Raw genomic sequence first — 72089 nt, 5'->3', positions numbered from 1 at the left:
GAATTGCTATTTTAGGATATGAGAAAGTTAATAGAATAGATTTTCAAATATGATATAAAATTTTTATTGAAATTCAGAGGTAAAAATCTAAAGATGACTGGTAGAGAGCTTTTTCTGAACAGGTTTTCTGGCACAAGTTTTAACATCCTGAAGGATATTAAAACCAAATTTTTTTCAGGCATCAAATGGAGTTAGAACAGAAGGATGTGCTATCCATAATGCCTTACTCATGCCTTTTGGACAAAAATCAAGGAGGTGGTAAATATTACTGTCACTACAGAAGGTTATTAGCCAGAATGGCATTTTATTAAGCAACTGGATAAGCTACTTCCAGTCCCTGCCTTGGCATTGTATTTGAGCACACTGGCTGGCATTGACCAAAACTTTCTCAGGGATTTTTCTAATGTTTTACCTGTATGATGATCACTTGCCACTGCTTGTACCTGTGGCTTGGCCCTGTCTGTTCTATTAATATGAGTCTATCCAGACTGACAACAAAACCAAGTGGCTTGTAAAATGACCAAACAAGAAACAAACGTAACTTCTATATATCTTCAAACTGAAGATAAATAATTATTTGAATAAATTATTATTTGAATCAGGTACTGAAAAGTAAAATTTACATTTATTAACAAAAGTTAGAAAAAGAATTAAAAATATTGACACTGTAAGAAGCAAAACATGAGCACTGAGGTCAGAAGCAACCATCTCACAACCTGAAGACTGTGCAGTCACTGAACAAGTCTCCTCTTCTGAAGGAAAACTTGATAGAAAAGCCTGCCTCAGATAAGGATGTTGGCATAGATAACAGCTAGCACAAAGCTATTATTCTCTCTTTCGTCTTTGACTGTAAAAATGCCACTAGGATTATGTAGAGAATCTAACCTAGACAAATGAATTTGTTCTGACCCGCATATGTTTTTCTGTTAGTATCACATGATATCGCCAGTCAATCCACTACGACATTTAACTTATTTCAAAGGAGATGGGTGAACATTTACCGTATATGGCATTTCCTTGCTTATATGGCAATTTTTTTTCTGGGGTTAAGTGAAAATAGCATTCTGTATCAACAAGAAAAAAAACCATATTTTTAAATTAATGGCCATAATCCTCACATAAAATACTGAAGCAATCACATGAATAAAAAAAATTAATTTCTCAGAAGCTTAGAATAGGAATAAAAAAATAAGCATTTTGGCTATAAAATGACATGGAAGTCATGTAAATTATTAGCCTGTATTGAATAGCTAATAATAGGACTTAAAGTAGGACTTTGTAAATTTTTAATAGGGCTTTCATGCCTAGTTTAACTTTTTTTTAACAGAAGCTGAATAAGTTCCATATATTTTTGGCAATGTTCTTTTATAATGTTCTTCCATAAAAGGATCATTTTTATAGATATATATGCTTTAGTTCCCCATGTAATCCTCACACTCTTCCTAATTCTCAAATAAAGGCTCTAATCTGTTGTTCTGGGGACAATTGTGCTGGCGGTGGAATTTTCTGGTGATGACAATAAGGGGACTGACTAAGAAAATCTCTGAAAAAGCTATGTTTTTAGAAAATTATTTTAACATGGTGAATCATGTTTGATTTCAGTCTCTGGTGGCCTAAGAATAAAAGATATTTAATAAACTTGATTATATGTTTATTGGCAGGTGTCTACTACATTTAAACAGTCAATGACTTGTTCTTCATGAACCCTAGTGGGGATATTATTATTGTAACTGTGATTTGTATCATAGTAGTACTTTTGTTCCTATAATTAGGTACTTAATATATATAGTAAAATGTAAATCCTGTTCTATTATGCTTTGTAGATAAAATACATAATGAAGAGAAGGATGTCATATAAACAAAGCCACACAGAAGATACACAGGAAAGCAGGAAAAGAATCTTTTTCCTAGAGCCAGGGTATTGTAGGCAAAGAAAGTTCTCAGGTGCACAAGACAGGGTGAGTTTCATGCATGTACAAATGTCAGCTGTGCATCAGACTGTGGAGTGTAACTTAGCTACAGCTTGACAATAATTCTTTCAAAGTTTTGAATGAGAGTTTACATTCTAAAACAGAAAAAAAGTCCCAAATACTTCTCACATTTCACTTCTAAAAGCAAAGGAAACAAAACACTCAAAGAGAAACACTTGGAATTGATAACAGAGCAATGTCAGAATCAAAGCAGGCAGTAGTCTTGCATCTTCTACATTTCAGGTATTCCACAGGGATAAGCATTTGTTGAAATGTAGAAGTTGTGGTTAGAATTCAGAAATACTCCTTAGATGTACAGATGAGAGGCCAATCCTTGGTACAAATTTGAATATCATCAAAGAACTTCAGAATTTAGCAGCTCACTCCAGCACGAGGGAAGGAACAGAGCAGAAATTTTACCCTTAGCTCCCTTTTTACCATTTATGCTTTCTTTGCACATATTGGATAAGTCTTGTAAAAGTCATTTTAGCAACCAAATATCTGAAGGAGTCGACAGATGAATCAGGCAGGATCAAAAGGGCAAGTCCTTTGGAAATTCTTGGAATAAAGGAATACAGGGATGAAGATCTGATTTTCCCTGTCTTTCCCAAAGCTTCCCTATTGTCCTCAGGGAAGCTTCAAACGGGAAAGCATGCTCTCCAAGTGACTATATGGACAGAATGTAGCCATACAGAAAGAGTTTGTGGCTCCTGCTCATATGTCATGTCAAAGTTAACGCTGCCATTTATGATCCCACCACCTCTCCCCTTACCTACTCCTTGAATACTTATTCTCAAATTAGCAGTATATCTCATAAAAACTTTGTGAGGACACAGGGAATACAATTGAGCACAAAGCACATACCTCTTACACGTTTCTCCTCAGATCTCTGAGCGTATTTTCTGTGAGGATTGCATCAGATAATCTTCACTCAAGAGGCTACAAATGATCACTTCCAAATGACACAAGGAAGACAAATGCAATATCAGTTCCTCACCTTCAGAGAGCTTTACAGCGGGAGGCCAGTATGCTACAACTCATTGCATTTACCAAGCAAAGGTGACCCAGGTAACTGCATCGTCCACCTGCACCACAGGTAGTACAAAGAGGAAAGTTGTCCTTGCTGAAGGTGTCATGCAAGTTCTCTTGTTTTGAGCAGCTCATGCCATGGCCGCACAGCTTCAGAGAGTTCCCTGTGCCAAAGTAGGTTTGAGGTGGGTTTCTCTCAAGGTTATGGACATCCCAGGGACACACTGGGCATAAAATCAACTCAATATAGTTGCAGTTACTCCAAGGTTCTCAAACCTCAGTCCATATATAATGAAAACAGAGATTTAAAAGTGTATCGAATTCACACATCGGGCAGATGTGTATAGATTCAATCTACCACAAGAGCTTTAGATCAGAAAATCTCAGAGAAAGGATGTAGGAAAGCTCCCTAGAAGCATTTTATCATTTATTATGCTAAACTGGCAATATGCAGCATGTATTAAAGGGGACGTTTTAGTTTCCATGTTTAATTGAATAAAACTGAATATAGTAATTTAGCACCTGTGGAAGAAAATCATACATAATTTAAATGATTTTGTATGGCTGTGCACAGTGCTTACGTTAGTTAAGCCCTGAAAGCTAGGGCAAGACAGGAACAAAACAGCCACTCAGACAATAGCACAGTAAGGCAAGTATTTGTGATATGTGATTGAAATATGTGGTCCTATAGAAGTTAACAGCAAATTCATATTGGTTTCCAGTGGACTAAATATTCCTGTATCCATAAAAAACCCCAAATAATTCCTACAGCTCTTTCATATGGAATATTTGTAATATGTTCTCAGACTTTCAGATACAATACCTTATACTTCAGAGATGACCTAGATTCACAAAGTTTGCTTCTGAAGCATATGAATTTAGATTGATTCTTTTTTTTTTTTTACAAAAACAAACAAGAAATAGCTCTTTTTATCAGGAGAAATTAAACACCATTGTCAGGATTTAACTTTTTATTTGCTTTTGGTTTCTATAAACATGATTAAAATTCTCCCCCTATCCCTGGCACAACTCCTGACCTTCTACATACAGGAGGAATCTGTTCTATAGGATCTTATTCTCCAGTCTGAATTTTTAACTGAAAAATAACATTCTAGCTTATGTTGGCCAGCTAGTAATGATGACAGGGAATTTTGATTCATCTAAGAACACTTCCATTCCAAATTTAAATGTGTTGGTTCAACTCATCCTACAATGGAGACATAAGACATTCAGAACTGGATTTAGCTCCCAAAGTCGTTCACAAAACAAGAGTCAAGAGATAAATGTCACATCTAGGATTTTGACTTTTGCTCACCTCTTGTTCCTCAAACATTTGGTCAGAAGAAATAGAATTCAGATTTTCATCATCCTTCAGGGACTTCTCAACCTTATGGAAAGGGGTATATATTTTAAGCCACTTAGAAGTGTGTTGACAGCGAAATCAGATTGTACCAAGAAAGGTGCCTGCTTTGAAAATTCACACTTTCAAGAAGCTGTTTAAACACATTCATTTCAATTTCTTTCTTTAGATATGTGGCATTCTCCTAATTCTCTTTATACATTTTCAGAAAATCTCTATTGAACGACAGTTTTGGACAGTCTTGTCTTGGTATTTGGTCTCCAGCAGCTTGTAAATTTGATATACATCAGAGGAGGATGATCATATTTCACTCTCTACAGAAGAATAACTTCCAACACTCTTCTCCAGGATTTGTTATATCTTAATAAAACAGTATAAGTAACTGAACCTATGTTTGGAATTTTTCTTTCCTTCTTTTTTTCTCACATCTGCAAGGTAGTTTGTGATTACAAAATTATATCCAAACTGTTTTCTTTCTCAAGAATCCTTTCATTCATCTTCCTCCCATGAATGCAGCATGCCTGTTTTTGTGGGAAGGACAAATTTCTTATAGAACAGAATCTGCATTTTTCTTTTAAGCCCACCATGTAGTGGTAGTAACTGACTGATAATAAACTCCAATCACCTTTTCTATGGCAGGGAGTGCAAATACTTAACAACTGTATACGCACCAGAGAATCTATATGATATATATATATTAAATGAGGGTATCAGTGAAAGATATGCTCTCAAGCAACTTTTCCTCACCACTTCGTTTTATGCAAAATACTGTCAAAAATGTGTGGTTACGCTTTTTCTTTCTTTCTTTTTTCTTTTTTTTTTTTTTTAAATATGAGGGCTTTATTGATCCAAATTTTTAGATTATACCTAATGTCAGATCTTCAGCTGCCTTCCATAAACTAGTGTATCTGCTGGAGTTCTGATTCCAGATACATTCCTACATAAACAACACATACAGCTGCACTGTGGCTTGAAAGGGAAGAAGGGGAAGGTACTTTAGCTTATAATAGCAATTAGAAACTTGCTTTCTCAACCTGCAGTAAATTCCACGTAGAAACACATGTGGAAATTCTATGCTGTGGAAGAATATATGGTTTGGCTCAGTAAAATCTCATACGGTATTAATATTTTCAGATTAGATCCAGATTTAATTCCTACATATGTGTATTCATGTGTGTGAACAATATCAATATTGTTACTACTTTGTGTACTTCTTCCAATTATGTAAGTTAAATACAGCAGTGAATTTTATTAAAACTGTTTTGCACTTCTTTTGTCCTTCTCCTATTCATGGACAAATGCTTCAGAAATGTATGATAATTAAGCCTTAAATGTGTCTACAAGGTAGCTAAGTATGAGTTTCATACTTGGGATTCAAAATACCATGAGAAATACAAATTTCCATCTGATCTAATGAACAGTAGATGACCCATTATAAAATCTCTTCTGCCAAGTTTCAATAGCGCTCTCTTAAAAAAAAAAAAAAAAAAAAAAGATTTTATCACCTATTTCATGATATGTGTTTGTCAAAGCAGCTATGATTTTTAGATCATTCTACATTTATATCATCCATACAAACGAGTTTACAGAGTTTTGTAATAATCATAATGATTTCCCTCAGCAAACTACAACCCATTGCATGAGGATATGGGCAGCAACAGGACCTGACTTGACAACCCTGGGAACCCCTTCTCAGCCCCACCTCACCTGGACCACTAGGACTTCTTTCTTTGTAGCCTAACTAGCAATTTAAATTTGAAGATGTTGTCTATATAACATTTGTCCTGCATCCGTATCACACCTGCATTGCCTTTGAAGCATACAGGTTCAGAGATAATGCATCCAGTATAACTACAACAGACAAAGAAAAGATTTAAAAAAAAAGTTGAAGTAAAGCAGTGACAGCAATCAGGTAAATAAAAAAAAAACCCAGCGTATCCTACCTTTTTTTCCTCCCATTGTTCTTGTGATTATGGGTGGGGTTTTTTCACTCACATCATTGTGGCTTTTTTTTCTTGTCTCAAAAAGTGTCTTTTATTTCCCACAACTGTAATAAAAACACATTTCAGTTTGCCTCTCAGATATTCTAAGTGCATATATATTAAATACCTGCTCATGTAATGTTTCACCATTTTACATTTGCTTGCTAAGTGGTGATTTGATTTATAACTTTATTGGTGCATCTATTCCTTGAACTATAAAAGTTATTGTATCATTCTTTTAATTACCTTCTCAAGAATCAGCAGTACATTATTTGCAGCATTATTAGCTTCATCAAATGCTTACTTTGTGATGAAGGACAAAAAAATGCATGCAGGAAACAAAAGATGATCTAATATGGATGTGACCTCTAACACTAAGCACCTGGCATGAACTGATGGGAAAGTGAAAAGGGAAAAAAAAAAAATATTGTAATCAACTGCAGTCTAACAGCTCAGGTGCTTTTAACTGAATAACACCATTTATGAGTACATCCTCTGAAGTCATCCTGAAGCCAGTGAATTTGCAGTGTAAGCTCTGTTAGGAAATGTTTGAGCTCTCTTTTGTGTTTGCAGGTGTTTCTGGGGCCTCCATAACAATCACTGTGAAAGCCTCATAATCTAGTATAATTAGCAACAAATTTGGGCACATTTTCTTCAGTGTTACTACAACACCTTCTTTTCATACCACTTTCACACTTACAAGGATGTACAGCTGACAACTGAGCTTTGGAAACCATCTCCTAATTTAGACGAAAAAATCTACAACACAGTTTATGTAAACTGGGGGTGTAACCTGGTTTACCTACATCAAAGATCAGGGATGTATCCAAGGGAATATTTATGACTATATTTTTGTTGGATATATTTGGTGTTCTTTTTTCCTATGTGGTGGTTAGAATGTTTATCCCATTGCTAGCAAGCAATAGCATGCCCTAGCCATAGGTACTCAAATCTGAAACCAGTTTACTTTATAGCTTGGATTTGTGCCTATGATTGACATAGTAATTAAAGTTTCCTTCCAAAAAGGTGCTGAAGCAACTTTTGAGCCAGATAAAAGAGGTTTAATTAGAAAATAAACACCAAGCTTGTGTTTCCGTATCACAGGTAGCTGTTCCCTGAAATTGTGTGAACACACAAACAGTGGGACAAGTTCTGACACAAAAAGCTAGTCATAGAGGGAAAAAAATACAGCTATACAAGAGCTGCAATGTTTTCAGCCTGGTTAACTGTGGAGAAAATGTCAACCCCTGCTCCTCTTTTCAACAGTTGAGAGTCACCTTTTCTCTTAGTTTACATTCTCTAGGCACAAACTAGAGGTGGTCTAATAACAGCTACAGCGCACCTGGAATGGCTTGAGTCTGGTCCCAGCTGAAAGAAAATAGATGTTGAAAAATCATGGGTCTTCTGGCCCTCAGAGGATGGGGGAATTGTGGATTTTAATGCTCTAATATTTCGGGAAGGTGCCACTGCATAAGGACATTTTTTCCTGAGTTCAAATGTAGTGTGCAATATTAAACTGTAAATTCTGCAAAAAAAACCCAAACCCTAGAGCGATCATCTTTTACCACTGTTTATACATAACACTGAAAGCAATCGTATCCCCATAGATAGCAACAGTTTCCAAGTTCTGTGAAAATACAAACAGTAGAACAACAGTTAAGACAGTCCCAGATTTCAAGATAGGATTGATGAGGACTTTATAGACAAAAATACTATGACTAAAGCAGATTAAAGATACTACTTCCCTTCAGGGTTCGTCAAAAAATGGCAGGTTCCAGCACTGTGAAGCACAGTAAATTATTATTCTAACACCATATGCTCTCTAAAACTGTAAACCAATTTTCTTTGTCATTCCATAAGATAGTAGTTTGTTTGACCTCTTCAGTACTAGTAGACACCTTTTATGAATCTCTGAGTCTTCACAGAGGATTTATTTCAGCCCTGGTAACAGTGTCCTGGGTCCTACCACTAGTTGTAGTTCCATCTCTCAGCCTTACTACCCACTTCACTCTTGCTAAGGCAAATGTAGCACTTGCTGTGTTTGGCTTTTTTATCCCTGAAGAACCTTCCAATAACTAATCTCAACTTCTGTTTCACTATTACCCAGCTGAGTGTACCTTTCCCATCTCCTTCAGTATCTTTCTTATACAAACACCCAACTCTGTTTCTTGATAATACTACTTACTGGACTCTCAGGTTTAAAGCTGGGGTTGTTAGACTTGACAAGATATTAACTGGAAATACTCTGTTGTCCTGGTTTCAGCTGGGATAGAGTTAGTTTTCTTCTTAGTAGCTGGTAGAGTGCTGTGTTTTGGATTTAAGATGAGAATAACGTTGATAACACACTGATGTTTTGGTTCTTGCTGAGCAGAGTTTACACTAGTCAAGGACTTTTCAGCTTCTTGTGCTCTGCCAGGTGCATAAGAAGCTGGGAGGGAGCATAGCTAGGACAGCTCACCCAGACTGGCCAAAGGGCTATTCCATACCATATGACATCATGCTCAGTATATAAGCAGGGGGAAGAAGGAGGAAGGGGGGGATGTTTGGAGTGATGACGTTTGTCTTCCCAAGTAACCGTTACGTGTGATGGAGCCCTGCTTTCCTGAGGATGGCTGAACACCTGCCTGCCCATGGGAAGTAGTGAATGAATTCCTTGCTTTGCTTTGCTTGTGCACGCGGCTTTTGCTTTACCCATTAAACTGTCTTTATCTCAACCCATGAGTTTTCTCACTTTTACTCTTCCGATTCTCTCCTCCATCCCACCGGGGGGGAGTGAGCGAGCGGCTGTGTGGTGCTTAGTTGCTGGCTGGGGTTAAACCACGACATCTGTAAACCTGTGAGTCTTCCACATTAAAACAAACAAACAACAAACAGTTAGACAGTCAATATTTTCCTAATCAACTATCACAGACATCTCCGGTTCCAATTACATTGAAAGGCATAGTGATTTTGGACATCGCTGAAAGATAACTCTGGCAAAATGTTATCTTTTAAAGCCTATCACTCTGCCTGTTATTTTCTTTTAGGTTTGTAGACAGCAAACAGAAGAAAGCAACTGTGTACAGGGTTCAATTATTCGACTGTTGTCCACTGCCTAAAACAAAAATGGAGGTGTCAGTTGCAAGTGCCTCTGGCCCATCCAGGGCCAAGAAAAACAACAGTTTTGTGTTCTTTCAAAGAGCTATGCTCATGTGGAAGATTACCTGGCTTACAATGAGATATCTTTCCAGTCCAAAATCTTTTTAAAATCGTTTATTTGTGGTTCTCCCATATTTCCTCTTTCACTGAAACTGAAGGTTTCCTGACAGGCGGGTCTCGTACTGTGATTCCTTGGAGCTGCTCTGGAGCCCAATGTCTGTGAGTAGGGCTGCCTGCAGCTCAAAGTGCTGGCTGCCCACAGTTCTAGCAGACTGTGAAATCCAATTAATTACACCCTGCAACTTGTATTGCAGTAGCACTTAGAGAGCGGCTGCTCTGGTGTTAGGAAGAACAGTTTGTGTCCTAAATAAGACTATTTCTGGATTTCATAGTTTCTCAGGGTCTACAAGACAAGCATGTCTCCTATCTCTGATTTGCTCTACAAATGGCAATGTTTTACATTTACATCTTTCTCTCCAAAATACACACTCTCTTTTGAGGCTATTACCTCAAAAATGTAAGAATTATAGTTAAGCTTTATCTGCCTTAAAACTACATATGACAGTAACTAAACATTCAATGTGGTCAGTGCACAGAGCTCAGAGAATCTCTTACTGTAATGAGTCCCCAGCTTTCCCCATTTCAAATATGTCAGTTTTTCAGAGAGGAATGGAAAGCTTCTCTGTCTTGCTGACACTCAGACTGTATCTGTTATTGATTTTTCTCTATTGCTGATAACACAAATGCTCCTCCTGTTTCATCTGCTTCTTTGTTTCCAAGGGACCCTGCAAATCACATGGGTGATGTGTTCCAACAGAGATTAGATCACTTGCTTGCTCATTTGTTCTCACTTTAGGCTACTAAGTTATTTTTGCAATTTTCACATTCAGCAGCTAATGTGCTTACCTCAGACAGCCAGATACACTGCAATTTCTCTCTTGCTCCAATGTCACAGCCCTGTAAGCTAGTGGTAATTTCATCACCTTTTCCATTTTTCTTCTAAAAATATGACAAAGAAACTCTACATAACTTCATAGTATTTTTTTTTTTGTGAAACACTCTTTCAGTAACTAAACCCCACAATGTTAACATAGAAAAAATTGATTATAAAAATCATAGTATTATTTTCTATTCTATTTTGATTCTCTTAAACCAGCATTCTCTGAGCACTCTTTAAATATAACTTAATGTAATAATACTACAGTGGGATCCAAATTTCAAACCATTTAGCTTTGTTGTAATCCCTTTGATAGGCCCATTGTTGTTTTTGTCAAGAGTATACCCATGTCTGAAGTTTACGCAATAAACCAGAAGCCACGCAGCTGGCTGGCATCTCAAAGTTGCCAAATGCTAACACGTTCTTTGTTACTGTTGAGTTTTCTAGGAAGAACTGGTCAAGACTTACCTCTCCCACCAAACGGACAGCCACCTATCATTAATGAAAGCATGTGGGTGACAGGCAAAAACAAGACTTTGGAAACAGCACCTCCTGTTTAGTTCCACTCTGCAGTACAGGGCACATTGAAAACTGCCATTTCTTGCAGTGGTTGTGAGAGGTTGTGGTTGCACGCAATAGGACTGTAAACCTGGCCTTTTGCCCCCTTATAAGAAGACTTGCCTCTGCTGTTATTTGCAACAACCCCTCATTTATGCCCACATCCTGGCTGGGACTGTCAGCTGATCCAAATCACTGACACAGACCAGGCAAATGAAGCCAAATCTACTTTATGGCTTCTAACTTGCACTTTCCATTTGGGAAAGATATACTTTTGACATGGAGTAGCAAATGATGATTGCTATGTCTATCTAAAAAGACTTGGAAGTCATATGAGTAAGTGGTGTCCATAGACCACAATGAATGAGAGGGTGGTCTCACATTACATATTTCTGTGACACCGGAAGAGTTACAGTGCAGTGATTAATTCCATCACCAAGACAAGGCTTGCAAAACCTGGCTTATAGCCTCTCTTGCCAATATCATTGAAGAAATGGAGAAGAGAGACTATGTATTTTTGTTCATTTCTGAGACTTCCTAAAAGAAAGAAAATAATCTTGAGCAGAGCCGTGGCAGAGAACCAGTCCAATAAGATGCCCTATTATTCCCATATACAATTACTCAGTGAAGTTGGGGTGAAATAATTTTTTCTTTTAAACAGCTTCTAATATCATGAACTAAACCATGCTAACTTCTGCTGTGAGACAGGTTTGCTGAAAGCTTCAGAGAAGGAATGTATAAGATATTCAAAAAAATGTCTTGTTTTTCAGTTAGACTTCTTTTAACTCTGCAAGCTACCTAAGAAGATCAAAATAATGTGGTTCTGCATACTTTATGTCTTTGTTATGGTCACAGTTAGCCAGCCATCAGAGAAAGAATTTGCATCTCCAGTACCCTGAGTTTATACTGATTTATACCAGGGTGACTCCAGAGCTTTCAGAAGAATGAGCCTTGATTCATAGCAACATAACCCAGAAAAGACTCACTCATACGGTGAAAAGGTGGATGGCTTCTAGATATACAACAATTTAAGAAGAAGGCTGTTTAGTCATACATAGACAGAAATTTATTTTCACAAAATCAGGAAAGATGGCTAGGGATCAAAATGGTAGTGTCAATCTATGCAATTTTGAAGACAAAAAAAGGTCAGAATTCAATACAATGCTCATCTTTGCTCAGAAAAAGCTCTCCTTAGAACAGTTCCAGAGGATTAAACTGGAGCATCGTAGAGTGTGTTGGATGGTGGCAGTGCTTCAGGGCATGCATTTTGGCTTTGCATTAACTGTCAAATCTGCATGCTCCGGACCCCACAGCTACTCCTCCCCATTGCGCACAGTCCCTTGTAAACCAGGGAGCCATCCCATTTCTTACACATACTCCCTCTATTTTCTTGCATTTAATCTGATATTGGTATTTTCTTTTTGTTTCTTTGTAATCTGTTTCTGAGGGAAAAATTTTCGTCATCAGTTTAAGTAACTTCTGCAGTCTGCATTGCTATTATTATTTTTATAAATACTATTCGGACCTCCACTTTTCTGTATGATCTTATCAAGCATGAATGCACAGAGTTAAATCAAAGGCTTTTAAAAAGAAAACACTAGGAGATAAAACAATGACGAGAGAAAATGTACTTTTGTATGGATCACCCGGGATCCTTGGGACACAAAGGGAAGCTTTTAAGTGGAAAATACAACAGGCTTTGCTCTCACTAGGATATTGGACTTTATTCTTTCCAAACAGATTTTGGCTCAAAGGGTATACTAAGGATTTAGAGATGCCAGTTTAAGTAGGAAGGAAGGAAATTAGGGCAGCTGACTGGATGTGAAAAAGTAAAAAATGAGTTACAGTAAGGGGTGTGCATCTCCAACGTCAGAAATGGAGAGAACTACATTGAATGCTATCTACTAAATCTTCCAAGAAATATTATAGCATTAAGGATGTGAAAACGGGCATTTGCCTGATTTTGCTTTTTCTTTTTTGTAAATGAAGGGACAAACGACTCATGGAGTTATGTTTTGTTCAGTTTGGAGGGGTGATTGGAAAAAGAGTTTAATTCTGGCAATGGTGAATTTCATGAACGTTGCATGTTACTGATGCTGTGTAATATCATAAAAATACTACAGGCAGTATTAATTTTGTTTAAGCACCAGTGTCTAGTCTAGTTTCAGATACTGTAATGTACAATAATGTAGTTATCTGTATAAGACTTGCAGACTCGTAGAAGCTTGTGCAGCCAAACACCGTTTGATAGCTATTTTAGCACTTCAGTCTTGAACATTTTAAAAACTCAGTTCTCTTTTAAAGAGAATTATTTTCTGAGAAGCAAGAACTGTTTTCACTATTCCAGCTAAGTGCACACAGACCAACTTTTCTTGGCTCTTGCCTTAACATTCATCTGCAACCTGTGTTATTCTGTTCAAAGTCAATAGATTGCTTTTAACAAGTTCTGCTAATGTGGAATAACGGGTATGAATATTTACTGACACATTGCTTGGTAGGTCCAGAGTTGTCTAGAATTCAGTTTACCATGAATATGTGGCCTTTCCTGTGACCATCAGTAAACATCATTAACCTAGTTAACATTAAACTAGTTAACATCAAAATCCTTCAAAGGATTGATCTTTATCTCCCACCTTGTGCTGACACCCTTGCTTCACTGTGAGATGTAGTTCTATCTCTTGCTGTTCGTAGTAATTTCACTCTATGCTGTTGTTTCTTCTGACTGTTCTTTGTAAAACCAAGCAGTGGCTCAGAATTTTTCCAAATACCTCCAGTTCCTTTTACTTTGCTGTCTTGAATTTCTTGCCTTCAGACATCTCATTTCTGTCACTAACAGTAGCTTGTATTTTGACTCTGCATGATGTGACTTGGCATATTCAGAGCCAAATATGCTTAACTGTGCACACTGGTCTTTGGTACTTGCTTCCTTTGGTTTAGTGGGCTTTCAAATTTTTTGCCAAATTTAGTAGCAAATTTTCAATTTTATTTCCTCTGGAGTGCAGCTAAATCTAGGTTGCCCAAAATATCTAGCCCTGTACTGGATCCTCTCTAATCCCTGGAAGAGATTATGGGAGCATCCAGTGTTAGATCATTGCTAGAATTTCTCTTTTGTATGTGGATTGTTACACAGGTCATTCTTTTCAGCTTCTGTTATGTGTTAATACTGAGTTTCCTGGTTTCAGAGTATTTCCTCAATGGCTGATATTTTCATCATTGTATAGTTTACAATTGCCATGATTTTGGAGGAAGAGTGGGTCATAATTCTCATCAACTCTGTCAAGCACACTCCATATTCAATAAGACACGTGGTAGGATTTAGTTGCTAAACTGTGGTGTGTACAACCATTTTAGGCTTCATATGGCATCCCACATGGTATTTCAGAGGGATGGAACGGCTCTCACAGGTCTGTGCCATAACTGCCAAACCTGCGTGGGTGTCTTAAGGAATATCTGACAAGGGTGTCCCTGGTGGCACTAGTTGCCTATGCCTGAGCAAACAAATCCTACTCCAAATATAATATGCAGAATCACGGGGTGGTAACTGTATAGTAACCTCAACTGCTGATCGTACATCTTCATTTTACACCAGAAAGTGTTTCCAGACTATTTTATGCAATCCCAGACACAGTGACTTGTGGTTGTGAAGACCAGATCAAATGTACAGATGACTAAAAGTGAAAAGGTGATAAAGGATGGTGTGCAGTAGAGGAAGTTATTTCTGTCATGAAAGTTTTGGGTTTCAGGTTGCACAGAGAAAGCCAAAAATTACTCCAGGTCTGAAGATTCATTTCTTCTAACCTTTACAAGAAAAAACGAATGGTTTTCTGTTGATTTCACTGCCTGTACTGAATCACAGTAAGATGAGATGATGATTAATGCTGGCTAAGTACAGAATACAAGACAAGGGTCCAAGGATGGTAGCAGCAGTGCCAGTTTATGTGGGTTTAAACTGTTATGAAACTACATCCAAGAGAAATATTCAGAGTTAAGGATGCTTAGACTGTTCAGTATAGACATTTTTTCTTTTGCTTGGTTTGTTTTTTGTTTTTTGTTTTTTTTTATAACAAGGATAGCTTTCACATAGTAAGGCAAAAAGAGCATGTTTTGTATTTTGTAAAGGTAATACAGAATGTGTATAATTTGTATGTTTTGTTGATGGTTTAGTCTCTAGTTTCTCAGTTCTTTCAGAAACTGATGTAATGCTTCCTGAATATATCAGATATAATACTTCTTGTATAATGGGGAAAAAGAATGTGAACAGATCAGGGCTATAGAGGTGGAAGGGCAGTTACGCATAACAATAGTATGAAATCTGGCAGGAAAAGAATTAAATTATTTCCATTCATCAGATTGCTTTTGAGTATAAATAGAAAAAGAGTATTTCTACTTTACAATATTACATATGTATATGTACATTGTGAAATGTATTGGTTATGTCGTGCTTGTAATAAATTTCAAGTAGTGAGCATTAAAAATTTCTGTTGATACTTCATTATAGGTATTAAAACCATGTGCATATGCATGCTATAAGCAAATTTATGAAAACTATTCTAAATTGCTCTGTGTCATGGTGATAAGTAATATATATGTAATTTATTAATCTACTGGAATAATTATACCTATTAAACATTTGGTAAAACTTCTATTTCTCTTTAACATATTTATATCTAATTTAATAGGAGCATGAACAATGCAATCTTAACAAGCAGTAGTATATCAGAAAAGAATACAATAAGCAGATTTGGAAAGTCAGTATAATTCTATTATTTAATTAGATAAAAATAATATAATGCCATTTCATTCCTTTTTTTTTTTTAATTGGTGTCACATGTTGGCAATATTTCTTATTTTGTCACATTGAAGATTTGTAAATGTTTTATATTCTCTTAAAAATGACAAATTTCTTAAAATATTTTATTGTATTTTTCTTAATCTAATGGAAACTGGATTTTGAATTTGTAAGACAATGTGTTGATAAACTACTTCACAATGATAAAGTACTAATTATGTTTTCCAAATTTAGCACATGTAAACAGTCAGATGCTTATTAGCAGTTATCTCAGAAATCAAGCCAAGTGGCAATGAATTTCAAGCTGCTATACCTAGATTGTTACCAAATTAGATCATTTTATAATGAAAAGCTTGAAGGCTCTAGTCTGAGTTCAGTGTATGTTGCTGTGCTAGGTGCTGTACAGATGACACTAAAAGAATGGTTAAACTTTATAGGATTCCCTCTTTAGTCTATTATGAAACACAGTAGTTGGATAAGAACTTTTACGGGTAGATTTAGGAAGTCATGTGGACTTGTCAATGAAGGCATGGATGAAATAGTAGCCATTAAATCATTGCAGGCTACAGGCTGAAACCTGGATTAAAGTAAATGAAGACTTAAACCAGTCTAATTTCTTGTCTCTGATTCTGCTTCTTTGACAAGCACAACAAAGGTAAGGTGTAGCATCAAGTTCAGACACCCAATGGATATGCTCGAACTAGAAGTTGAAGATGCTTCTTTCTGCAGAGGCCTCTTCCACTCCACTCCACTCCGCTCCGCTCCGCTCCGCTCCGCTCCACTCCACTCACTGTAGGACCATAAATCACCTCAACAACTTTTCCCTTTCAGAGGAAGGAAAAGAGAGAAGGTGCAGCATTCATTGCAGTGCTTGAGGTTGTACACTGCATGTACTCTACTTTTTTCTGGACAGCTTCCTTTTGGCTGTATGAAAATTTAAGCTTAAGGCGAGATTCCATATTGGTAGCAGAGCAAAGGGTGCTTTGCAACAGATTTCTGCAGCAAGATAACGGACCTAGGGACAGTTACTTTTTTCAGGACATTTTTATAAAAAAAATCTTTTCAACTTTTCAAAAGTGCATGCTTGTGCAATGTAATTCTCTCAGTCGTGCTATTCATTTTGTTCAAAATAGTCAAGTTCCAATGTTCTACCTGAGCATAATTTTTAATATAACGGTAAGATTTAAAGCATGTTGTTTGATACAATTTGACAAACGTCTTTTGTTTTAATTTTTAATGGCTATCTGCAAGGAAATGTGAATACTATCATGTTTTTTCTTGTTACATATATCTATGAATTCCAATTCAATCATTAGGATTTTTCTCATTTTTAAGGTATGAGTGACACTACTTGAATAGAAAAGGATTATTGGCTTTTCCTTTTTTATTAAGCTATTGTATTCATATCTTGCAAAATGTATTAAAATGGAGGTAAAAAAATGAAACCCCTCTGAAGAAGTAGCTTGCTATTCTTGTCAAAGCAGATCACACTTTTTCAAGCCTCTTGAGGCTCAGAAAAGCATTTTGGGAATTAAAGTGAGAATAAGGAGAAGTCTTTCTAAACTAGTTTCAGATCATAGAATAAGTTATAATAGAAAACATTAGTATTGCACCACATACCACTTTCCTTTCCTATGATCCAACTCATTTTTGCACTTTTAGGTGAACTTTTCAATCTGCTTGGGAATTGGTCCTCTCATGCCAAATTTCCCACATAATAAGCTTAAAAAATGTTGCTTTCATAACTTCTTTGAAAATCATGTTCTCCTTTTTGTGCATTGTTTTACATCACTCTGGTTCCTGCATGTGCATATACATATACATATACATATGTATACAGGAACACAATGTATGGGATGATGGGGTGTTCATTTCTCCTAGTTTCTTTGCAGTGTTTTACTGAAAATGTACCAGACATATATCTGCCAGAGGGTATGACTATGAGCTTGTCCTCATACAAAGAAAAATTGCTTTCTGACTGCCAGTAAATTGCTCTGAATCTAAATGTCACCTATCTTTTTCTGGAAAGTATGTTGTTTCCTAGTGCTCCAAAATACTGCATTTTGAGGCTGCTAGCTATGAAGTTAAGTAAGCAATGAAGTTTTTATTCTCACTGTCCTTTTGCAGCTTTGTATGTGATGTCAATTGCATTCAATGATACTTTATTAGCATGACAAGATATACAGAAGCGCTGCTGAAGTGTAAAAAAGACGGACTGCTCAGGTATCTCTTACAGGAAGATAACATCTCCCCGTATAGAGTTTCACATAGCATCTGAGGCTTTATCTTCCATGTCTGTCTGTCATAACTATCCAGTGCTGTTCCTGTGGCAGGCTTTGGAAAATGAAAAGCAAACCTCCTAAGTGTATATTAGATGTGCAGCCTATAAGGAGGCTTGCTTAGAAAGATGATGCATCCAGCTCTAAAACAAACACTGAACTGTAACCATTGTATATCAACAGTGTAGAATTTCTGAGGCAAAACACAGTGGTAAAAGAAGCCTGTAAAAACTCTAGATGAAGGTTTTGAAATGAGATATAACTGTAATCCATTTTCAGGTAGCAGTTATATCAACTTACCCAAGTATTTTTATGCCCTTTTAGATATATTTAAACATTGAATATCTAGAGGGTCATAGAAGGACATGGTAAATTGGGACATTTTTATGACCTATATATATACACACCTTTTTTTTTTTATGGGGACAGATTTTCCTCCTGGCTTTAGAAAACTTCCATTTTTGCAGATGTAACTCATTATAGACATTATTTGCAATTCTTATGCAGGTCCTCAAACTCAGTTCCAGATTGTACCAATAAGCACAAGTGCATAATTGGGTCCTCTGCTTGTTTGCTCTAAAATCAAATATGTAGTGATTGAAACTTACTGTCATAAATTTTATCCAACATATGTAAGGTGTAATCTCTCTTAATTGATACAAAATATGGTAATTAAAGTTTAATTATTTTTCCTATATGCTTTTACTCAATGAACTTTTCAAACAGTTAATGCAAAAAGTAAAAGAGGGAGCTTTACATTTTCTTTCACTTTGCCACTTCAGCAGACTAGTTTTACTTCTTTCAAAGAAGAAAAGAAAAAAAAAGTCCTTTTGACATTTACAGTTGAACTTTTTGGATCTGCTGCTTTCTTTTTCTGCATCTCAGTCAGGTGGTTTGTCCTGACTGTGACAGTTCTGTAGCACATTACTGAAATATTACAGCAATAATTCTGTACCATTATGCCTAATGTTACAGCAACATCCTGCAGTTTTGCACTCTGAATATGGGAGGAATTCAGGTTTATTTACTTTAATGACTAGATAATGAGTCTGAGCTACACAGATCAAAGTGAACTGCTAAGAGAGAGGCTGTTATGAGCCAAAACTAATAACAGGCTCCAGTTTGAGAAAAGGGATCTATTCACTTGAGTGCAGTGAGAGAGGGGATAAGTGTTGGGAAGAGAAAAAAAGATGTGCCCCACCAATGTTTAAAATAATATAGGTCAAACACTACAGCTTTGCCTGTCCACCATTTGGCAGCCCTTTGGACTTTGCAAGAAATTACTTCCCTTCTTTATTAAAGCAGTTAGAATCTCACACTGTTCACGCTACTTTTATGAAGTTGGATCATCATTTGGAGACTTAGATAGGCCCAAATTATCTCTCTGCATGTTGGCAGAGATTACTCTTTGCTCATAAATGAAGAACCTCCTAGTGGAACAGCTACATAGTGATAAAACACGCATACTGAAGACTTCAGAGACTGATTCCCTTCCATTAACAGAAGAGACTGATATAATATTAAATGAGGTATCAGGGATCTTTCAAGGCAAATGTGTCCTTTTGGCCAGCATGACAAGAAGCCTGAGAACAGAATATTTCACAATAAAAGGTTATTTTTCCTCCCATTTGTTCGCCTTGATATTGTTAACCATATTGTCCTAAAGCCATCCATTGCTGCATGGGTGCACAAGCCAACTCTCAGGTATTTGATGTTCCTCCCAATGAAGTAAAATAACATAACTGAATGAGGTGACTCTGGAGAAGTAATGAGAGTGTGAAATTTGTCTAATTTATTCTCATCTCTTTGTCTAGGTATTTCCAGTGGAAGTGGAATGGAGGATAATGGATACAAAATCTTGCTCTCAGTTCACACCAGACTTTTGTTGCTTATGCAGTTGAAGGTATTTCATGTTTGAGATCGCATACTGCTAAGAGCTTCCATGCGATAAGCAGCTCCGTAAGTGCTTTCATAAGAGTTTCTATGGCTTTCTATGCTGCCCATGCATCCAGTAGTAGAGTGAATATTTAAAGTTATCATTTTAGTTTATATTCCAAACTTATGGGGGGGGGGAGGGGAAGTTACAATGAGGTGTATATTGGTGCCTTCACAATCATACCTTTTCTCCTGCTACTTTTTACATGGAAAATTCCCAGGCCAAATTCACAAGGCTGTCACTTTTTCCTTTTTCTAACCATTAGGGGGTTTTTGTGCATTACATAATTCAGGGAATAATGAACACATAAGTGGCAACTTAATATACAATTCTCCCAGTATCATTAAGTTCACATAGATTAAGAAATACACAAAGTAATTTGTGACTTGCAAAACATTTGTAAATAGAAAGCAATCTATAGGAACAATAGGAAAGGTATGTAAAAGGAGAAAGTTATGAAAATATGCTTTTTGCATGAATATGATCTTTGCTTTTCCATTTCCTAAAATTAATAGAAGATTAAGTCTTCAGCTGAGTGTAATATCTCATAAAGAAAATTGGTTTAAACATTTCTGTGTCTACTTGGCAGTAGGCTGTAAGCAATGTGGACAGTAAGAATTTCCTCTTCTCCTGTATTATTGTTGACTATCTTTTTGTTAATCTTCTGAATGTTTTTACCCTAGTTTTTACATAAACCAAATAAGAAAACCCTTCTCTCCTTCTGCATTCTAATTTTACCCTCATTTATAGTGTCCAATAAGGTTTAGGTAAATTAATTATCAATATATAAAAACATAAAATACATTTCAATGGAAATGTCAAAAAGTACAGGCCACTGATATTTTATATGATGTATTTAGAAATTAAAATTCTATTGCAGTTGTAGTATGAACAGGAAGTGGCATAAAATCTATTCTGCATGGTACAGATCGTCGTGGAAAAAAGAAATTGTGAAAACTTAATTTTTGGTCCTCTCTCAAGATAGCAATCTCACAGTCATTTCTGGATGAAATTAAATAAAGGGGCTCCTTAGCTTTTATTTGCAGCACTGATCTGCAACTGTCTCTTTTTCCAAGCAGTTTTAGGGTAGGCACATTTATTATTTAAGGAAAATCCACAAGGAACATTTTTATAGCACCAGAATAGAAATAATACCGTAACAATAAAGATCAAAGATTGATGCAATTGTGAGTACAAGTAATAGCTGCCTTGTGTGGCTGTTATCTCCTTGAGGGAATTCTTTAGAATGGCTTTCATTTTATAAAATGTATTTGTTTCAGTGCTATAGTATATGAGTAGGGAACTGTATTCTGGTGTTTCTTTTTTTTGTTTGTTTCTTTTTTTCTGCCCCAAGAAAAAAAAAAACAAACAACTCATTTAAAATTGGTGTGACTGGTTTCATGAACTTTGAGACTGCTGTGAACTTCAAAGAAATAAAAAATCACACAGAAGCCATTGGTATGTGTGTGTAGTTTAAAGGTATTTTGCCTGTCCAACCTGTTTTTCAACCAGCAGATGCCAGTGGCTCTGGTGATGTTCATGGAGGTTAATCCTTTTCATGTAGAACAGTCAGGGAATACATCAGTGTCACACATATTATCTGTTGGCCAGTGCTGTTCAGCTACTCTGCCTCTTTTCTGGAGGCATCAGATCAAAGATGAAGCCAAAGCATTTTACATCAATTGAGTATCTTGTCCAAAACTCCACAATGACAAAAAGATGGTTCTCAAGATGGGGAAGATTTTAGTCCATACATGATGTAAGTATGTGTGTGTATGTCTATACATATACATCTGTACTTCTGTAATATTACCTATTATTTAGTATATATAAATCCATGTATCTCTCTATATATGGATTGATATCATCTGTATATTTGTATGTAGTGAAAGCATGATAACTGAGGCAATGCTGGAACACTCTCCAGTTTTCCTAAGCACAACTTGGTTTAAGTTCAATGAAGACACTTTGCTATTGGTTTATTATCCATGAGGACAACATTTATATTTCAGTTGTCAGCAGAGGTATAACAAATGTGGCAAAAAGGTGACTGAGTTTTTAATAAGAACTCAAAACCCAAGAAGAATCTGGTACAACATCATATTTTTCTCCTTTTTTCTTCCCCATTATTGAGTCTTTAGTTCAATGCTATTAAAACCAACCAAAACCAACAAGCTCATATTTTTTCCTAATTCAATATTGCCAACAGAAAGAAAGAAAGAAAGAAAGAAACAAACAAACAAACAAACAAAAAAAGGGGGGGGGGGAAGTTGGATTTATCTTAGTGGATGTAAAAAAACGTTGGTTTAGAAAGGCAGAAAGGCAGAAGTGATGACTTTACTGATGCCCAGATGACAGAAGCTGGGAAATAGAATGGTTTATTATGACACTGATATTTTAGGTTGATGATGATTGAGAAAGAGACAATCAAAATGGTGATGAAAGAAAAAAAGGAAATAAGTTCTGGTATTGCTATTGTGGGTACTGAGATTTAGCTACTGAGAAATCTAGAAGTAGTAACACTGCATGGACATTCAGGTTTCTCCAAGCTGCCAAGTAATGCTGCTTGATGCTTTGTACCACCATCCTGACACTACTGCAAGGCTTCTAAGAAACCACTATAAATATTTCACATTTTCACTGTTCATTACTTTCATTACTTCAGCTCACATTTCTGTGAGATAAAAGAGGTGCTAGTGTATGATATTTCTCTAACTCTGATTTATATTGCCAATAGGTCCTGCGTTTTTTGTTTGGTTGGTTTTGTCACTCTATATAGAAAGAAACAAAGGCTCACAGCCTCTCTTGGCAAACCACTTTACTTTTCTCAGCTAAAATTTATTCCTGCTGTGTAGTCATTTTCCTGAGCTTCAGTCTTTCACATTAGTATTGAAATACATTTGCCCTTTGTGAAGAATAGTCTTAATATCTTAATCATCATTTTTTATTACTGAATTGGATGAAGCAGTAAACAGCACATTAATTAAAATATTCAGGCTCTATTTAATGTGAGGTGTTACAAACGACAAGGAGGCCAAAGAGATAAATCAAAAAGGGTCAGAGGCAGGAAGTTCAGTCTAAAAAAGATTATTTCATACATTACAGGGAAAATAAAATATTGGAATATAGACTTCTAATGGAGAGGGAAGTATTTGGAAGCACTTAATCCCCAAATTTACAGAAGACTGGGGATGAAGGTGCAATGTAATACAGTGGGGAAAAAAAGAAAAAGACTAAAGCAATCAAACTGCGTAATATAAAAAGTGGGAAGGTAAGCATTTCTCTTCACTGCAAGTAAAACAGTACCCAGCTCTGAGAAAGATTTGGGATATGAGCAATAAAAATTATTAAGGCAATGGGAAGGCCGACTTATGAGGAAATATTAAAAGAGCTAAATAACTCAGTCAAATTACATCACAAGGGGGACATGGTCACCTTCTATAAGAATTTAAAAGGTGTATACAATAGGCCAAAAGGATTTTTCCCTACAGTCCACCAGGGTGCGTTACTTGAAACAGAGGCACGTAAAAAAGCACAATAGTATCAAAAGAAATATTGGAATTTATTTATTTAAAGGACCAAGAAAATTGTATTGTCAGGATAAATCTACCAGGATGATGTAGTACAGGTAGAAAGAAATCTCAGAAAATAACAATGCAAATTAGCAGCAAAACAGGAGAGAATATCAGACACCCAATGGAAATAAACATATGTCAACTACAATGTAAATTAGTACATCATGAGCATAAAGAGAACACAGGTACATCGGCATCAGAGTAATGCAGACAAGCAGTAAGAAACAACAGAAATAAATAAATACATAAAATTCGATCACAGGAGCCACTGGAAACACACAAACAAATGCAATCTTGCTTAGTAGCTCATTGTCAGCAGCCATAGAGTCACAACTCCTCCTTACCCTTTTAACAATGTGAACCTACCTACCTACCTACCATCAGAAGAGACCCCAACTTATAAAGGAGGCTAAGCACATGTGACTACAGCTACTTTCTTCTGTGTCTAGAATGTATTATTGGCATCATCGTCTGTTTATTCTTTATGTTGCCATCCCACAGGCTCTACAAGAAGTTAGACCAATGGCAACAAAGGACATTGCTGCAGGGTCATGTTTATTACATGAGACATAACCAAATAAAAAAGCTTCCCAAATTAGGAATGAGATTTTCCTAAATTTTTTTTTGTTGGCAGACTAATTGGCTGATAAATTCCTGTAACCTCTTTCCACTCTATATGTCGCTTACAGTCAGCGCGATTTAAACAAGAATATGTAATCATTTCATGGAGTCTGAACAGCAACCTCTTTTTTTACTGCACACTTAAGTTCCAGTGGTGTAGAGTCATTGATACTTGTAGGGATTCATCAAGAGGGTTCTGAAAGCCCTGAGAACTGAGCTGTCATGATGCCCTGGATTATTAGTGCTACATCCTTTCTCAGGAGCAAACCACAATCCACACACTTTGACATCCCATATAGCTAGTGTCCATATAAAAGAGAAATGTATCTATGATAGTTTGTCTCCATTTCATACTAATTTATGATTCTGAGTTGACAACTACCTCACTACCAACTGGAAACTGACATTTCCCAAAACTATTTTTAAATTAATTTACGTTGTAAGTTAAAATTACCATATTCTCTCCAGTATATTCAAGACAAGCTATTTTCTAGCTGAGTCCTGTGACATCTGACATGCCATCAACATGAGTCAGACAGTCTTACAATGTCAGATACATCTCTCCTTTGCTTTCAATGGAGACATGCCCATTTACAACATTTAATGATGTAGTTCAATGTGCATTAAGTTCAGGCCCTAGAACTGTCAGAACTGAAGGTCTCTGATTTGTGCAGCTATTGCTGTGAATCTGCCCTTCTAATTTTTCACTCAGAAGAAGTTGGTCTGGAAGCAATAACAATGACAAAATGCAGTAAAAGTGTCTGAGCTTGTCATTTTCTTTCTGTGCCAGAAATTGTGTGTGAAAAAAAGATCTCTGAACAAAAGGCCAAGAGTGTTGGAAGTGTTTATCTTGAAAGGAGATAATGTGATTATAACTTATATAGAAAAAGATGTTCTAGAGAAAGAATATTATGGTAGTGTTCTCACTGTCCCATCCCATCTTAACTAGAGGATGTCTAGAAAGATGGTACATCTAATATTAACAAACTGTGTTTTTGGAAAAAGTATAAAATAACAGTGGAAATAATTAACACTGGGTTCATTGAAACACAATTGGAAACACATATTTATGCAATATCTTCTTTGAGTAAGGCTCAAGTCAGGTTCTGACTTTTGAGATCAAGGTGGTATGAACAAGGGCTGAGGTTATTGATACTAACCCTTCAGGTCACTGAAAACTGGAAACGATTGTCAAGCATTTTGTTACACTAAACAGAACACCTAGATGATAAAATGGCTGCTCAAGTTAGATTTTAATAAATATAAAATCCTGACTATGTAGAAAAACAATTCTAACCTTACATACACAGTAAGGGGATCTGAAACAGTTGCTAACATTCAGTAAGGAAGTTCAGGGTTTTGTAACAAACAGCTCCATGAAAGCATTGGCTGAATGAGCAGTTGTAGTCAAAGCAGCTTATCAAATGCCAGGAATTCCTACAGAATTAGTAGAGGACAAACTAGAAAACAAAAGCCTTCACACATCTTCAGTGTTTAGGGCAGGTCTGATCTCCCTAATTCAAGGGTACAGAGCAAAAAAAGGGTTCAGAGAAGGATGTCAAAGGTAAATCAGTGTTATGGATTGGCTTCTATACAAGAAGAGACTGCTGAACAGACTAGATCTTTTAATTTGAAAGATAGACAGCTAAGGGGGAACATGATAGGGATCTATACAACCATGAAAAGGCATGTAAAATGATTGTTGACTTTTTCTTATCCAGGAAGCTTCAGATGAAATCATACTGCATGACAAGTTTAAAATAAAAAAGGTGTCATGATTTCACTCAACACTCCAACTCTGAAATTCAGTGCCACAGGCTATTGTGAATACCAAGAGTTTATATAAGTCTAGGAAGCAATTATAGACGTTTATGGTACAAATGTCCATTGCAGGAAGTGAAATGCAAGGTTGTCTGTCACCTATGGAAGAGTGTATTAAGGAAGCACGATTGCTGTGGTCCCTTTCACAGACATAACACTAGGTTAACTGAACGTTCAATGTGACCCAGTCTGAACACCTGTATCCCATCCTAATGACAGGCACATTATCCCCCAAGGTTCGTCAGCTTGCCTCACAGCACTGGGCACTGTTAAGGGGCATTAGCGTTTTCATGTGGAGCAGCACTATGGACATGAAAAAGTCCCTCAGTTGGTTTGGTTCACATTCCATGGATATATTTAAGGAGAGAAGCTGTATACTTTTCTGCTTAAACTAACTGGAAGCTGTGATCCAGGAACTCACGTAACATGCTGTAGCTGCTGACAGGTTTCCAGTGCATGAGACCAGGCTAGAGCCTGTTTCAAGTAACCGTCCCAAACCTGCAGGTCTTGGGTCCTCAGTGCCAGTGATTCAATCTACAAATATGCCACACTGCTTGCACTGACAAATATTTGGCAAAATATTTTGCTTTGCTTGGCAAATATGCCACACTGCTTGCACTGATGGATATTGGACAGCCTGGAGCCTGCAGATGCTCTGTCATGTTCCTATGTTTTTCAGAAGTATTTCTCATCATATTGACTATGATGATATTTCTCCCACGGATCCTCAAGTGGGATGTGTAGTATCCCACATTTTGAATAATAGTGGGGAGAAGACAGACCGCATGTTTTCAATATGTTTGGAAAGATATATTTTCACTTTGTTCTTTGATCGCCTTTCTTTTGTTTCCTCCCATCCTCTTTGTTCTTCTATCCACTCTGTACTGGTAGTACAAAAACAGGAGAGGTAGTTTGTGGTATAACCTTATAGACCCTATGGTTATGGATGATTTCAAATTTCTGCAACTAATCTTTATAGAACAAGTAACAAAGTTGTTTACTGTTGGGTATAAAACAACACCAAAAGACCAAACCTAACAGAATATCTGTCTTGTTGCTACATTTTCTTGGATGTACTGAATCTCACAGAGCTATGCAGAACTTTCTTCTCAGCAAAACAATCATATTAAAGAAAAAAGAATATTATATTGCAGACTGGTTCATTGTGTGTTTCAGATATACAATTAATTATATAAAAAGACTATTCAACTTCTTCTTATACTGACAGCTTCAGATCTTTGTTTAATTGAATCAGCTTGTCTGGGCTTTGAATGCATTGTCAAAGAAAATCACAGCCACAGGGATTCAAAATACCTTTAGAGTGTTATCAACAGTGGCAAATAATATGAGCTTGGAAGAACAATGAAATGAAAACTGACCTTTTCTCTAGAGATATCATATACATTTACAGTGTAAACTGACAAAGTATTTTTCCTTAATGTTATTGTCATTTTTTGGCATCAGTATTAGAAACTCAATATGACTTCAACTAGCCTCCTTGGGATGAAGGTGTAACATCATAAAGCTTCGTAAAGACACTTAGCAAAACAGATCTGTTTGCATATCTCTAAGCATTGCCCTTAGCAACCTGAGTGAAAATGCTTATTTACATTATATCTTTCAGACAGACACTGGAGAAGGCAATTATAAGACAATACAGACGAAAAGAGAAAGGCCTGTATTTGAAACTTACAGACAAACCCATAAAGATGTGAAAGAAATTTTAGTCTTTCACACAGAATGCAAAGTAAGTTCTACTGTATTCATGTACATTTGCATTTTGGATTTAAACCAAAGAGCTTATTTTGAAAAAAAAATCTGTGATTATTAATATATTCACTGACAAAAATATATATTTAATTTTACTTTGTGGTAAAGTACCTTGTTAGATTTTACCCAGTATTTCTCTCTGGTTGAGATATAAGAGCAAGTAACACACTGCACTTTTTAATGCAAGCATATGAAATTCAAAGATTCTCTTGGTACAAATTATATTTACAAAAGATCAGATCATGTGGATTGGAGGACTTCTAGGCAGCACAGGGAATTAGTACATCACTCATTTAAATTATGTGTAGAGGCATAGTTTCAAACCTATCTTGAATCCAAAATGAAAATAAGCAAAATACTGGGGTCTCATTCTACTCTTCCACCAAGAAGTTAATTAAAAAAATATGTTTCTGCTCTCCACTCATCAGCTATTGCACGCAGAATTGCATACTTCCAACAGCAAAAATACACAGCCTGGCTATGAGCTAAAGACTCTCACTCATGCTCAGTAAAGCAGATCACTGTAGCTACTTAAGATATTACCACTGTTCTGTTGCCCACCTCATGCATTTGCTGGAGGTTAAACCCTCATAGCCGAGCTGGCAAAAAGGAGTCTGTGAGTATGTTTCATCTGCTTCATTCTGGCATACCAGCACAACTACCATTGCTGGCAGCTTAAGTGATTACACTAGACTGTGACTGGAGTGCTTCCAGTATGCTTTTTTTCTCCTCTCCTGCATGGGTCATAAGTTACTGTCTTAGATCACCATAGCAAGATTCACCACAGTGTGTCTGTATGATAAAGCTGGTTGTATTTTCTCAAAGTATTTTTCTGTTAGAGAATACCATGTCATAAAAATCAAACCAGTCTGCAGACACTAATTTTGACAAAGATATTATGGAAAGCTGGTAACTTATCAGTCAGACCTACTTTATTTTCTTCCAATTCACCTGTGCTGCTTTTTAACAGACCAGTTTCCCAATATCAACACTAAGGGCTTTCAGTCAAGTGGACTGGGACTCCAGGTGGGAAAACCTGATGCACTGTTTTCCTTGAAGAATTTTGCAGTCCTGAGGAAAAGCAAAATGCAAAAAATCCCCATAAACCAAAATTACCTTTCTCTGAACATCTCTAGTAAGCCTGAACCATAAAACTAGCTAGACTCAATAAAGAGCAATGTACTTTAAAAGTTGTCTCACTGTAGAGCAGTTAACATCAGCACCTCAGTTTTCTGCATCTCCTTTTCTTAACTTCTGTATGCAGATCCCATAAACGAAACCTTTTCTCTTTCCTGGGGAAAAAAAAAACAAACGACAGATATCCTGGTTATTAACCAGCTTGAGTTTTGCTTCACTAAGATAAACATTTTCTATAGTGGATGTCTTCTACAGATACAATTCTATTCCTAAAAAAAAAAGAAAATAAAAGAAAAAAAAGAAATTCTGCATCTGTCAGTCTGACTGTGCCATCTGATCCCAATCGAGTGGCTGCATAATTAATCTGGGGTTCAGATTATCTCTCTCTTGCAAGTTAGAGATAGTAAAGAACAATATTCTGAAATTCAGTACTTCGAAAGCAGGAAAGAACTATACTCTGCACACACACACACAAGCTGTTCAGCAAGGAAGACAAGTGATCCAGTGATCTAATCCCTGCAACTGCTAAAACTCAACACAGGAGACAGAAAAAGCTATTTACAGTTCAGAAATTAATCTCAAATTATGTAGACCCTTGCTATACAATTATGTCCAATCTTGCATCTCTGGTCTGTACTGCTAACGTGGGTGATGTAAAAGATTATAAATGACCTGGTGATCTAAAAGACAGATCCTGGCTCCCAGTTAGCTTCAGCCTAAGGAGTGACCTCTCTTATAACTCTCAGCACTTCAGCATATCCCATTTCCACCTGGTTACATGAGAAACATTGATTTTAGCACTGATGGCCACAGCTTATCCTTTGTGAAGGCATTCCAAGGTTTAATAAGTTATTTTCAATGCACTTTGTGAATAAGCACTAAACCATGTAACTTATAGCAGCCCCAACATTGTAAGGAAGTATATAATCAAGCTATTAAATAAAACTGAAGTTTTATTTTTGAAAGCAGATCATCAAAATGATTGTTGGCACAAAATATTCTTTAAGCACTAATATTTTAAACCTCAAATGTTTCCAGTTCTTTTTGCTTAATGAAGCATATTTATGCTTTTTGCCATTTTCGGGAAAGATTGCTAGGCAATATCATAGAACAAATTTATTTAGTCTAGAAAATCTGATACATTAAAGTTTTGTTAATAGCTCTGTTTTTATCTCCCAAAAGACAGTTGGAAAGATAATTATAACATGCAAATTAGTTTCAATTGGAATGCAAATTAAAAATTATATACTGATGTACAATATCCAGTATTGTTACCTATGCTTCATATTTCTTCAGGTAGACTGAATTCTAACAGAGACTTTACAATCTGATTTATGTGGTTTAGGCTGAATTCTCCAAAGGGTAGCTTTTTGTGTTCCACCTTTCAGTTCTATGTAGTTTTGCTTCTTCAGACCCATGATTTCAAAATTTTCTTAGTTCACATATTGAAGATGTTTTCATTAAGAAGGAATCTTTCAGTCTTGGGCTGTTCTTTAAGCCTTTGTCTTTGATGAAATGGTTGTCGCAGCCTTTATAGTCTCTCTAATTAATGTAAAAACCCCAAATCAAAACACAAGTCAGTCTGATTAAAACATTTGCAGTACATTTTAATTATAGTCTTTGCAGGGCTTTTCCTTATGACTATTTTCAATCCTTGTTTTATGAATGATTAGGAAACAAGGACACAAGGCACTGCCAGAGAGAGAAAAGGGCACCTCACCCAATAAGCCATTCCATTTAAGTTTCTCTCACACCCATTTTCTTGCTTAGTAACTATATCCTTTGATTCCTTCCCTGCTCAGACATGCATAGTTCTCTCTTAAACTCATTTGAGCTATTTGCTTTGATGGCTTTACTTGGCAACTGCACTAAGTGAAATTCTCTGCTTGAACTCTTTGTGTGCTATCTCTCTCTGCATTTAAATTGTGGTCTCTAATGTCTGAATCATTCATACTGTGAATATTTTGTCCTACCTTTGCTATCATTCCCCTCTCATAATTCCAGATGTCATTTAGGTAATCTCAAGAGTTTCCCATTTGTCTTCATTTTTTTAAAAAATAATTTTATTAAAATAGTCTGAAAATCTCATTTCAGTCTAATCGCTCTAGGTTGAGGAAAACCTCTTAACTTAAACCTCAAAACAATGTGGTAGAAAAGCTTAACTAATAGTGTTTACTGAAGAACATAATTATCTTTCAACTTGGTTTTCTGATCAAATTCTTTACTTTGACTTCTAAGCTCATAGGATCTTGTATCTACACAGATATTCTATAGCTGTTTAGCTTGAAATACTTATCAGACCACTATTTTCAATCTTTCTGATGTTTTTGGACCCATCTGCTTATACAGTTAGAGCAGTTGTTAAATTGAACCTTAGTACTGGGTCACATCATCTGTGGTAGGGCAAAGGAGAAGATGAGATTAAAAAAGAAAAAAAAAAACAAACACCACTATAAAACATGAGAGCACTTTAAAAGAGTTTTTACAGGCTAAACAGTGGAGTTCAAGTCAAATTTGAGGTCTAAGCTCTCAGGTTCTACAGTCTTCAAATTATTTTAATATCTGGCAGTTTTGCCTCAGTTATGCAATGCAGGTGTAGCTAGTGCTTAAGTCTAAAAGGCTATGCCTGTATTACAACATAAGTGCATTCTGCAGCATGCCCCACAGTCTCCAAACTGCAGTTGCCTGTACCAGGGATCCCTTACAAGTACATCCCCTGCCTGCATGCCTGGGCTTGCTTCCAGGGGAGAGCAAAGTGAAGGTCTCATCATCCCAATGCAGCGCCACGCTGCAGCTGGAAGGAGCACTGTGGGATTCATTACTGTGAGTGTGCACAGAAATCCAAAGAGTATCTCTTTTTTATTTAGTAAGTTATAAGGACACAGCTCGGTGCTAATTAAGAGAGGTCAGACATATGGGAAAGACAGACTTAAAGTTTTTAGAGGGGAAAAAAAAATTTGCTCATCTTACCAAAACTGTCACTGTCTGTAAAGTAACCAGAGAGAGCAAAGAGCAGTCTAACCCTTGGGATATTCACCAGCTTGTGGGGGAGGTCTTTGTTGTGGTCCTGGTTTCCAAGACAGTATGGATGTTTTATTCAAGGTATTTTCCAAGTAAAACGAGCATGTTCAAGACAGCAAGGGAAGGAATTGAACTGGTTTATCTCATGATCTATAAGAATATTACAGTAACTAGGCTATTAAGTAGAAAAGGACCAGTCATGTTTTCAGAGGCAGAAATTATTCCTACTCTGCTCACCTAAGGAAAGCTCGTGCTACTACCTGTCTTCATTTCAGGATTTCTGCACTAAGGATCCCAAGTGGATTTCCTAACAACTCCAGGGAACACTCATGGGGTTGGATTATTCGGTTGATCACTTCCCTGTGTTTTCCCTGTAGGTCAGTTGTTCTTTATAACCTATTTGTGCCTAAGCTTAAGCAGCTGAGGTGTGTGACGTAGCAGAATAGTCATCCTAGGTATCCTACATAGTCAGTGGAGAGAAATAGGCAGCTCCGTGAAATATTCAAATTTTCAAACGCTGGACTTTTAATACCATTCACTCTGCAGGTGCCTATAGCTACAGCTAAGCTTCAGAACCTGTGAATTCCTGCATCCGTATGCCTTGTTCACATTTGCCTCTATAACCAGAAAAGGCACTTAAACATCATCTTCATTGTAATCCCTTCCCCACTTTGGCTTTCATGGAAAGAAAATATGAATATTCAAAAGCTGCAGCTCTCTCTCTCTGGAATGTTGGACAGTGAGTCCCATAGAGTGGGTTAGGTGGCTCATGAATGTTAAAAAATATGTGTTTGTGGTGGGTTGGCCCTGGCCAGCAGCCAAGCACCCACACAGCCACTCGCTCGCTCCCTCCGCAGAGTGGGATGGGGAAGAAAATAGGAAGAACAAGAGCAAGAAAATTTGTGAGTCAACATAAAGACAGGGAAGTCACTCACCAACTATAGTTGCTGATAAGACAGGCTCAAGTTGGGGAATTTAAATTAAATTAAAACATTTAATTACTGACTTGAGTATTGGGAAAAAAAGAATAAAAATATTTAAACACTTAGGAGAAACACCTTTGCTCCCCCTTTCCCAAGCTCAGCCCAATGCAGTGTTGTTTGAATTCAGTTTATCTACAGGAATCACTACCTAGATCACCAGGCTTTTAGGTACTCTGCTGTCAAATGAATAAGTGCTGCAGCCCCTAACTCTTGCAACCCAAGAGGTAAGTTGAATCTGCCCCTCAGTGTTCAGCAGTGCACTGTGGCATACCACTGGTTTACAATATCAAATGAAAAATTATACCCTAAAAGTAAAAGTGGTAAAACCTTTTGAAACCAATTACAGTGACCTTCCACTGTACACATTAGGCTGAAATATTTGATTCCATTTGAATTTTTGTGTTTGCTCTCTCCTATAATCATGATTCTAATTTGCCTCTGTTTTGTTGCTTTGGATCATTTTTAAAGTGTTCTGTGTATTACTTAAATAGTAACCTTTGCATTGTTATTCTACCACACTGACCTCTAATACAATTTCCCCCCTTTTGGATTGATAGTAACTAGAAAAATATGCAAATATCCTGTAATCTCTTTACTCAACGCTGGGGTTTGCTTTGCACTATTTTTTTTTTTTTAATTTTTAATTGTTTTGCTTCATTCTTATGATCAACTTCCCCATCACCAAACACGATTTTAATCAACATTTCTATGGGGCATTTAATATTCCTTAAAGATGAGAGGTTTTCATATTAATTCAGAATATTTAGTGGCTAACAGAGATGTTATAACTTCATAATTCCTGGCACAAAAGAAAGAATACATTCAGAGGTGCAGAAAGCATGGATAGTTTTACTGCATCACCCATGCTTGTTTGATTTTTTTTTCCCCAACCACATCTATTGGGCTAATAAAAGTAGACTGTAATTCTTCTCCGTAATGGGATCAAAGTGTGGTACTCAACGATACAGACAGAGAATCATGGCAAAGTATTTGGCTGTTGTGAGAGACCACATAATTACCCATTGGTGCTTTCCCAAAACCAAGCATTAAACTGGTGAGGGGAAAGATTAATCCTCTCAAGACCCAGCTTCATCATTCAATAATCTCTATGCAAATGGGAGCAAAGGAAGGCATAGGCAGAGCTGATTCCTATGTTTGGGAAGGAGCTATTCACTCCAGTGGCTTGGGGAATATGGAGAGTCTGAGGCGTGCAATGCTCTCCCCATCTCTCATCCCAGTGTCCGCCCATATTCATGAAGAGTATTCTTCATGATCATAACTGATGGGAGAGCTTGGCCTTTTAATTTTTTCTTCCTGCCTGGCTGCCATCTCTCAGCAAGGAAACTTCTCATTTTAACCATATATCTGACGGAGTTAACCTCCTTTGCTGAGGTCTAGGCCAGGTGGGCAGAAAGTAAATGGGGCTTACTTAGCAGCCCCCAAACTGCAGTAAAAGAATCACCTTTGAAAGAACTTTCAGGGACTCCACCAAGGCAATCAAATATTGAAACATTTTACCCAGCTCCTTTAGCACTCAGTACAAAGCCTGATTTAAAAAATAAATAATAAAATACACAATGAGATCTAAGGAAAAGCCTGGATGGCTGTGCTTGTCAGAGTCCTGAGTTCACCAACAGGGTCTAAATGCCCTGACCTGCCTGTAACCACCACTGTCGATGGCGAGCTAAGATATGGTGCATCTATCTGTGTAACCTTGGATCAGATTTCTGTGAAAAGAGCTAAGTTGTGGAAAAAAAATATGTGAGGAGTGCATCTGGGACCTCTGCCCATGCATCCTCTGCTCTGTGGCTTGGGCACCACATTTAAACTCTGGTCCTTAGTCTGCCACATGTTGTAAGTTACTGGTTATTGTCACCAAACCTTCTCCACTCCTGTTTGGGCACTGTGGGACTGCACCCCTTGTCATTGAGGTCACTGCCCTGCTGACCTTGCTCGCTCCCTGCTTGCTTCCCGTTGTAGAGCAGCCTGCTCATGCTGCTGCCCTCCCTTGCGCCCAAGGTGATTTCCATAACACGCATCCCTGCAACAAATTGTTTGTGTTTCCTTCCTTGTTGTTTCATTGTCTCTTTTTGTTAGAAAAAGAATTAAATGAAAACTTTATTTTTTTGTTCATAGTGAGGGGTTTTGTTGGGTTTTTTTATTTAAAGAAATCCCAAGAAATGGGCTCTTGGCACTTTCAATGGTATTTAAGTGCCAGGCAGATGTGGGACTGCAACCAAGTACATTGCTTCCCATTTCTTTTTTTTTATCCAACCCCTGCTGTGTTGTGTAGTTGAGCTGGAGGGCCCAGATGCCACTGCTGCTCTAAATACCTCTGTAAAATTCAAGTCTGAGGGAAATGCTACAGCTGTGCCACCTCCTCTCATTGTTTCAGGGACATTGCTATCTCCAGGACCACTGGCTTTTGGATTGCACCCTGCTGTTCTGTGCACTGCTTGTTACTGCTCATGGGTTAGGCAGCACTGAAAAGAAAACTGTAATTTGGAGGTATTGTTGCTATGTGATTTTTAACACCCCCCCCCCCAAATAAATTTTGGCCCCTTTCTCTTCACTTTGTTTGTAGAATGTTTCACGCTTTAAAAAAGTAGTGTCTTCTTTCTCTAAGTAAACCAAGAGGAGAAATATGTCTGCTTTTGTGAACACAATAACGGCCCTGAAAATCTTAAGCTTGATTCAAATTACTCTATATTTCTCCCCTATAATGTTTTTACATGCCTCAGTACAGGAACCACATTATTGCTTCTATAAAAATAGAACTCGTAATACCTCAGACTATTTTGTTTGTAATTTCTCCCATTCAGTAATTTACCCATATTCCAACACATAAATGCTTATTTTCAACATTTCTAAATAAGAAAAAAACAACAAAGGCACCATCAATTTTACTGGAATTGTGGGGATCAGCAGTGCAATTCGCAGATTGTTCTTATTATTGGGATGATAGATTTGAACAACTAGGAAAGTTCACAGTTAATCTGATAAAGGAAAATACAATTTATTTTATTTATAAAGCTATTTATAAATCACCTATTCAGGGAATGTAAATAATGCTATGTAATTTAGAGGACAAATTATATAGTATAAATAATGAATATTCTCAATGATCAGCTCATGAACGAATCATGAGTTAAAATTTATTGACATAAGCTATTTACTGAAGAACTGTAAATAGAAGAATATATTTGTAAAATTCATAACCTGCACCCAGATAATTTGCAAAGTGAAGGAAGTTAAATTGTACAAATTGTACAAATTCCATTGTTCTGAACATATGAATAACTTATACACATGGCCATTCAACTGATTGACTAAGCCTGTGGAAAATAAACCTTTTTTTCCCCTCCATTCAGTAGTTTCTTACAAATCATGAAAGAAATAATAAGACTTCTCTGAGCTAGCTCAGGTAATTGATGCATCTTGGCTACCTCAAATCAATTCAGTCTTCTTGGTGCCTTGAATCTCCTCAGTTATCTCAAACAGCTGCCTCTGTTAACACCCAAATACGTGGAACTGCCAGAAACTAGATTCCATGTGTTTTGAATTTATTGTGTAAAACCAAAATGAATCAGTAGGATTTTGAATGTTCACATTGCCATGTAATACTCGTTTGTGAGTATTTAAGGTTGACATGAAGAAGAGTCTGTATTGTGCTAGGTGATTTATGAACACCAGACAAAAGAGAGTTCCAACCTCTTACAATTTATAATCTAAGTAATTTAAGTAAAAGTATCTGTTATTCTAGTTTGCATAATGACAGTTAGGGTTAATGTCATGTAAAACAAATTGTGTGAAATTTCACATTTTTTCTTATGTTTATTTTTAAAAATCTACTTACCTTTGTGTCTATAACATTTCCAGCACAGCCTTTTTTCCAGAAATACTCAAAGAAATGCAAGACAAGCCTTGTTCCAGGCAATACCGTATTTCTTATGCATGGGGCTGGCCAAGAAAAAAGTGTGAAGTTGAGTTGCATAACAGGCTTTTGGTTTGCAAAGTTCACATAAATATTTTCTCAAAACCAGTTGTTACAGCTGAGAGGGTACATGCCAAGTCACACCAAAATCCAAACAAATATTTACAAAAACTGCATGACACATAGCTATTAAGCAAATATTTACATAACCCTCCTGACACAATACACTAAGTTCTGTGTAACTCTGCTTCAACTTCCTGCAATGTAAGAAGATAATTCAAGGCTATGCTATCAAGAAGTCCTTTGTTTCATTACTTTGGCCTATCTGAAGCCATAATGAAAATGCCCTGATGAAATGTATTCTCAAGAGCGTTATTGACTGAAAAAAGACCTGGATGACTTCAGCTAAATGTTTCGTTATGGAGACAGATCACCACCACTATCCCCATCTGAACCGCTGCATCATACATTTTGAGGATGAACGATCATGCCTTTTTTGTCCGTTTGTTTTCAGACCAATGTAATGGACCAAAATATTAAAAACAAGGCAGTTTTTAGATCACAGATGAATTTCTTATGCAGTGTATAAGCTTTCATCTCTAAAATGAAATGACTACACTGAACTGCTTTCTCTGGACTCCCTCTCAAGGCTGAGATTTGGCAAGTTCCAGACTGTTACAGCTAGTGGAGTTTATCTTTTACCTTTCAACACAAATTGTATTTTTTTACACTCAAGAAATGTTTTCTTATCAAGCACAAAGCTGTATTTCCAGCCAAAAGAGAAAAAAATAAGAAAAAATTGCATGTGTCTTGTGGGAAAAACAGGCAAAGTGTCTCTGATTAAGAATGATTCTTTCTTTCCTGTCTTTTTTGAACTGGTAAAAACCTAAAACATGAGCGCTGAAGTTAAGACTGACTATGAACTCACTTGAAGACAACCCCATAGGAAACAAAGAGAAGTAGCCTCAATGGCATCAGCACCCTCCAGAGAGATCACTTGACCTGCTCCAGTCGTGAATTTTGAATACAATTTAGGTATATATCAGAAAGATATATCTCAAGCTGCAGCTGTATTATATTATTTTCTGAAATTCCAATATACTGAAAAAATAAAAGTGATAAGAAAGAAAACAATGGCTTTTAATATAGAGTTTTTCTTAAACCATTGTCAAAGCTTGCGAGTTTAATAGTGTAGGTAGAGTAACTACAGTACGTGGGTGTGCAGTGAGGTGATTGCTTTTTATTACTGCAAAACTAAAAGGCCTTCTTGCAATATCTTTTTAAAGGTAGAAAGAAACAGTAGGTCTTTTATTCAAAATCCTTTCCTATTCAGAGATCTAATCTGATGACGATGTGGAAATGAAACAGAAGAGGCTACATTTTGGAGTTTGATGTCATAGGCACTTCTAATCCCCCTGACTCTCAGAACAATATCAAGCTGTTGAAAATTGTGACAGGTAGGAAATCCCACTTAATGAATACAGCACCATTTGCTTTTCAAATGCCAAACATATGAATACAGTGGCAGTTAAGATAAATTCTAAGTCTCACTTTGCACACCTAAAGTCCAGCTTACCCTGGACTTTAACTTAGAAATGTTTTCTTTTTTTTTTTTCCCCCCTTGTTTTGATTTTCAGGAGGGAGTCTGTTGTGATTTTTTGGTGGCTGCAGTTGACACAATTCATTTTTCTTTAAGTTACTGATAGTGTTTTCCTCAAATGAGTTCTTCATTTCTCCTTTCCTGTTACTAAAAAGCTCCAAACAATAAATGCTTAATAAGATTATATCCTGATGTAACTGGTCTTTAATTTTAATTTCTGCTTATACTAAGTAGGAGTTTCTCTGATTTTCATATACATTAATTTTCTCTTCATTGCCAGCATGCTCTGTGAATGTAAAAGAATGATTTTGTCATCTTTATAATTATTTTTAAGTAGCTTCTTTATCAAATTTACTCCAACTGTGGTGGATAGTAGTGCTATAATTCCCAGACCAGAGTTTGGAAGTTGTGCTTTGACTTCTTCTATCATCATGTAAAAGAAAGTTGATCTTAATTCTGGCAATTTAGACACTAAATCAAAATTCTAGTGCAGATTTTTTTATTTGATCTTGAGTCCATTTTTATTTTCCAAAATACTCTTCTCTTTTCAGTGCTGCAAAATTGTTATGTAGGTTATTCAGAAGACATGATTAGAACAGTTATGAAAAAGCTGGTTTACCTTAGGAAAAATGAAGTTTAAATGCCTCAAAATCATTCAAAGAACAAGGTCAATTTCTCTAAATTCTGTGTGATATGAAATTTCCATTACTTTCCCCACTGCAGATATGCCTTTCTAGGAAAAGACATGTAGTTTCATGTATTAGCTTTTAGGCCAAAACCATATTTTCATGTTAAGTCCATGCTTACGTGAATTTCAGAAAATATCATATAATCATAGAATCATAGAATTGTTAAGGTTGGAAAAGACCCTTAAGATTATCAAGTCCAACCATTAACCTAACACTGCCAAGTCCACCACTAAACCATGTCCTTAGCACTACGTCTGCCCATCTTTTAATACATCCAGGGACGGGGACTCAGCCACTTCCCTGGGCAGCCTGTTCCAGTGCCTTTCAGTGGAGAAGTTTTTCCTAATATCCAACCTAAACTTCCCCTGGCGCAGCTTGAAGCCATTTCCTCTCATCCTATCGCTTGTTACTAGGGAGAATAGACCGACGCCCACCTCGCTACAATCTCCTTTCAGGTGGCTGTAGAGTGGAAGTATGGAAGTTCCTTTACTGCCTTCTTGCAGCCATTTTACTTACAAATCCCAAGTTTGATTATATATTAAAACGGCTCTCAAAAGTCACATTTTCAAAGTGCCAGGTCTATATGTCTGAGAGTACAAAATTGCATTCATCAAATCTAAAAGCCAATATTGAAAATTTAGCCTTCCATTTTTAAACCTGAAATCTGTCCTGGTTTTTAGTCAATAACAAAACTATTTGGTCCTGGTGGCTCTTCCCTGGGAAGAGCAATATATGTTAAAGCATCTTTAACATTAACACATATGCTTAAGGAATAACAATTCAAAACCATTGGACTTTATTCCCTTTATATCAAGACATTCCAGAAGGCTGGAAAAAAGAAAACACAGGATCATAATCATACATATCAATATACGAGTAAACATGCAAATGTTTGTGTCTCATGTTTCTTTTTAAGCCTGTAGACCTTGAGATACACCCAGTTAGTATGGAGCACTAGTAGTAGGAATTGGTGTACAATGTAGGCTGTCAGAATCTGGCCCACGCTGCTCTTTTTTAGAAGAGCTGGAGGGTAACAAAGGAACCATGGATATGCAGAACAGTTAGCCTGACCTTCATTTCTGTGAAAACAAAGCAAAGGGAAACAAAACAAAGCAAAGAGATCCCATTCCCTAAAAATCTTGACTGGTTAATTTGTAAACAGCTAGAGTATAACAAGAGTAAAAGACAACATACATTTGTAAAGAACAAAACACTTCAAACCACCCTAATTTCTTTTTATCACAGGTTTAGAGACCTTTTGGAGTGAAGAAACAACAGATGTGATATTTTGTAACTTTCCAGAGATTTCACACTTTTTTTCCGACAGTATTATAAACAAGGAAATGTGATTTGGATAGAACTTCTATAATGTAAACACAGAAGCAGTTGTAAAATTATATTCAAAGAACATGGACATGTAGTTATCATTATATGTTCTGTGTAGTTGTAGAATTTAAAGTTATTTAGTTATCAGTATTGTATGATCAACAGTATGTCGAGTCCCAGTCATGCTCTGAAGGTAGTGGAACTTGTCACTATTTTCATTAAAATTTAAAACAGACATGGTACTTGCAAAGTTTACTATTGATACCAAGGTGAGTGGGCTACCAAGCAATCCAGAGGAAAAGAATAGATTTACATATGGCCCTAAGAATTTGCAAAAATTAATTAAAAAGGTTGTTATTCAGGAAGTACCAAATTGTAAAAATAGTGAGCTGCAGGAGTACTGAGTGGTGAATGGTAGTCTGTGCAGCAAGTCTCCAGAGGAGGATTTATGCATTACAGCAGACCATAGACTGGATGGGAATTAGCAATGACATGCAGTCATGGAATAGGAAGCATCAGCCTTGAGTGCACAAACATGAGTGTCATTTGTAAAATTTGTGAAATAATTTTTCACCTCTGTTTTTAGTGGCTTGTGCTAGAGCAGTATGAGCTTTTTAGCACACTGCATTTCAGGAAGAAAATAATAATCAGAAGTCTAGAAAATTACTTGTAAGGAAAGAGTAAAAGAAATGGGATTATTTACTTGGGAAGGTAATATGAAAAAGGTATTCAGATATGTAAAGATGAAGGAGATAAATTATTCTCCAGGTTTACTATGTATAGGATAATAAGATAAAGTCTTACAGCACAACAAGAAAGATTCCAGTTGCAGACTAGGAAAAAAAAAAAGGACAAAAGTAACCAATTACTGAGACAGAAGCCTAGGAGTAATGCAGAATATCCATTACACAGCTTAACCAAATATCTCTCTGGAATAACATAGCTGTAGCTGACCCTACCATGAGGCAGAGAAATAGCATTTCTCCTCTCTTTCCCCATGTACTATAAATCTCACTGTGGATGGATGCTTTAAAAAAAGATTCCATCTCCTGTCTTTCTTATCAGACACCCCCGATCTCCACGGGGACAGGTTTGTCTAGTCTCCTTCTGTGTGCTCTTTTTGTAAATCATCTAAATTATGTTCACCTGTCATCAAACATTGGTTCTGTTTCTTTTTAAAACAAATATCATAGCAAAACACATCCCAAGTTTATCTTGCTGTTTCAGTCCATGGCACGTGGGTTAGAATATCCACCATTGTAAGATACTGTTGCTAGTAACGTTAGTTTTGGATTTTTTTTCTTTCTTTTTTTTTTTTTTCATGAAAACTCTCAAAATAAGCACTCACTGCTATTTGTCTTTTCCAAACACTCCATAAGTTATTATACCTATGGAAAATGCATCTTTTAAGTCAACACTCACTCATTTGTTTTTCCACTAATTCACTCTTGTTCTAAAAGCATCAGAAACAGGTCATCAGCTGATGTGAAATTATGACAATCTTTTTAGAGACTTACTTTATGGTCGACTATATATATTACTAGTGGATCTGCAAAGTAGCATCTTGCTGCTATCTTTTGACACAACTAAAAGATTATGATCTCTTGTGCTCATGCTGAAATCAGTAGACTTACTAGACCTTGCCCTGAGTGACGAGGACAAAATTTGGTTAAGTGGTTGGCTGAGCAAGGCTGTTTCTAAAAGGCTTGAAGGTGTCTGCAGGGATGTCTGCCTAAAGAGATGTTGAAAATGATTGGAGTTTGTCCCAGCTCTTACCTATCTGGTACAGAACGAACAGCCGTGGGATCCCTTAAGATCACCCTTTTATTTTAGCTCAGATATTTCATCAGTTTAGAGAACTGACTCCTTTTTCCAGTCAGTTTCTCCTTTTAGCAGACGAGAATAGCTCTTTCAAATGGATCATGATTTCCACAAGATGATGGTTCCTTATTGTACTGGAAACAGGATTTTGATCAAAACATTCTAAACTTAGGATATTTTGAATCTATTAATGATGTTAATAGGCTACTTTCCCCTTTAATTTCGATCTAGTTTTACTTTCCTTTCTTGGTGACTTTTTAACTATTAATAATGAATAGTATAAGATGACTTTTTCTCTGTTTTCTTCCTTTCAATGGTGCCATTCACATCTGGACAAACAAGCGACTAACGCAAACCAGGCAAGCTTTTCTGCCACATCCTAAAATAAGTATTTTTGGGTCCATCATACTATTTGCAGTGTCCTAATTGCCTGTCTCCTAATTTGCATTATGTTAATTACTGAGATATTAAACGACAATGCCCTAACATAGCTATTTGAAATAGCTGAATAGGTTTACTTGTAGTAATTAAAAGTAGCAGCAAATAACAATTTTCATTGTAAGATAATGGGCAATTGCAGATTTCTTTTTTTTTCCCAATGTCATATTTTCAGTCATTCTATGATTGCATATTTTACTGTAAAATTCTTATCTTCATTTCTTCTTAGCCAAAAACAAATAAATTAAAGCACTGGCATTCTGTCACTGTGCAACAAAAAAAGATACTATGCTATTTGGCCTAGAAATATAAGCAAAAATCTAAATGTACTATTAGCCTTTAAGACACTTTTTTTCAAATGTCATTCTTTGAGGATGAAAACGTTTGCTTTGTAAAGCTCTTAACATTTCAAGCTGAAAAGCTTGAACAAGCTTTGAACTCTGGAGCTTGTGATGCCTATAAATTAAAGGGAAAAATAACATTAAATGCTACTGTAGCTTGTGAGGCTGCCTTCTTTAAGTCTCCGAGCATCTCAAAGTCCTCAAACATACGATTTTCTTGGAGCAGCCTGTGAGTCAAAGAAATCCATGGATCCTATGGAATGTTGCTGCTTTATTTGGAAATATCCTTATAGGAGGCATAAAATGAAAGTGAATTCTCTGCAATGTGTCAATAAACAGCTGGCTACCTGAACAATTTGCTGCCCATAGATACTGAAACATGCCAGTGGAAACAGAGTGCAGCACTGACCCAAAACACCTTTGTCCCTGACTTGCGTATCTGACACCTTTGACTAGGGCCCTCCAGCTCTTTGAGATGCTGGGAGTTACAGTCCAGATTTAGCTGCTTGTAATAAAAAACTCTGTGCTTGATTTTCTGCCCTTTGAAAAGTCTATTTCTTTTTGATCTTGGTATTTAGCCCTCTCACCCCATCCCTCCTTCTCTCTTGAACTACGCCTTTTTACCCAGAATTGAGAACATAATTTTTTTCCTTTAATTGACACAAAATGAAGATAATAAAATGACTTCTAATTAATCATATATACATGTGACTTCTCAGCAAAGCTGAAAGGAGGCCTATAAGTGCAATTTACAGATTTCTGGATTATAAGATTGTTTACTACTGAGAAAACAAAAGAGACAAGGCAGGACTGTTTTCCTTAGAGAATATTTTCGAAGCAAGGGACTGCTTCACAGGCATAGCACAGGTAATTCATAAGTTTGTGTGGATTTTCCTATCAGATCTTCAACCAAAAAAGCCCCTGAAAAACTGTGTTTTGTCTTATGTGTCCTTCCATCACAAAGCAAAGCAATAAAATACTAATAATGTCTCACAGAGGCTGTAAAGAGACTCTAAATACTTTAAACAAATGGTTACAGTCTAATTGTCTTATCTGCTTATTGGTATTATAGCCTTCCATCAACAGTGTGCTGTTGAACTTGTAGACTCTCCAAGTCACAGATAGGCTTTAAAGAGAGAAGATAACTTTTATTTGTTATGGGCAATAAAACTAGAGTCTCTACTGACTGACTGTCTGACAAGGAGGCGTCTGATACTGTGGATCCAGTCAGGCAGAAAACAAATCGAAATAGTGTCTAAAGGCCAAGGTAATGGAGGAATAAGAAGTATAAAACCTTCACAATAAAATTATATTGCAATGAAAGAAAATTAGAAAATGAGGAGTAGAGCCTAAAAATAGAACAAACCTGTCCCTTGAAGCTATACACAGTAGGCAAGGCTGTTACTGAAATGGTAACACACTGGTTTGCCTTTAGTTTAGACTCAGCAGTAGTGATATATCAAGGCTGGTTTGAAAGAACATGCTGGTGCATGTGCACAGCTATGCGTTTATGCCCTCAAACATGCTCTGTGTCCCCTTAGTCCACTCTGTGTCATTAAGATGTTTCTATCTACCATATAAGGGTCTGTGAACAGGCAATTGCTTTGGTTTAATTCTGCATCTTCCAGTGTGGATTATAAAGACCACAGATCTTGGAAATATGCCTCAAATTATTTCCTGATTGGAAGAAGACGTTACATAGAAAGAAAGGTTACTTATTAAGTCAGATAGCACAGACAACAAAAATATTACATACACATAGACACGAATGCATCCCGTCCATTATGCAGCTTTTGCAGTTTTTCCTCCAACCTCTCTCTTATTTGATGCCAGTATTTTACAACGACACCTGCTAGAAAAGCTTAGAGCAGCCGCTGACAGCTCACCTGGAGTTGCTGCCTGTCAGTGCCTAATTCTCAGTCAGCAGTATATACCAGCTCTATCATATACCGTATTTCTAATTTTCCTTTCTTTCTCCTTGGGGCAACTTATGCTTATTATCACTGTGGATAATACTCCTAGGCCTGTTTTCCTGCCAGCCCTCCTTCTCCTGAAGTGAAGGTGCAAATGAGATCTGGAAACCACCACAGTCTAATTGTGCACGTAAATTTTAAATCCCTGGCTAGAAAACAACTCATTGCTCCCATTCCTTTCATGTACACAGCTAGTCCATTCACTGTTTCAACAGAAGTGTTTTCCCTTTGTTTCAGGTTAGCTTTTAAAGTGAACTTTTTGCTAGTTTTAATATATGAGTGTTCATCTTGTGATGGCCATTTTAGCTTAGTGTCTCTGAGGACAATGGATAAATATCTCACAGTGATAAAGGATTTTTTTCTTCCCTTCCTCTTACTACAAGGTCTTTTACCCCTCTGGGGTAAATGAGAACATCTTTTTGCACGTGTGTGTCAAGTTAAAGCTTGCACTGACAAAATAAGTGAGGTTCTCATTTGATTTTCATCCACTAAAATCAATAGTGTTATATCAGTATGAAAAAGGTAAGACTAGAATGGGATTCAATTCTTAAATTTTTAGTTTCACCAGCTTTTGGATAAGGCTCTTAGCAGTCTCCATGAACAGTTCCACAGAGATTGCAAGGGAGAATTTAGGATCGATTTATGCCAAGTGCTCCAGACACACCCAGCAAGATAATGCAATATTGTTATATATAAAATACTCTCTTAAAGCCATATTTTAAATGATGAATCCAGAATTCCAATTTACTAGGAATATTGTTATTTGTCTTACAGTAATGATTTTTTTTTTTATTTTCTGTAACTAATAACTAAATAATGATGTTAGAAAGAAAAGGGCTCAGCAGACACTGGGAATTCCATCTGTTCCCGTTGATCTAAGAGATGAAATGAATCAATTTCCTTCGGCATTTGCTTGAACTATGCTCAGAAGAAGCTTCACATCTAGGTGGAAATCTCTTACCTTTATTTTTTTCCCCCAAGGATGCACACGCGACACTTAGAATTCACTGGCTACCAGATTATTTGCATAGATAATTTTACAGAGCTTTTCAACAACAAAGACTCTAAGTTCATAATGAAAAAATAATAGTATTCAGACTTTTATGTAAGAGGGTTTCTGATCCTCTTACCTGTAGTAAATTAAGACGGAATAGGCTTTTAGAAAAATTTCATTAAAGAAAAAAAAATCACAATACACTTCTGACCATATGCTTTCACAGCAGATTTCAGCTTCTGTTCCAGATAACTGATCATGTATGCACAGAGCTGCATCCTTAAGTTCAAATGGAGCAGTGTCCATACCAAGAGACTCATCCTACATAGAGTGAGCACTTTGACAACCAGGGAAACAAAACAAAGCTGCCTGATTTAGATAACAAGTCACAAATTGATAGGTAAATTTTAATTTCAGAATCTGCATTGCAACCTACAGAGTAAACAAATTCACACACAAAAAAAGACCTGTCAAGTAATTTAGAATAACAAACATATGCAAGAAAGTTGTGATATGTTTGTAGACATTCTGCAGAGAGAAAAAAAGGCTAAACTCATTTAATAAATGATTCATAGTGAATCATTCTCTCAGTATGGTAGCAAAATAAAATGTATTTTTTACATGACTTCCATGGGAACTTGTAGACTTGGGAAAAATTCTTTAGATAGAAAGTCTGGCTTTCTTACAAAACTACCTATAAAGACATCCAGCAAGCTGGACTCCAGCTTTTACAATGTAATTTCACCACACATTTGCCTCTTCATAAGCAAAGCCATTGCAGGAAAAATAAAAGCTTTGTCTTGCTAATCAGCTAACCTCTCATAGAAATGGTTCAGCAGGAAATCCCATCTACAAACTGTTGTGTAAACTGCTGTCAATATAAATGGTGAAATCAAACACTTTGCTTCAATTGGCTGGGAAGAGCCATCAGAGACTTGCTTTTCCCTCATGCCACTTTCATGAGCTGTCCTTTTCCAACAGACCTGGTTTAGTAGCAGCAAATTCTGTGTCTCTCAGGAAAGTGAGCATGAAAGTTTGGCACCTTGAGTCTTTCCCTTTGACACTCTGTGAGCTAGATCCTTGCAGCTTGCTGAGGTGTTTTTACTTTTTTCCTTTTTCTTCTGATAGGGTGATATGTATGCAGTTCAGAAAGCATTCCCACAGAGAACCCCCGAAGGACAGACAGTCTGTGTATCTGACTGCAAATCAGTCAACTACCTGATTCCTAGAACAGTGGAGTAATTGCCTGGGGATTTTATCTGTTTCTCTGGCTGATGCCAATAAGCAGGCGTGTTTATTAACAATTTATTTACAGAACACAGATTGATTTCAGGAGAGAAACATCACCAGCCTCTGCAAAATGCAAGCAAACGATTTCTTCCGGGCCCTCAAATAATCTATTATTGTCAAGGTATCTGTTTGCATTGGTCTTTATCTCAGGGTTTTAGACCTAAACACTGAACATGCACAGGAGACACAACATAAGATGAAAAGGTTCTTCTTGTTTCCTGAAGAAAACCTGCAGAATAAGTGCTCCATAAGTAACACAATCAGCTGAATAAACACACCCCACACCTGCCTCAGGCTTATCTGGACAATATTAGGCAACTCCATGTTGCTCACTAGTTCGCACAGCTCCTCCCTCACAGGTGGTCAGGAAGCAGATGCATATAGTCAAGAATCCATCAAAACGGCATTTATGCTATGAAGTATTCTTTGTGTTAGTCTCAGAAATCATCAGCTCACCAAAATATAATGATGAACAATGAAGCACAACTGTTTTCTAATCAGCCTTTCTAGAAAACTGGCTTACATTTTTTCTTCTTCCCTTCCCTAGAAATTATACTCTTTTGTCTTCCTTCTCTTAAAATAGCCAACATGCAGTCAAAGACTTCATGGTATTCTGTTTAGAAGTTAAATTAATTTTCCCAATAAGATTACCTTAGCCAAGAGTATTTCCTTTCATAATGAAGGGAATAATTATACTAATATTTTTTGGTTATGCTCAGGATCTGATTCAGAATTAGGTATTCTTATCTGAACAAAGTCCATTTTATGAAGTAATGCTGGTAAATGTCACTTCTGAAATTCTTTTTTTTTTTTGGTGGTTCCACTGAAGGTCATGTTGAGCAACGTAAACACATTCTGCCACAGATAACTTGTTATCATTCATATATAACTTGTTAGTTGTTTAAAACAGTTTAAGAATGAAAAGTACTAGATAAATGATGATGATAACTCAATTTTAAGGTCAATACTTTTCTTAAAAAATTGATGAGTTGTATATAAAAAGGAATTGCTACAGGATTCATTGCTTTTCCTGTAATAATCTGTCACAGTCTGAAGTGTAGATCCTCTCAATGTGATTATCACAGGTGCAGTATTAAATTACAATGCAGAGCACAATTTACCTCCAGAGAAAAATGTGAATAATAATAAAAATAAATATCCAAGTAAGGTCTCCATCAAAGAAAATAAAATTCTGTGTAAATCTGTTTCCATGAATAAACGATGCCTAATACATTCATAATTACCTTATTGTGATAAATATTGAATTAATGGAGTAAGTGATTTTGTGCATAACTTTTGATAAATCACAAATAGCAGCATGTTATCAGTTTACTTGAATGCAACCCAAACAAAATCTGCATTCAATACATAGTCTTATGTCTGCAATGTTGTGCCTAATGTCAATCAAAATTCAAGTTTAGTGACATTGCTCACTGAGCTACTCATTTCTTGGAACAGAAAGAAATGCCATATGCATTTAAGTTTGTTGTTTTTTTTTTTTTCTTGTAGTACCTTCTGCTGAAAGGTTTTTCTCTGAGTAAGATTCTAATTGAGAAACAGACTCTGACGTAAGACATGTCCTTTTCTTAATGGGCCAATACCTTTCCAATACAAATGTATGGAGTTTTTCATACTTCTCTATTAGCTGCAGATGCATAAATTGCTCATTGCAGACAGAACAGGCAGTGTACCATCCCTAACAAATGTGTATTCTCATATTCTCAGGGGAATGTAAACGTAGTTTCAGCCCGTTCTTGTGCAGACCAGCCACCTCATTACCTGGTCACAATTCTACTGCATCTCTATGCTTGTATCTCATTCCGTTTTTCTTTCTTTTTTTCCTGGGGTGTGGTGTTCACATACATGGAGAACTCTTCACAACATAGACTAAAAATCTTCTTTCTCCATGCAGTCTATTTTCCAATCCTACTGACTCATGAAGTCCTCACAACTTGCATCTCCAGAGAGGGTCATTCCTGATGAGTGGAACCTAATTATGAGGTAAGAATTAATAAGTTAAGTAATTATGAGGCTGTACAACTCAAAAGTTCTGGAATACAAAATTCCAGGCTGTAAGGAGACAGGCTGGAGTGTCCCCATGTTGATACTGCACCATGACTTTGACACTACATCTGCTTGGTGAAAAAAAAAAATCACTCCAAGTGTTTGCAATGTTATCCAAAGAGGTAAAGGTACCTGAAAGAGGTATTTTAAAGAGGCAGAATTACCAGAAGTTGGAAGAAGACAAGAGAGAGAAGGAAACATTTGCAAGAAGAAAGTGACAAACAGGCAGCTAATGAAAAAAAGGAATGAGCAAAACAGTTACCTTTGCCATCCTTGAGTACAGGTATCTGTGCATACAGACATGAAAACACATATCTGTATCTTTTATAGTACTTTGATATTTTTCTTTCAAGGCATGGGCTTTTTTATTAATTTTATTGAAAATGAATGAGTGTCCTCAGTGAAGGGCGTGGCATGTGGACACACATGCAAAGAACTTCTGCAACCCAGTGCCAACAGAAAAAAATACTATTATTAGAAAATTATTATTATTAGAAAAAATTAATTTGTTACTGCCAATGGGGACATGACACCTAAAGTCTAACTAAAGAAGAGCTTTTTTCTGTGATAGCATCCCTGTGATATCCCTGTGTGCCTGCAGTTCTTGCAGAATCCAGTGAAGACATCTCACCACACTGGGAAATTCACTCAGGGCAAGCTAAATTTATTTACTGTTTCCTCAGTAAATGCTCTTCACAGTCCTCAAATTTTCCCTTTCCTTTATTTTAATTTCTGATATTTCATTGAATTATTTTCTTTCAATTACAGTCTTACGTTATCATTTTCTACCTTCTAGGTTCTTCCACATTTTCATTCTGTCATTTTTCTTGTGTTCCTCTTCTTGCCCATGTTTGTTTTTCAGTTTACTGTTCGTCATGCACTGAACTGATGCCAGAGGCACAAAACCCAAAAGAGAATGGAAATGAACTTCAGAAAAAAGACATCTGTCATCCCCAGGTCCTTTATGACAACGAGCAGTAGGGTCATGTTTAGCACAAATGTCTGAGAAAACATCAAACATGGCTGCAGAGTCATAGGTTGGCCACCACTTCTTCACTGTATCAATGTCTGCATTTTTATGTTGCACCTAGCAAATTGGAAAGTAATAGAATAAATAGCTAGACGTTGTTTAATATGTTTTAATCCTAGCTGGAGTCATGTAGAGCTGTCTGTTGTGTGAGTAATTGGACATGATACAGTAGGATAGTAGACAGTCAATTGGCCTTGGAAAAAAGGGTATCTTATTTGATGGTATTCAAAGAATGGTCAAATTACAGTTATTAAACCTTGATCTTGACACAAAAATAGTTTTAATCCTGTGCAACAACCAGGATAACTAAGCAAGGACCCTGCAAAGACTGGTGATAGAAGAAGGGATGCTGATTTGTTCCCACTGATACACTGATTTAAAACTTGATGATTCTGAGCTGGGGTTTGAATCATTCACAGAAGTGGCTGCCAGGGCTAAAATTTGGATAAGGTCAGGAATGTAGAGAGTGTTACTACTTGGCATTTCCACAAATCATCCCTCTCAAAGCTTCATTCTCTGGCTGACTCTCATGCAATAAAGCTGCAATGCCTTGTGTTTGTTTGCTCAATAACTTACAGTTTCACATTCATAATTCTAGGGGTTTTCTCTTTCTTCTGGCTCTGCCTTGCTGAGAAGAGCTGGAAATCTCTCTCTAACAACACATGGGAAAAGTAATTGAAAATATGCCCTTAAAAAAGAATCAAGTTGTTATTTATTCTGTAAGACAAAGCCAAGGCACTCATCCCAGATATTCTTGACAGTGAGAATGATAGAGGAAGGACGATACTTTATTGGGCAGTCTCTTGCTTGTGCTCTGGCTCTCACCCCAACACAATGACTACAATCAAGAAGGGGAAATTGCATGTGTCAGTGTCCTAAGGAGAAAAAGCAAACAGGGTTTATAATAGCAATGTTTTGAAATTCAGTTATTACAGGGAGATTATATGGAACTCTTCAAGCTCAGGGGGACTGATTAGGGGTGGGAGGCGAGAAATGTGACTATTTATTTATTGATACAGTAGTTCCTGAAATGCCCAGCTGGGTGAACAAGAAAGATATTTCTTACAGGATGGTAGAAAGCAAAAGGACTTAATAAATGCGCTAGTCTGAAGCACTTAGACATTTCTTTCACTTATGAAGTAGAAAAAGTATTGGTGTTTAGTCTTGTGCAGACAATGGTGGATTAAAAATTAATCACAATGGTAAAATCTGAGGAATAATGAATAAACAAAGATCATGATCTGCCATGGCATTCAAGACAAAGAACAGGTAATTATTTGGCCTATGTAAGGAAGCAAACTTCCCTTCAAGGATCTCATCTGCTGAAAGAAAAGATAATGCACAGCAGGACTGATATTATAAAACTAAGATTTTAATTTGATAACCTTAGATTAAATATGAAGTATATTGAACTGTCATGTGGTATTGTATCTGCCTGAAACCTTATTTCTATTGTTCTGAAAGTAATGGTGAAAATGGAAGGATCCCCTAGCTGCTCTCAGACTTCATTGACAGATTGTAGCTGTAAAATTTTTCCTATACTACGATGTATGAGCTATTTTCTGTGAGACTTTAAAGATAATAATTTGTTATAATGGAAGTTATAACCTTTACTGGATAAAGGCTCCCAGAGTTGGACAGAGAAGGCCCAATTTCTTTGGATTTGACTTTTAGTAAAAAAACCTAGTGTGTCTAGTTTATTTTTCCTTGCGATGGGAATATTTGTCTGGACAATTTGGGAGATCAGTAAAATGCAGGGCTTAATACTCTCAGCCCGTTTTATTATGTATGTAAAATCATTTGGTAACAAAACATCAAATGCTAAATGTAACACTAAATTGGTGCTTTTTTGTTAGGCCTTTAAAAGTGGAATAAGGACACATTTTAAAAGGAGATTGGAAATGGCAGGAAATTGCTACAGTGGAATCTAAGCTTTTAAAGTAGCCTGGTTCAGCTTGTAAATTACACCAAATTATATAGCTTCTCTTTTATGACACTTTTTTTTTTTTTTTTTGTTATACCAGGAGTACCCAGAACATATGAACAGCTTTCTTCTTTAAAGATAGTATACTCCTTTCTTTCTTTCTTTCTTTTTTTTTTTTTGACAATTACTTTCCTTTACTTATACTTTCCCCCTGCATCTCTTATTTACTGTCTCTCATTTGAGAATCACCTGGATATTTTCTCATCAATCAGTGTTCTAATTTCTCTTAGCTTTGCATAAACCTGGTCTTCATTTGAAAAAAAATATTTGATATAGACATATTGGTAATCCCCAAACAAATCAAACTGCATAGCAAAATGTAATGTTGCTTCTATAATTGTTTCTAACACAAATCTTCTAGAGTAAAGCACCTCTGTGATGTTAACAAGGAACCTGATTTGAATTATTTTAAGAAAAAAATCATATCTAGTTTCCCTAGTCAATACTTCTGTGAGAAAGCTGAAAAAAAAGAAAAGAGGAAGAGTCAGGAAAAAACAAACCAACAAAACATATAATGAATGTGGAAAACCACCAAAGATGGCTCTTATAAAACTAGAAATCAGAAGCCCCTAAAGAGAAATGATGCATATGAAAGAAGGTAATTGAGGTAGCATTTGATGCTTGGTTCCTTGTGGACAAATAGACAGCAATCTCTGCAGAAATGAATGCCTAAAGTTAAGCTCACTGAAGCAGAAATACAGTCCTTAGTAAGAAAAGTTTTCTGTGTAGGGAACCAGGGACTATTGTGACACTCTAATAAGGGGATATCTGGCTACATAAATTTCACAGATTAGTGTGAAATAATGAATGAGATCAAACTCAAAAGGTGTTAAAGAAAAAATACTGTGGTCAAAATTTGCTTCCAAAACAGAAGCGTACATAAGACATCTGAAGAACAGATGAGATTTCTTGCTAATGTCAATAATTATATGCATGTAGTGGTACGAGCAAACAGGCACAGAAGATAGAAGGGAGTATAAGGTTCAGTATAATATGCTATGTGTATTATTTCAAGAAAAAATACAGCAAAGGCAATGACATGACAGGTTTGTAGTATCAGTTTCATCTTACTGTCCAAGTGCAAAACTAGGGAAGATGGTCATGATACGTCACAGCACTAACCTCCTGGCATGAAAGTGTTGCACACATCAGCAGAATAGTACAAGGTGTGCAGTGGGAGGTAACTGTAGGATACATTGTAGAAGAGGAACTCAGCAGCAGTCATGTTATGTGCTTCTTTGCTGCAAGGCAAATTAAGAAACACAGAATGATGAAGTTATGTGTTACCATCTTAAAATGGGTCTAAAGGAAAAAGTCAGAATTTTCAAAACATCAAAGTAATTACACCTCTGAAACTGAATTAAGAAAAAAGGCAGATCACAACACACCATTGCTAGCATTTGTATTCCTATGATTTGGCAGATTCATTGAATATTCAGTCCACATAGAGCATTAATAGTGTGTTCAAGGAAAATGTCAATAACTAAATATCTATATGAATACCTAGCAAAAACAACCCTAAAATGAAATCAGTAAACTAAAACCGGATCTGTTCATGGAGTCTACACAGGGTATCCATAAACATAAGTAAATGAAAATAAACAAAGTAGTGCTTTGGCAAGGCATTAGGTTGTATGGGATATCTACCAGAACAATGACAAGTCAAACTTTCTACACCTCTGGTGACAGTGTTGCCTGTAATATATGAATTGCCACAAACAGCTAGTGCCAAAGAGGACAAGGAATTCTGGCACTAAATGGGTATTTGTTACTATGAAAATGGAAGAACATCGGAGCGGGTAAGTTTGATGACTGCAGAAGATAAGTAAGTATTAGATAGGGTAGACCTTTGAAACAAAATAATAATAAGAAAACTTGACAGCCCTCCTTTGTTACATTGCAACATCACTCCCAAATGAACAAGGTAATCAGACCCAAATTGTAAAGATAAGTCAGGAAAAAGAAAGTTAGCAAGGTAACCACTTTCACCACTCTGAAGATGGCACTTCAAAAGAGTATTCAGCATACAGTATGCAACTGCACAAAAGATATTCCAGAAGAATCACATGCTAGAAGGTCTGATGGAAGTCAACGTAACTTTTATGACATTTTAGTACATAGCAGCACAAGAAAAGTGCACAACAAAAACTTAATCACAGTGTTTACAAATGCAGGAAATGTCACCTAAAACTGAATCACAACAAAATGCAAATCAGAGCAGCGCATATGAATTACTTTGATCATTCCTTAGAAAAAGGAAGCATTAGATCTGATCCAAAGTAGTGAAAACAATAAACCATTTAACAGTCCTCACACAATCCAAAAGAACTAGAAATCTTACTTGAGATGATGACTAGTTAAAATCCACACTGAAGCTAATGAAGTTCAAAGAACATCTCTGAGAAATGGAAAGACAGGTGCTGAAAGAGTGAAGGGAAAGGAAGAAATAAATTTTTTCAGTATAATGATCTGCACCAAGTCTGAAGGACACCATCACTTCTGATACAAAATCCCAATAGGAAATTCAGTGAAAACAGAATAATAACCAAAGTACTGATAGTCACTTCCTATGCATCTATAAGACAAGCATTCTTGCAGGAAGAGTTCAAGAAAAGTCAATGCAGCAGCATAGAAAGACACATTTTGCCACTACTAATAAGTATTGCAAGCTACCAGTAGTAAGCATTTGTATAGGCCCAGCTGCATACAAACAGCAGAAAAGACTACAGTTTTCTTAACAAAATCTCAGCATTTGGAACACAAAGCCCTCAGATTTTCATCTTAAAACCTCAGAAGTGTAACTCTAAACTGAATGACAGAACTGAAAAATAAACCTTGACTGCAGATCTTCACTTGCACACTTTTGCAGAAGATGATACAAAAGGGGTGGAGCAAATATGTATAAAATGCTATAGCGTTTATCAGTGTCTGCCAATAGGTCAGGACACAGGTTAAGAGAAAAAGGAGTGACAAAGCAACAAAGTTCTGTCTTTCAAAGGCAAAAATAAGGTCAGGATACCTTGCCCCAAAACAAGGTCTCAGACATTTTTGGAATTAAAAAAGCAGACTTTCCTAAAGAGCATGACTGTGTCTGACTTAACAACAGTTTCAGTGGAATCATTCTGAAAAGTATTTGTGAATATATGGTACAATGCTAAAAGTGGTCAAGAGAGATATTTTATTAATTTAATATGGACATGCAAGTGGAAATGTTGCATTTGTGCAAACTAGCTGAGGCAGGATTGCGAAGAACCCGTGGCAGTCAGTGCTGCACTTCAGAGAGTTCTGACAGGAATTGGCAGCTGCTCTACTTAAGCATGGAGGAAACTGCTATTTGCTGATAGATTGTTACAGTCATGCTTTTAAATACCCGAACAAAGCAGTATGTTTGTCAGCGTTGCAGTGAGTCAAATTATGACAATTTCCACAGACATAGTATTTGCATTTTGGATCATGGACTACACCATGCTTTGGTGTATATTTTGAAAAATTTGTGAGTGACTGGATTTGCACATCTACCATCTGCAGTCTGTGCTATCAACTGTGCTATCAATGGCCTAGTTTAATATTATATTCAAACAGTTAAGCTTTAACCTCTGTTTGCTAAACTCCTTAAGCGCAATCAGAGACTTATCTTCACTGCTGTGAGTGAGAGGGCTTTAATCAGTGATTTTTTTTTTTTTTGCAAATCTTTTAAGAACGAAGAGCTGTAAATCATGACATAGTACAATGGAGCTCGGTGATTAATAGAATGAGAAAGAAAAAACAGACTCACACTTTACAGAAGAGGGGCTGCTGTAACAGTTTTAGCAAAAGGCTCGAAGGAATGTCCTATGAGGAGAGGCTAAGGACTTTGGATTTGCCCAGTTTGTGGAAAAGGAGGCAGAGGGGCAATCTACAGCTCTCTACAGCTTCCTGAGGAGGGGAAGTGGAGAAGGAGGTGCTGATCTCTTCTCCCTGGTACCCAGTGATAGGACGTGTTCAAAGCTGTGCCAGGAGAGGTTTCAACTGGACATTAGGAAGCATTTCTTTACTGAGAGGGTGGTCAAACACTGGAACAGGCTTCCTAGAGAGGTGGTCGATGCCCTAAGCCTGTCAGTGTTTAAGAGGCATTTGGGCAATGCCCTTAATAACATACTTTAACTTGGTCAGCCCTGAATTGGTCAGGCAGTTGGACTAGGTGATCATTGTAGGTCCCTTCCAACTGAAATAGTGTAGTCTATTCTGAAGTGTGAGTGATCAGTGGCAACCTTGTGCTGTAATTATACTGGTAGAGCACAACAGATCTTATTGAAACTACTAGACAATGGTCTTTTCTAACACTTGTTACACTCTGGACAGCACTCTTACTCATGCAGCTACATGTAGTCCATGGAAGTAGAATCTGTGGTCTGAAATATCATGCAAAATGAGGGCAGACCCCATAAAGACTACAGCTTTGTTGGCAGCAGCACAAGTAGAATTATCACAGACACTGGTATGTCACCTACAAGGGCAAATAGCAATATTCATTTCAGCTACAACAGAATTTTAGCTGAAGAGGAAGACAGAATATGATATGCACTGATGCGGTTGTTAACTAGAGCATTACTAATGTCATCTCCAAAGCTCTTGTACTTACAGAGGATGTGCCTTATACAAGCTGGATAACAACCTCCATCATTCCTTTACGAGAAGCACCGGAAGTCCTTCCACTTCTGGCTCCCAGTCGAAGCATCCTAAGCTAAGTTTCTAAGAATATATATTTGGGAATTTATAAATGACCTATGTAATTTCCTTGGCCTTGTGGGCAGTCCAAGCAGGTATAGCTAGGCAGGCCACCAAAGCATAAGGCAAAGGCCTGGATGTGATGTCCTTGGTCATCAAGTTCAGCCCCTACTACTGGAGCAACTACAGCGTGTAATCACACTGACAAATTTATACAGCTTCATTGTTAATGTAGTTTAGACTTCTTTTCCTTGCATTCTTGAAATACAGTATTTCTCTTACACAGGAAAGTACTGGTAGTGTGTGCAGCTCTGGCCTGCCGCAGAAGTGTCAGTGCTGCTCCAAATCACAGAGCCACGAACGGGAGTGTCAGGACTATGGCAGTGAAGAGTAATTACCATCACCTGCTTGGTAAGAGATGCCCTACTTTAAAACTTCCTTGGGCTCAGTCCAAGGTGTAATTCCAGCAGTGGTAGAAGAAACAGTGACAAGTCAGAACATGTTTTAAAAGCACAGAAAAATATAGCTGTTTTGTTGTTCCGTTTAGTGTATATATCAGCATAGCCCAGCTGTTCTTCCTTGTTTTCATTCTCTGATTTGTACTTTGAAATTTTACTTGCTCCCTGTACCACAGAGGCAGAGAACTGGTTTGTGCTGTAAAAGAACCAATGAGACTACTTAATATTTTTTTTTTCAACTCACAGCTAAGCTATCTTTAAAAAAATGTCCAGAAAGGCTGAGGAAAATGTAGCAAAAGGTGATGGCAGCTCTTTAATTTGGTTTTCTATTATTTAAAATCTATTCAGTATTCTTTGTAATGCTGCCACTCATAATGACTGTATTTGGAATTAACATAGGTTTCATGTGTAATTCAATGGGTATTCAGCGTAACTTAGCAACGGCTAAAGCATTTTTTTCTTCTGGAAACTAGAGCATGGCTGTTGATGATTTCAGTTGGTGGACTGGGAGGCACACATTACTCTGAATTTCCAATTTTCCCAGTTAAAGGTTTAAGATTCTATTTATTTATAATGTGAATTTCTGTAGAATACCAGAAGTTAAACAAAAGAATAAGTAACTCTAACATCAAACCTCTGCAAGCTTTTAGAACTGTCTGGATCATAGCATGTGAATACTTTTGAACCACAAAGGTTAAGTTCATAGGCAATTAGAGTTACTACAATGGAAAAACTCTCTGAAATATACAGTGTTCACACATCTCTGCATTTCAAGGCTTTTGTATATGTGTGGATGTATTTTGTATAGCAAATGGGGTAGAGGAGGCTTTTATTCTATAAATACATTTCTCTCAGGGCTCATGCTGTGTTGGCAATATGTTCTCACTAAATATGTAGTCAGAAGAAGCCTTACTGTATTAACCCAGTTTAAGCACTGAATTAGTCCAAGTAAATATATAAAAATTCTTTCCCTCAAAAAGTAAAAATTTGCATTGCAGAATCAATGTGTAGTAGAATACTCAGTTTGTATGTTCAGAGGAGTTTATAAAGGTTCATTAAAGGCTACAGATTAGTAGGATGAGCTGTCTATAGGTCATTGATTTGCAATATTTAAAAGGCAGTATTCAGGTTTACTGAAGAACATTGTTTTTGCTTTTATTAGTGTGAGAAGAGATTTCATGGGAGAAAAAAAAAAGCGCTGTTTACCCATTAAAAACAAGAAAAGAAAAGTCTGAACAACTTTTTCTTCTGTACCTTGAATGGATGTGATAGCGTGATTTTCTGTTCAATTACTTTTTTTTAGAAATTTCAAGAAATTTTAACCTTTATTACTTGAACATTGTTTTATGAGTGCGCAATAGTGGTCAGAGAAGCTGTCAATATGTTGATTTAGTGTTTTATATTTACTATTCTAAATGCATCCCGAAAGTTTGGATTGTGTTTTCAGGGGGTTTTAAGCCCCTGCATGTGTATTCTGGTTGACATTTAGGTCAGCTGATGCTTCTTGTCCATCTGCATCGCTCTAAATTTTCAGTGCCCATAAAAAAGCTCAGCACTAGAAAAAGTAAAACAAGAGAAACAAACTGCTAAATTTTTCTACACTGTCTCAGTCAATTGGGAATGAACTTCAGAAGTATAAATGGAGCAACATCACCTCAGAACACTTGTTAGAATTGTTCAGCTTGGCGACTTAATTGTGACAGGAAGAGGAACAACAAGATAAATGGATATTCTCAAATATGTGGAAAGTGAGGAGTGGCCATATTTTTATGACCTTAAAGGAATAATCAGTCTTTGGGTCTTTTGATATCTGAGCACATAGCTAAGGTGAAGTACGAAAATACACATGCTGGTCCAACATCAGAAGTGTCAGAAATCCAAGTACCAATTTGTTTTCTATTTAATTTGGTGTACAGCATTCATGCAATGATGTCTCAAGAAAGGCATCACTGATAATTTTGCTACTGAAGTAATTCAGAAAGCATATTCAATATTTTTCTTCTTGAGCAAACATAGAGAGACAATCTCATAAGCAACCTACCTTGTGCTGCAGTTCATGAGATGTCAAAATGATCTAGAGAATTTTTGTTTCATTTTTCTAAATAATTTAATTAGTATTCAAGACAAGAAAGAAAAAAAGTTTGTACAGAGAGAGAAACCATATTGCTTTCTATGTGCTGCTGGTAAAAGTTGCCTCAACATAGTCTGCCATTTGATAAACGATCAATAAATTTTTCATAGACTTGAGATGCGATATTGTAGTTGATGTTCAAGCATAACCATTTGAACTGGAAATAAGAGTCGCTATCAAAAGGGCTTAGTATGAGTTACATCTGTGGAGTAACACACAAACTCTAATAAGCACTAGGGAAGAAGGAGGTGGGTGGAAAGGACAAGAGACAGGACTACTGTTACTTAGCTTGTACTTTTAGGGTGAAATTCCCTCCAGGATGATTAAAGTAGCACTTCTGCTCTGAGGAGACAATAGCTGAGAACTGCTGAACATTTCCAAGCAAACCTCACAGCATGAAATGGACATGACATTGAGACAACCAACAACAACTCTGCAAATTAAGTTGGTGGATTAGGTAATAAAAATATCAGACAACATTTATGAGACACATAGACCTGTATTATGTAGCCCAGTAAACAATCATTCATTTTTGGTGCTTCATTGAACTATGCTGAATTCAGATCTGCTGGATAAAAAGGGGAAAGTCTCCAAAGATCATTATCTTTTTTCATATCCACATTGGCCTCTGCATCTCATTCACTTTTAATGCATTTCCTACCCAGCTTTTTCAAAACAGCCTTTTTGACATGTATGAGTCTGTGATGTCGTTTGCAAAAATTCTTTGTATTTTGAATGTAAAAATCAATCAGAATAAAGACGCAATTTTATTGTGTGACAGAGCAAAAGCTTATATAGGGGCAGAGCACTTCCATCATTCTGCAGATAGAGAGTGCAGGCTGATGAGTCCTTTGTATCACCAGATTGTAGTAAAATGGTCTTTTTTCATGAACAAATGAACAAATCTCATAAACAAATGCCATTTAAACAAACTGGTATGATCAGAAACACCATCAAAAATACATCTAGCTGTCTTAAATGCATTGACTGTAATTGCTGAAACAAAACATTACAATCTCACTTGTCTTCCAGCTTTTATTTAAAGAGATCTGTGATTTATAAAGAAAATTCCATATGAATTCTTGTTTTCCCTTTCTCCAGTTTTCTCTTATTCCGTGTAAATAATCATCCACTTCGATATACATCTTGTACCTTCACCAAATTCTCTAGACTATGGAATGAAAAGACAAAAGACCTTTTATCTTTTATGCATTTATCTAGGCATTTGATTTCTGGATGCTCAAAGAGGTATTGGGTTGTCTATTTTGCTATTACATTCCGTATGTTTTATAATATCTGTATTTGACTCATCTAACCTCTATCAAGGCAAATAAATAATATTTTGTTTAACATGTATTATCCAGTATATTCTTTTTGAGCATGCTGCAAGAGAGGTGGCTCTTCTTTTTTAAAAAAAATAATTTGCATAGTCATTTAAAAATAATTTTCTGAGTTTAAGAACGTTCTTGTGTAGTACTTTCCTCACATCCATCTTCTTTAAGTGATTTGTATTCTTTACTTTGAAATGAAAAATCTGGAAGTTAATGAATATCAGCTCATCCTTTGCTCTTGTTAAACAGTTCAAAATATTCCCTCAGAAATGATTCTACTTCCATTAGCAGAAATTTGGAATCCTCAGGAGAGAAAGGATGACTGTTGAGTTTGAAAATTGCTGCTCTCTGACTTCATGTAGTGACACTAGACTTGAAGACAAAAGCTTAAGAAAAATAATAAAATAGGCAAACTGAACCCAAAGGAAAAAAGAAATGATTGAGCCAAATAATGTGAGCAGGATAAAGCCTGTGAACTCACTAGATACTAGATGTGAGGAGTAGCTACTGGCGCAGAGGTTATATTTTATGCTTTGTCAATTTCCTTCTGTATATTAGCAAATAAATGCCCTGTTAAAAGAAAGGCTTTTTTGGTCTTTTTGGCTTTGTGATCCTGCTCAAGTCCCTAGTTTCCTAATCTTTTGAAAGAGTGATCCTTCACTTTGCTTAGGGGATCTCAGTGTTTTCTAGTAAACAACTTCATTCTTTAATATCTACTTCTGACCAGTGCACTTGTGTATTTTTTCTGAGTGGTATAAATCTATGAATACTACTTTTTGTGGACAGAGAGAAAATATGTGTGATTGCCACTGATGGGACAGTGTCTGAGCAGAAAAATTTAAAATTTTATAAAGCTTCAGTGCTACAGTGGCACTGAAAAGTGACAACACCCCTAGCAGAGTGCACTGTATAAGCAGATTTCCCTGGACCACATTCATACTTGACATCTCTACTGCCAACAGTTTTCAGTTAAAAAGTGCGTTATTGTAGAGAGGAATCCAGGAAATGGCTCATATTCATCTGTAGACATCATGACCTCCGAGGCACTGTTTATTTGGTAAATTTTCCCATGGAATAAGTACCAAAGGTAAAAGAAATTATTATGATATTTCTGTAATGCAGTGTAGAGTCAAACGTTACGTTACTGAACTCTTCCTTACAGGGGACTCTCCTGAGGTCCAATACAAGAATATTTTAGTCCTGAAGAAAAATGTGAATACTTCCTTAATTCAAACTAGTCAGCAGAAATGTGGGAATTCCTACAATGTTCCCAGAATTAGTTAATTTCAAAAAAATGAATTAAACAGTATATTTGGTGACAAATGCAACAAAGACTGTTATTGGAGATAGCAGTGTAGCATAAAAAAGCAAGAAAGCAGAAAGGTTAATAAATTTAAAAGAACCATGCAAGTGTTAGTTATACTTTTACAAATGTCTGGATTATGATCAATCTTATCAAGATCTAGCAATACAAGGACATTCTTAACAGACCTATAGTCTTGTCATTAAAACTATGGCTCCAATACTTTAACAAGTTCAAAATTATAGTTTTACACAGGATCAGTCATTGCTTTGTAAAGAACAAGCCTGGGCTAAGTTCATAGCTGAAAAAATTGTTGCAGTTCCAGCCTCAGCATTATGGATATCAGTTCTGGATCCCAGCACATCAAACCCCATCAACCCGTTCCAATCATCTTCAAATTTGCTTCCTCAAAGCTTCCGCAGATCTTTCCACCAGGCCTTTTGAAGCAAATACGGCAGATGTTTCTTCTTCACTCTCCCTGGCACAGGAACAGGAGAAGGAACTGGAGAATAGGAAGAGCAGGAAAGAGGTGCTACCATTTTGTTTGCAGAATACAGAAATGAAACAAAATTGCTCCAACATTTGGCAATGTTTTCTGCTTCTCTTCCTTTGCTAACAATATTTGTTTGCCAGAGGGAACTGGAAGTGCTTTGTTAGAGGGGAAAGGCTCAGCCTGCTTTTCCATCAGCAATTGTTGATTGCTACTCGTCAAAAATGTGGGACAGAAAATTTATCAAATGGTCCCTCCAGCCAGGACTAAAACCTGGGGTGATATTTCGAGTATCTATTGAGAGGTACCTATTCGTTTACAGTGGATCCTAAAATAATACCAGGGTTACAGAGAACCAAGGAATCCTCTAACATATTCATAACTGTAGAACAACAATTTTCCAGAAAAACATGTCCATACTTTCAAATTTATTTCCAATGTGAATCCAGAGGTTGGTTGAAAAAAAATGTGCATTCGGGTTATTTGAAACGTAACTATGGAACCCCATTCTCAGTATGATAAACTGCACTGTTTCAGTGTGGTATATTAGCTCATTCTATTAAAATGAGAGATGGTTTCAGGAAGCATGACAAAAAAAAATGTCTTAAAATAGGGAGAAACTCTCAAGACCAAAGAGCATTACTGTGAAAGCCTGCTGGCATTGGGAATAGGAATTTAAGTATTTTTTTGTGTCTTATTTTTTTTTTCCCCACAAGATGCAAATGAATCTATTCAGTTAGAAAATAATTGTTTACTTAAAAAACCTAACTTGAATCATTTCCAACTATCTTCTCAGCTATTAACTTTTTTTAGATCTTTTTCTCTTTCATGAGATATAAAAAGGGTTGTTTTTCATATGATTTTTTTTTATTTTGAGAAACGGGGTGGGTGAGTGGGAGGAATTGTTTTGCTTCTGAGCCTTCTGATGGGGAAAAATTGCTGAAAGATTAGGCTTTTAAGAATATATTTACAATTTTCCCCTCATTTCATAACAAAGACCATTGACAAGCTTGTCTTGGAGATGTTTAATTGTAGTTTACTTGATAGTGCCTATACTTTACTAATTCTAAACTCATTTCAAAATATTGCTATTTAGGTTTAGCAAGAAAGATCACCAGTTCTGTTCAGGTTTCAAAGTTAATAATCCAATGTTATCTTCCAGACTTGAATAGCACTTTTCACAGTTTCTTTAAGAATATCAAAGAAGTCATAGTAATTATAAACAATCTATAAAATTTGTTATTTGTTAAGCCATTTACTGAATTATCTATTACTCTTAGGAAGTTATAAACTTGTGTGACCACAAGTGAAATCTTGAATTCTGTTCTGTAGAGTATTTTGAATGCCGTCTAGCTATTCATCACAAAATAAGAAAGAGCAAATTATATCACTTTGAATTCTCCACATAGTTTATAGTCCTTCTCCTAAGCTTATATGCAATTTAAGACTCACATATGTTGATGAATTGCATTATATGTAAATCTTTTGTCTCTGCCTTTCAGATGAATTTCACTTCTGAGAAACTGGTGCTAAATGGAAGCATTGAGGCATAACATACATGTCTAGGTTAGCTTGACTTCAGGCGCTGGACAGTGACTAATAAACTGCCAGCTGATTGCTTTTTGGACCCATATTGGCTCCCTGCAAACTATGTGTTGGATAAATTTCTCTTGATTCTTTGCTTGTGCAATATAAATTTCTTGCTAAGCAAGATCCAGGAGTCCCATTACTAACAATGCTTGCATGGTTCCTTAGCTGGATCATATTGCATCTTGTTTCACTTATCTCATTTTAAATATACAGTAAAGATAAAAAATAGTAAATATATCTCATGTTTCAGCCTGCTCCAAGAAATCTAGAGATTTAGTTATCTACTAGCACCCACCATGGGGACATGGACATTTCCCTTAGTAGCAGCACCAGCTTAATCAGTCCTGCTTTCTCTCTTCAACCTGTGAGTCTCCTGCCCTTGTGTTGTCCCTCAGTTGTGCTTGGACAAACGTTTGTGGGGGTTGGCAGAGAAATACATCAGAGAATAGACTGTAAAGTAAACCCCCTGCCCTCGGGAAAAAAAAAAAAAAAAGCAGTAGGTAATGCCAGTGAGAGAAATGTTTGTGTAACATTTATTTACCACGGTGCCCAAGGGAAACAAAATCCTCTACCCCTCTTCTTTAAAAGCTATTCCCCACAGTATTTTTGTAATTTATCTGTTGTCATGTTGAAGAGCCATCGTCACTATAAGCTCCAATACAGGCTTGTCACGGAAGAATCTCCAGTTGGAATATTCTGTCTAAATGACACACACTTAATGTTTGTCTTCACATCTATTCTCATGGTTGCTCTCTGTAAATTCCTCACTTTCACATTTTGTTGTATTTCTATCTGGCATTCTGCTGGATGACCTTTTAAAAGTCCAGCTAGTGAAGAATATAGTAGTCTACGAGCTGGCGAACACAATTCCAGTATACTGGCTTCATGTTTTTTCTCTTTGTCACATAATGATGCTTAAACTTTAAAACTTTGGGATATGGTACAGGGATTTCTTCTTGACTTCTTCGGGTAGTTCCTAACTGATATTAGGCAGAGGCCAGCTGTGAACTCCTGAATGAATAGCACAGTGATATAGTAAAGAGAGTGTGGGGAGGCTGAGGGCTCTTTGTCAGCTATATGACTTTATGCAGAAGGATATGATCTCCCCTGCAACTCCGTGCACTAATGACAATGCTAACAATAAGCACTCTCAGTAAGGCATCAGAGTCTCTTAATTTTTACTTCTGCTGCAGGGTAATTGTGACTGCAGCTACTGACATCCCCAGCATGCTGCAAAGCATGGCTTTTCAGTCAGGATTTTGGAAAAAGTGGGTAGAAGGAAAGAAGTGCTTTTGTGGAGGTTACAACACATTGGTGGATATGGTCACAGCCACTGTTGATGTTAAATGTAGGTGCCATGCCAGCCTCTTTCCTTCCTTGCCTGATTTCTTGCACCTGGGGATTGAGAGCTCTTTTGCTCTATGGAAAGCATCCTTGAAGATCTGCCAGCTCTGTTCTGCTCCCTTGTCCCTGAGGGCCATTTCCCAGGGGGTCCTGTTGATTAACTCCTTGAAGAGCTGGAAGTTTGCTTTCCTAAAATTCAAGGTCCTGACTATACTCTTCACCTGACCCTTATCTCTCTGGACTGTGAACTCCACCAGTGCATGACCACTGCAGCCCAGGCTGCCCCCAGTCTTGACATCACTGATTAGCTCACTTGTGTTGGTGACCACCAGGTACAGTATTGCATCCCCTCTGGTAGGGCTATCTATTACCTGGCTTAAGAAGTTGTCCTCCATGCACTCCAGGAGTCTCCTAGATTTCCTACCACCTGCCGTGTTACTTTCCCAGCAGATGTCGGGGTGGCTGAAATCCCTCCGCAGGACAAGAGCCTGTGAGCGCGAAGCTTCCTGTAGTTGGAGAAAAAAGGCTTCGTCAATAGGCTCCCCTTGATCAGGCAGCCTGTAGTAGACACCAACTACAAGGTTCCCTTTTTTGCCTTAATCTCTGATTCTTACCCATAAACTTTCAACCTGCTCATGGCTATTCTTCAGGGACACTTCTTCACATTCTATCAATTGCTTGATGTAGAGGACAATGCTTCCGCCCCTCCTACCTCACCTGTCTCTTCTGAACAGCCTGTAGCCTTCGATAACTGAACTCTAGTCAGGGGTTTCATCCCACCAAGTTTCAGTGATGGGAACTAGGTCATAACTTTCTATCAGCACAGTAGCTTCTAGCTCTTCGTGTTTGTTGCCCATGCTGCATACATCGGTGTAGAGGCACTTCAGCTGGGCCGTCATCCATGTCACCTTGGAGGAACACCCCTTGGTTCCCTTGAGGAGTTTCTCTGATATTTCCCTGTTGGCTTTTATTACCTCAGGAGTGCCCTGCTCATCCCCGTAAGACTTTGCTGCAGTGTCTCCAGCGCGCCTTAGCTTAACAGGCTGAGGGCCCCTGCTAGCATCCCATCCCCCGCTAGTACTCTGTCCCTCTAACCATGGCGTGCCATTCCACCCCTTATCACAGGCAAACCTGATATCAACCCCCTCCCCCTTCAAATCTAGCTTAAAGCCCTGTCAATGAGCCTGCAAGCTCCTGAGCAAAGACCCTCTTCCCACTTTGAGAAAGGTGAATTCTGTCATTGGCCAGCAAGCCTGGTGCCGTGTAGGCCATCCCATTATTGAAAAACCCAAAATTGTGACATTGACACCAGCCACGGAGCCATGTATTAATGGACTGGATTCGTTTGCTCCTCTCAATGTTCCTGCCTGCAACTGGAAGGAGGGAAGAAAAATAACTTGTGCTCCCAGTTCCCTCACCAACTGTCCCAAGGCCCTGAAGTCTCTCTTGATAGCTTTTGGACTATGGGTTGCAGCTTCCTCTCCACCTACACTGAAGATCAATAACAGGTAGTAGTCCGAGGGCTGTACCAGGCTGGGAAGTTTCCTAGTGATGTCCTTAACCTGGGCCCCAGGAAGGCAGCAGACTTCCCTGTGAGGAGGGTTTGCCCAGCATATTGGACCCTCTGTCCCCTCCAGAAGGGAATCACCAACAACTATAACCCTTCTTTCCTTCCTCATGGAGGTGGTTGTGATACAGGGGGTAGGCCTTTTTGACTTTGCTGACACCTCTGCTGTAGATGGACTGTCATCCACATCATCCATGGACTGTCTTTCCACATCCAGATCCTCCTATCTGTTGTACAGAGGCACCTGGGAAGGCAAGCTGGGCAAGGAAGGGCTTCGCCTGCTGCCCTGAGTGCGGACTTGCCTCCATTCACTCCTTTCCTTTAAGCTACTGCCTTCAGCCTGGTGGGGGAAGGATACAGGATCCCCTTGATGTTGTTTTTTTTCTGTTGGCTGTTCCTGTTTCTGTCTCAGGGAAGGCAGAGCATGGGTCCACCAGTCTATCTCTTTCTCAGCCTCCCTGATGCTCCTTAACCTTTCTACTTCCTCTCATAGCTCTGCCACCAAGCTGAGCAGATCATCCACCTGTTCACACCTCAAACAGCTGTTCTCACTACTGCCAACCATTACCAGTGAAAGGCTCCGGCACTCCCTGCAGCCCGAGACCTGGACGGCTGCATGGTTTGTTGGGAGCGCAGTTTGGGTTGCCACATCCATTCTGGTGGTTGTAGAGGACATGGCCTTCTGCCGGGTGGAGACCATAGCTGAGCACCTTCTGAGGGGGTGATAACCACTGGCTGAACTTACCTTTTGAGCTGGCAGATTTTCAGCGCCCTGCGTGCATGCCCTACCTGTGCGAACTGCCACAAAAACTGCCGCGCCATGCCCTGGCTGACATGCCACGCCCTGTTTGCCCATCCTGGTCACTGCACTCCTGGTTGCTCACGCTCCCTAGGGGCCGATTAAATCTCCCGCGGTTGCTCCTGGCTACACCCCCCCCGCCGTGCCGCATCAGCTTCATAAGAGCTGGTGTCTCCCAGAGTGTCCACAGGGTTCCCAGGTTCCAGGAACCCGCCCTTAGCTTCGTCACCTCACGCTCAGCTGCAGAACTTACTTTTGCCCCTGTGCTCCTCGCTGACTGAGTGTGTGTAGTCAGGAAATGCGTAGTCAGTGGAAGCAGGGGCAGGTATCCTAGGAAGAGTATAGGGACGCTTCCTGGTTGTGTAGGGGTGAGGTCAGGAAGGCGAAGGTGCAGATGGAGCTGAGTTTGCCAAGGAACACAAAGAATAATAAGGGTTTCTACAGGTATGTATGTCAGCCAGAAAAGGAAGGTCAAAGAAAGTGTACCCACCTGATGAGCAAGACTGTCAAACTGGTAAAAATGGACAAGGAGAAGGCTGAGGTACTCAAGAACTTCTTTGCCTCAGTCTTCACTGACAACCTCTCTTCCCACACCTCTCCAGTGGATGGACTGCAAGGCAGGGACTGGGGGGCAAAGTCCCTCCCCCTGTAAGAGAAGATCAGATTTGTGACCACGTGAGGAACCTGAACATACGTAAGTCTATGGGACCTGATGAGACGCATCCCAGAGCTCTGAAGCAACTGGCTGATGTAGTTGCCAAGCCACTCACCATGATATTTGAAAAGTCACTGCAGTCAGGTAAAGTCCCTGTTGACTGGAAAAAGGGAAACATTGCACCCGTTTTTAAAACGGGTAGAAAGGAGGACCGCAGGAACTACTGACCTGTCAGCCTCACCTCTGTGCCTGGGAATACCATGGAACAGCTCCTCCTAGAAGCTATGCTAAGGCACATGGAGGACAGGGAGGTGATTCAAGACAGCCAGCACACCTTCACCAAGGTCAAGTCTTGCCTGACCAACCTAGTGGCCTTCTATGATGGAGTGACTACATCAGTGGACAAGGGAAGAGCTACGGATGTCATCTATCTGGACTTCTGTAAGGCCTTTGACACAGTCCCCCACAATATCCTTCTCTCTAAATTGGAGAGATATGGATTTGATGAGCAGACTGTTCGGTGGATAGCTAACTGGCTGGAAGGTTGCATCCAGAGGGTAATGGTCAATGGCTCGATGTCCAGATGGAGATCAGTGATGAGTGGTGTCCCTCACGGGTCCATACTGGGACAAGTGCTGTTTAATATCTTCATCAATGACATAGGCAGCGGGATTGAGTGCACCCTCAGCAAGTTTGCAGATGACACCAAGCTGAGTGGTACAGTCAACACACCTGAGGGACAGGATGTCATCCAGAGAGACGTGGACAAGCTGGAGAAATGGGCCTGTGTGAACCTCATGAGGTTCAACAAGGCCGAGTGCAAGGACCTGCACATGGGTCGGGGCAATCCCCAGTATCAATACAGGCTGGGGGATGAAGGGATTGTGTGCAGCCCAGCAGAGAAGGACTTGGGGGTACTGATAGATGAAAAGCTGGACATGAGCCAGCAATGTGTGCTTGCAGCCCAGAAAGCCAACTGCATCCTGGGCTGCATCAAAAGAAGTGGAAGAAAGATTAGGATGCAGAATGAAGCCCTGGTTGTCAAAGAGGTGGCAGTCACCAACTGGGTCCTCCACCTGAATGCTCAAAAGTCCATGGGGCCAGATAGGATCCACCTGAGGATACTGAGGGAGCTGGCAGAAGAGCTTGCCAAGCCACTCTCCATCATTTATCAGCAGTCCTGGTCAACCAGGGAGGTCCCAGATGATTGGAAGTTAGCAAATGTGATGCCCCTCTACAAGAAGGGTCGGAAGGAGGATCCAGGGAACTACAGGCCTGTCAGCCTGACCTCAGTGCTGGGAAAAGTCATGGAGCATATCATCTTGAGTGCCATTATGCAGTAAGTGTGGGACAACCGAGGGATTGGGCCCAGCCAGCATGGGTTTATGAAAGGGAGATCCTGTTCCCTGAACTTTAGAAGGACTGTTAGGAAAAAACTTCTTCACGGAGAGAGTGTTCAGGCATTGGAACAGACTGCCCAGGGAAGTGGTTGAGTCTCCGTCCCTGGAGGTATTTAAAAGACATGTAGAAGTGGTGCTCGAAGACATGGTTTAGTGGTGGACTTGGTAGTGATAGGTTAACGGTTGGACTCGATGATCTTAAGGGTCTTTTCCAACCTTAACGGTTCTATGATTCTATAAATGTGGCCAGGAAGTCGAGAGAAGTGATTCTGTCCCTCTATTCTGCTCTGGTGAGACCCCACCTGGAGTACTGCATCCACCTCTGGAGCCCTCAGCACAGGGAAGACATGGACCTGTTGGAGCGGGTCCTCCTGGAGGAGGGCCACAAAAACGATCAGAGGGCTGGAACACCTCTCCTATGAGGAAAGGTTGAGCGAGTTGGGGTTGTTCACCCTGGAGAAGAGAAGGCTACGGGAACACCTTATTGCAGCCTGTCAGTACTTAAAGGGGGCTGATAAGAAACAAACTTTTTAGTAGAGCCTGTTGCAATATGACGAGGGGTAATACTTTTAAACGGAAAGAAGGTAGATTTAGATTGGACATAAGGAAGGAATTTTTTACAATGAATGTGGTGAGACACTGGAACAGGTTGCCCAGGGAAGTTGTTGATGCCCCATCATTGGAAGTGTTCAAAGTCAGGTTGGATGGGGCTCTGAGCAACCTGATCTAGTGGAAGATGTCCCTGCTTATTGCAGGGGGGCTGGACTAGATGGCCTTTAAAGGTCTCTTCCAACCCACACTATTCTATGATTCTATGAAAACACACATGTCACCAACCAAAACAAGGGAATTTGTGAAGCCACTCTGAAATTTGAACAGCCTGGATGGAGTGGTTTTGCTCAGTGTAGTTTCCAAAGCTGCAAGTGAGAAGGAGCACACAGAAACTGTGAAAGCAGAGAGCCAGGTGTTGCACAGGCAGTCAGAATTTTCTGTGCTGAGATCAAGAGTAAGAACTTGATGTTTCAGGATGAAAGCACTTTGCATTTCATAGTAGGGGAGGTGCCTTTTTGTAAGATTCCTCCTATATTCAGAAGTAATTACACATCTTTTGGAAATAAACATAATTGCATCAAAGATATCTATTTTCATCATACAATCCTTGCTAAGGAACTACTTCATTGTATTAAAAGGCTAGCAAAGGATTAAATATCTTTCTTCATAATGACAAACTTTTCAGAAGGTTGACCCTGCAGTCATAATGTTTCAGAGTCAATTTACTTGGAAAAGCATGGTAATAAGTAACGGCTAGATCCCTCTGCTTTGCTCTCCTCTCTTCTCCTCTTCTCTGAATAAAATGCATATATTTATTTTCAGCTGTGATACCAGCTTGTATTTTTCTCTGTGAACTCCAGCTTTCTGAAATAGCATCTCCAGAGATCTCTTTCCCAAGGCTGAAATCAGCCCAATTATTTGCTTGCCAATAGGATTTTTATTATTGTTATTATTTTGTGACCCAAATGACTTTGAGACAAAAAATTGCTAATGCTTTTTCTATGTTCTCCTGTCACTGGGAGAAAAGCCGAGCCCAGCTGTCCTGTTTTATCCTTTCCTACATTGGATAGCACTACTCTCTGCTTGGTGAGTTCTTTGCCAGTGAGCTGTAGGGCTGTAGGATTGCTTTTAGTTTATTGATATCTTTGAGATATAAAGAACTCATAATATATTTTTATGTCTACTCAGATTAAATTTGAGGTACATCTTTGCCAGTGTACAGAGCTATATCTCTAACAATATAGAGGCACTGCCAGACTGTCAAATTTTTATTGTAGGGAGGAAAGTTTAAAGGTGTTTGAAATTTTTGATTCTGAAAGGTAGAAAAGTTACAGAGATGGTTTTATCACTGTTGTTTATCATCTTAATATAT

Source organism: Nipponia nippon, unplaced genomic scaffold, assembly GCF_047370975.1.
Source record: "Nipponia nippon isolate SJK-2023a ecotype South Korea unplaced genomic scaffold, ASM4737097v1 scaffold_1, whole genome shotgun sequence".
NCBI lineage: Eukaryota > Metazoa > Chordata > Aves > Pelecaniformes > Threskiornithidae > Nipponia > Nipponia nippon.
This window is presented reverse-complemented; position numbering follows the sequence as displayed.